The sequence below is a fragment of the Monodelphis domestica genome, chromosome 3 (assembly GCF_027887165.1).
Source record: "Monodelphis domestica isolate mMonDom1 chromosome 3, mMonDom1.pri, whole genome shotgun sequence".
NCBI lineage: Eukaryota > Metazoa > Chordata > Mammalia > Didelphimorphia > Didelphidae > Monodelphis > Monodelphis domestica.
The window spans coordinates 436,232,134-436,304,222 of record NC_077229.1 but is presented as its reverse complement, the minus strand read 5'-3'; the positions used below and the strand labels follow the sequence as shown (position 1 = coordinate 436,304,222).

Here is a 72,089-nt window from a genome sequence, read left to right as displayed (position 1 = left end):
TCTTTTCAGATGACACAAAATTGGGAGGGATAGCTAAAATACTGGTTGACAGAATCAGGAACTCAACAGGTTATGAGTGGGCTAAATCTAAGAAAATGAAATTTTAGAGGAATAAATGTAAAGTTAGGTTAAAAAAGTTAACTCCATAAGTAGAATTCAGAAATATTTGAAAAGATGGGATGGCTTAAGTAGACTACAAGTTCTATATGATTTACCATTCTTATATGGAAGCCAAAAACATGAATGTGAACTGAGGCTAAACTGAGAGGCATGACTCCAAGAATAAGGAGATGATATTTCTTTTGTAGTTGTGGCACAGTGGAGAGTGCACTGAACTTGGATTTAGGAAGATTCATCTTCCTGAGTTCAAAACTATCCTCAGACACTTACTAGCTGTGTGACCCTGGGAAAGTCACCTCACCCCGTTTGTCTCAGTTTCCTCATCAATACAATGATCTGGAGAAAGAAATGGCAAATTACTAGTAGTTTTGTTGAGAAAATCCTAAATAAGGTCATTAAGAGTCAGGCATATCTGAAAAATGGCTCAACCACAACAAAAAGAAAAGGATGGATATTTGTAAGGTTATGAGCTGGACATCATAGAATCTGAAGTTCTTTCCAACTCTGATTCTGTGATTTGTCTAAGGGCTATGGCCATCTTAGAGCACTTGGAGGCACTGTTTCATTTGGGAATACCTGAGACCTAGCTGGAAGTAAAAAGTATAATGGTAAACTTGTAGATAATTGAATCCAACCACATTTTTCTATTGCTTGAATATTTTTAGGGTTTTAAAAAATTCATTTATAATACTTTTCCATGATTACATGATTCATGATTCTCCCTCACTTTTCCTCCCCGCTCCTGAAGCTGACAAGCAGTTCCACTGGGTTATATATGTTCAAAATTTGTTCAATTTTCAATTTTCATTGTTCAAAACCCATTTACATATTATTCATATATGCAATAGAGGGACCTTTTAAAACCAAAACCCTAATCATATCCATATTGAACCATGTGACTGATCATCTGTTTTTCTGCTGTGTTTTTCTTTCCACAGTTCTTCCTCTGGATGTGGAGAGCATTCTTTCTCATGAGTCCCTCAGAATTGTCCTGGATCATTGCATTGCTGCTAGTAGAGAAGTCCATTACATTCAATTGTACCACAGTGTATCAGTCTCTGTGTACAATGTTTTCCTGGTTCTGCTCCTTTCGCTCTGCATCACTTCCTGGAGGTTGTTCCAGTCTCCATGGAATTCCTCCACTTTATTATTCCTTTGAGCACAATAGTATTCCATCACCAACATATACCACAACTTGTTCAGCCATTCCCCAATTGAAGGGCATCCCCTCATTTTCCAATTTTTTGCTACCACAAACAGCACAGCTATGAATATTCTTGTACAAGTCTTTTCCCTTATTATCTCTTTGGGGTACAGACCCAGCAGTGGTATGACTGAGTCAAAAGGCAGAGAGTCTTTTAAAGTAGGGGCTTGTTTTTGCTTATTTGAGTAGGTATTGCCATGCTGGGCAGGAGGGGGATGTGGAGACAGTGATGTCACTGGTCCTCTTTGAAAATGAAGGATGAACAATACTAGCGCTTCAGTTGGCAGGTAGCAGAGCTCAAAAGGAAGACAAAAACTCAAATGGCAATATTCGTTTTTATTTGGTGCTTTTCCTTCAAACATTTCAAAGGGTGAATTACTACACTCGGGAAGGGAGAAAGAGCAATTGGTATGTAAGGGTAGGAAGGCAGCAAAGTTTCTGCCAATAGCCTGAACAAGGAAGGGCACTAGGCTTTCCTTCCTTCAATGAAACTGTCTGCAGACAATAAGTAAAATAGTGAGTCAGAGCTTCTGGACTTCTGTTGATTATAATCTGGCCCTTCATACTGTAAGTGCAGAAGTGACTGCCTTGAAAAGAAAGAGAAGAGGATTTTTTTGTGAAAGTAGGGTATCTCTGAGGAATATAGTATGTTATTCTGGGTGTCTTTCATAATATGTCTATATTTGTGGTCTCCCTGGTGAGTTTTCCTGGGAAAGTCTTGGACATAGAGAACACCAAAGTGTTCAGCAATGATAACCCCATGTCACAAAATAACAACAGCTGCATCCTTGATAATACCTCCTGTGCTCTCCCTATTCTCTCAGGTTTGCTTTTGTAAGAAGCTGGGGGACCCTGGTTGACACAAGTTTGAAGTAATCTGATAATGGGTTTGCTAGAATTCTGTTTTCCTCCACATTGTACCACCCAATGAATTCAAATGACAAGGAATGGACTTCATTGCTGTGGGTCTCCTCAAACCAAAAATTTCTGGAATTATAGACCCCTCAGGAATCATTTGCAGAAAGAGAAGCTGTTTCCTGAGGGATCCTTTTAGGCCAAGACATGTAGGCCTTCCAGACAATGGAACATAAGCCAGTGGCCCAATTCTCCACTTGTAAGGAAGGATCTGGGAATCACTCCAAAGGAGTATTTTTATTCCATCGATGAATATCTTTTCCACTCTGTATTGACCTTATTGACAGATTTTCTTTACTCAACATTTCAAAGATGAATATTTAGCCCGTTATATCATGTTGCAAAATTTTAAGGGGAAGTTTCCTCATTCCTCATTAACTTTTTTTTTGAGTTATGAGTTGTAAACCCAATTTATCAACAATTTGTAATTACTAAATAATGAAAAAAATGTAATTAATTCAGGATGGAGCTAGGGTGGACATCAAAATAGCATTTATTTTTTGGCTTTAAACTGCCTTCTACAATTCTCACCACTGAGGAAATAAATGTTAGGATATATATAGAGTGATTGGGGTCAGGACAGATGGTACTGTACTGTACTTAAAACTGAAAACTAGTGTCTTTGATTTATTAAATTGAAAGGCTTGGAAAAGAAGTTAATGAAGTGGCAGGAAGAAATAATCCTTGTTCCATGGGGACCCTGGTTAGTTTAGAAACTCTCAGTGGTTTTTGCTGTCGGGTCATCAACTTCCATGGTGGCCAAACTTCCATCTGCTGCCTTCTTTAGAAGACTGAGTGTTTCCTTTAGAAGAACTGCCTGGTGGTTCTTGGGTCAAGATGGAAGTGGGGGCCTATGGACAAGGTAAAGGGGTACAAAAAGGCAGGTGGGAAACTGGGAAGTGAAACTCTGCTTACTTCAAATATTGCCAACAATCTGTCCTCTTGAAAATCTGGGTGTAATTTAAATGTTACCTAAACAACTCCAGATATAGTGGCAAGCCTATAATCCCTGCTACCTAGGAGGCTAAAGCTGGTGGGTCACTTGAGTTCAGGAATTCTGGTCTGAAGTAGACTAGGCTGATCAGGTCTTTACACTGTCTGCAACTAAAATGTTGAATCTTTGGGAAGGGAAGAGAGTTGAGGAAGGCTGCAGAGTGTTCTATGGAGGGGCCGACCTACTTAATTCTGAAACAGGACAAAGGTTCCATGATAAGCAAGAATTGGATCTGGCTATGAATGCCCACCATACTTCCTATCCAGGAGAAATAGGGAATCCCAGTATTCCCACCCTACCTTAAAAGAAAAAGATACTTATGTGAAGATTGGATTTAGCTATTTCCTGATTTGAACAATGAAGATACTTAGTCTAACAAAATCGGGGGGGATTGTGAACTTTAGGGGAAGATAAAGTTGTAATCTCCTGATTGAACAATGAAGATACTTAACTCTTACCTTATAGCAATCTAGAACTTTAAGTTAAGTCTATTTTAAGATCTTAATACAAAAAGGTGTTAAGTAACTATAGAGGTTAAATTAAACACAAAAAGGTCAAGTATCTTAATACAAAATGATGTTAAGTAACTATAAAGGTTAAACTAATCACAAAAAGGTCAAGTAACTAACAAAGGGTGAACTTAACAAAGAAGTGTTAAGTAACTCTAAAGATATAATCTAATCAAAAGAGATGAGAACTAAAAAATGGTCATTTAGAGGAGGGGACACAAGGGTGAAAGGTCTATATATTGGCTCATTTCCTTTCTCCTGTACCTTTTGAGGCAGAGAGTTGGCTGATAGCAGTGTGCTATCTTTTAGCATCTTAACATGGCTACAAGCTATTGTCCAGTTCGGTGGTGAGTTTCTGGTTGAGTTTCCCTCCTTTACTTTTCCAACTTTATCCTCTTAGAAGCCTCTGATCTTCTTCAGAGACCTAGAGGCGGGAATTTTAAACTCCCCCTGGCACAGGCCAGGCAGGAGAAATCCTATATCCTCTTCCCTCCTTCTCCTTAAATTCCTTCCCTCTATAGTAATTAAATTACCATAAATTTCCAGACTGACTTGAGTTTTTTATTTGGGATTTCCCCTGGCTTGGGATTTCCTCTGGTGGCCAACTAAATCTAGATTTTAAGTCACAACCCTAAAATTATCTTCACACTTAAACATAGGGAAGAAATGCTTCATTAGATCAATGATCCAGGCTTACCCTCTGGACAAAGAATGTATCTTAGTGGATTCTCTGTAACTCAGTGGGATACACAAGAAGAAAAATTCAGATTCACCTGAATCTGTAATGAAAGACCAGTTTGAAACTGTCTGAAATGATTCTTCCCTTCTAAAGTGCTATCCCTAACAAAGTGACTGTACAAGACTCTGTACCATAGCCACAGGTGTGTTTGGAAGCACCAAGTATTTTTTTAATTTAAATTAATTTATTTAGTCAATTTAGGATATTATTCCTTGGTTACAAGAGTCATATTATTTTCCTCCCTACCCTTCCCATAGTTGATGTGCAATTCCACTGGGTATCACATGTGTCCTTGATCAGAACCTATTTCCATGTTGTTGGTGTTTTCATTAGGATGTTCATTTAGAGTCTACATACCCAGCCATATGTAGTCAAGCAGTTGTTTTTCTTCAGTGTTTCTACTCCCACAGTTTTTCCTCTGAATGTGGATAGTGTTCTTTCTTATAGATCCCTCCAAGTTGTTCAGGATCACTGCACAGTCACTAATGGAGAAGTCCATTACATTCCATTGTGCCATAGTGTATCAGTCTCTGTGTACAATATTCTCCTGGTTCTATTCTTCTCACTCTGCATCAATTCCTGGAGGTTGTTCCAGTTCCCATGAAATTCCTCCAGTTTGTTATGGAAGCACCAAGTATATAATGACTATTACAAAGAGAAACCTTGCTTATGTCTCTGTCATTATTTTCTTTCTGATTTCATATGTTCTATTCACTTCTGAAATAATTTTCCTTTAGCACTATTATCATCGGATTATTTCCTTGCTCAAGAACTAGTGACTGCCTGTTATCTCAGACTCCGTTCTTAGCCTTCAAGACTTGCTACCATCATTATTTTACCACTGTCATTTCCTGTTACTATATGCTGCAATAGGTTTACTGTATGCCAACCCCAAAAGCAAGTTCTTTGTCCCTTGTCCCACAAAATATTTACCTCCCCATTTCTTCAATAAGGCATAGTTTTTCATTCTATAATTATAGATAGATATAATTAGAGATAATCAATGTGAATGCTTCTGGGAAAGAGAATGCAGCTACTTACATTCAAACTAAAATGTGGGTGACATATCTTTCTGAAGAATAGATAAAGGTATTTGAATAGGCATGGTCTCTGGTGTAGTTTGGGAGGGGATTAATTCCAAGAGAACTCATGGAAGATTCTTAGCACATAGAATAGGCCTACTGTAGCCAACTTATAGGAAGACCTGAATGAGAGTTGGGGAGGTTGGGGAGGAATCTCAGAAGACAACCTATTAGGAAAAAGCATTGATTATTGCCCATCTTGCCCTTTCTCCTCTTTTAAGCTAATTAACAGAATCTTAGAATTGAGTGGAACTTTAACAATTACTTGTACATGGACAAGAATCCCTTTTAGAACAACTCTGAATAGTGCTTATTCCATTTCTAATGTGGAATTTCACTATCTCCTAAGGATGTCAATTCTACCTTTGGAGGGCTCTAATTGTTAGGAAGCTTTTCCTTACAACCAGACAAAATCTTCCTTCCTTAAGCTTTCATGTATTGCTCAGTCTCTATCTATTGGCCTTTTCTGTTTCCTGTAAATATGTCCAGATCTCCTTTATCCTTAAAAATTGCTCATTTGATACTCAAACTATCATGTTTTTCCTATTCAAAGCCAAACTTGAAGAAGAAAAAACTATCTATATTTTTTACTTCCTCTTCTTTTTCTCTCACTCACTTCTCAACCCTTTGCGTCCAGATTCTGATCTTAAACTCAAGGAAAATTGCTCTCTTTAGTTCCCAATGATATCTTCCTTGCTAAATCTAATAACTTTTTCTCAGTCCTCGACAGTGGCATTTGGCAGTGTTGACCACTTTCTCCTCCTGTGTTCATTTTCATTTTCTTTTTCTTTTTTTTTTGCATCTAAGATCAAATACAAATTCCTCTCTGGCATTTATAACCCTTTGGTGTATAAAAGTAGGCTCCAACCTCTCTTTCCAGACTTATTACACTTTATATCTTTGTGCACTCCATGTATTGGTCTTCTTGATGTTCCTCACACAGGATATTTCATCTCTTACTTTCATGTTTTTGCACAGGATCCAATTTACAGTTGTATTCAAATCTCACTTCTTCAAGGAAATCTTTTCTGGTTGATCTTTCCCTACTCAATTCCTTTTATACTCTCTAAGGACCAGAGCTTGGTTTCTTTCCCCATCATTCCACCTCTGCTCAAGTCATATGAATAGTGCTTGGCACATGGTAGGTGTCAGTAAATAGGGCTGTGCCTTTCACTGATGAGAAACTTGCCAGGTGTTGTGATGCCAGAGTTTTATTGAATCTCTCAAAAAAAAAAGTCCACCTGTTCTCACTTCTCCTAGCCACTTTCCACTTCTTTCTCCTTTTGTTTGCTTAGATATGGATGCCTAAAAAGCCAAGAATTCCTTAAGACTTCCCGAGCCTCAGTTTTCTCATCTGTAAAGTGCATGGGTACTTAATAAATGTTTTATTGAACTGATTGAAAATGACCTGTAAGCTGCCTTCCAACTGTAAATCCGAAGTTGGTGATAAAACCCTCAAAAGACTTCTGTGAAATCTCATCCCTTTATCTCTTTGCTTTATTACTTGCCTATCAGTCAGTTTTGTTTTCTGTTTTAACTTGGCTTCAAAATTACAGCTGCAAGAATGGGTGAGTAAAAAACTCTTTTGATTCTCCTTAAATTTAAGCTGTTTTAGATCTTAGCAACAGGGCCCTAAAGTCCTGGCTAGGAGAACTTTTTCTAAATCCTTTCCTTTAGGGAACAACTGCCTAAATTAAGATTAAGACAAACCTGGGGAAAGTTCTGGCCTTGTCCTTCTCCCCACGTGTTTACTTTAGAAATATGTGGTTACAGCCAGTTCACAACATACTTAACAACTGGCTATTCAGCTCCATGACCAGCCTTGTAAAATTTGCATTCTTTTTCTCTCTAAAATTTCTCATACCATGGGATTTATGGCAAAATATAATCAACACAGTACTCCCCCTTGGGATTTTTATTGTTATAGCTGTAATATTATATTTCCTTACAAAACCCACTTCTCAGTCAAACCAACTGAGTGTTCCTTCTACTACTCAACAATATGCAGAACTAAATACTCGGCTTGAGCTTATAGAGGAAGGTCAGGGAGAGATTGTAGCTTTTATGAGAAGCATTAAAAGAGAATTAAGAACATTATCAGAAACTGATGACACAGCTCCTCCTGCCAACTCAACCTTAGAACCCCCTGCTTCTAATGAACCCACACCTCCCCCTGCCCCCTTGGCCTCAGAAAACCCACCCACTCCTCCCACTGCTCATTCTTCCGACCCAGCACAATCAACTCTAAGTTCACACCCTACCCATACTTCTGATACTGATTCCTCCAATCCAAACACCTCTGTATCCTTTCACACTTCTTCCTTGGCTCCTCCTTTTCATCCTACACAATCCACTTTAAGTTCACATTCCAACCTAAATTCACACCCTACCTCTGAATTTTCTGGCACCATGGGACAGCAACAAACGGTTCCTTTTAATGTGTCCAACTCTTCTATTTCTCAGACTTACCCAATTGAAAATGGAGCAAGAAGCCTAGAAACAGGAGTACCAAATAATTCGGATAGCTTATTTCCTTTAAGGGAAGTACCCACTTTTAATAAAAATGGAAACTTGGTATCTGTAAGACATCATACACCTTTTAGCCCTGAGGATTTAAAAAAAATGAAGGAAGATATGCCATCATTTGAGGACGAACCAATATTAATTATAAAAAAATTAGAGAACGTATTCAGAACTTTTGACCCTACTTGGTTGGATGTTGAGAATATATTAGAAGTATTATTAACAAAGAGAGAGAAAAATAATATCGTCTCTCTGGCTAATCAAAAACGAGGTAAAAAAGGAAGTTATTGGCCAACTGAAGATCCACATTGGAACCCCAATGTTGATCTAGATTACACAAAACTAAACCAGGCCAGAGAAGCATTATTGATAGCCATGAGAGCTTTCTCTGATAGACCTGAAAAATGGTCAAAATTTGAAAAAACCCGACAACATATTGATGAAACACCCTCCCAGTTTATGGACAGACTTATTGATGTAGGGAATACATATATGGACCTTGATTTATCCAGAGAAAGAGACATTAGACAAATATGTAGGCAATTTGTGAAGAATTGTTGTTCAGTGGTAAAAGACTACTTTAGAACTAGCTGTCCTAATTGGGACTCTATGGACCTCGATGAACTAAGGAGAGTAGCAACCTATGTTTATAAAGGTCATGTAAAAAGACTTGAGGAAGACGATACATCAGTGGAAGATTTAAAGAAAGAAATTGAAATGTTAAGGAGACAATTGAAAAATAAGGGAGAGACTATAGCCCCTTTGTGGGAATTCACAAATAAATCAGTAACTTGCCACTTCTGTGAGAAGAAGGGCCACAAAATGATGGAATGTAGAACCTTTCTTAAGATGATTGGAAGGAATACGCAGTTTAATAATAGCTTTGGAAATAATAACTATAGAAATGATGATAATGGTAATAGAAACCAGAACAACTATAATGATGATAATGGTCATAGAAACCAGAATTCTAGAAATTTTAGAAATTATAATAATGACTATGGAAATAACTATAATGAATATAGAAATAAGAACTTTAGAAACCAGAATTATAGAAATAGGAATTGGGAAAATAATGACAATGCTCCAAATGAAGAAAATGATAATACCCAACAACAAAATATAAGAAATGGAGCTCGTCCAAAAATAGTCGAGGTGCCCTTCAGGGGAGTGCCCAAGGAATATCCCAAACACAATGATGGTGTCTGGGGGGGCGGGGCTGGGGCACAGAAATCAGAGGATACAACCTTTGATTTTCAGGACCCTGATGTCCTACTACCCGTTGTCCCTATCCACTGCCCTCGCCATACTAATGAACCCCATGTTACCTTAAAGGTGGGTAACACTTATTATGATTCTCTATTAGACACTGGAGTTACCAGGTCTGTATTGAAGAATGTATCAGATTTAAATTGTTATTCCGTTGATTCACAAAGTGTAGTGGGGGTATCAGGAATACCCCAAAGAGTCGAAAAACTTGCCCCTAGGATGGTGTCTGTAGGACCCCTAGAGGTACAACATTCCTTTCTTTTGATGCCTGATTCCCCTTTAAATTTACTGGGGAGAGACCTTCTATGCAAACTCAGAGCCACAATAACTTGTTCACCAGATGGTTCTTTATCATTGGAAGTACCAGAGGAATCTTTAAATTTACTCCCTGTACTTCTCTCGGAAAATTAGGAGGCAAAAGAGCCTTCCACTTTTGAAATACCTAAGGATATACCAGAGTCTCTTTGGGCCACATCTTCTTCCGATGTAGGCTTACTTAAATCTGCTGTTCCTGTGCAGATAAAAACTAAATATAGCCCACCTCCTTCCATCCCTCAGTATCCCCTCTCAAAGGAGGCAATTGAGGGTATTACACCAGTTATTAACTCATTAATAGAACAGGGAATAATAATCCCTTGCAAATCTGAATACAACACGCCCATCCTGCCAGTTAAAAAACCAAAAAGAGTGCCCGATGGCAAGCACCTCTATAGATTCGTACAGGATCTGAGGGCAGTGAATAATCACATTATAAAGAGACACTCCGTAGTTTCTAACATAAATACTATTATTTCCTCTATTCCTAGCACAGCTACATACTTTACAGTAGTAGACTTGTGTTCAGCTTTCTTTTCCATACCTATACATGAGAACTTCAGGTATATTTTTGCTTTTACCTGGAAGGGCTCACAATATTCATGGAGTTGGCTGCCACAGGGTTATGTGGAAAGTCCAAGTTTATTTGAGCAAATTTTGAGCCAAGACACAGACAATATAACATTTAAAAATAGCAAATTAATCAAATATGTAGATGATCTACTCTTGGCTTCAACAGACGCAAAAACATGTCAAGAATATAGCAAACACCTTCTTTTGGAATTGTACAAAAGAGGACATAAAATCTCGAAGGATAAAGTTCAGTGGTGTCTCCCTAAAGTAGAATATTTAGGATTCATCCTGACTGTGGGTGCTTGTTATATTTCTCCAAAACAGATTGAGAATATTCAAAATTTAAGTGCTCCTACTACTAAGAAACAGTTGAGAGCAATTTTAGGAGCAACAGGGTTTTGTAGACAATGGATTCCTTGCTATGGGGAAATTACTAAACCCCTTATAGCACTAACAAAGGATTCGGTTCCTGAACCCCTCAAATTAGAGCCTGAACACTTGTCAGCTCTATCAGATCTAAAAAAGGCTATCATGTCTGCCCCTGCTCTAGGCATCCCAGATTACAACAAGCCATTTACTTTGTATGTGCATGAGCGAAGAGGAGTAGCTTCTAGTGTGTTAACTCAGACTTTGGGACCTTCTCAACGCCCAATTACTTATTATTCTGCTCAACTGGACCCAGTAGCAGCAAGAGCACCACCATGTCTTAGAGGAGTAGCTGCTACAGCCTTACTAGTGACAAAAACTGTTGATTTAGTATTGGGATGTCCATTAACAATAATGTGCCCACATGAGGTAGAAGCATTGTTGATAAAACATAGAACACAGGCATTCTCAGATCAGAAAATTACAAGGTATGAAATAACCTTATTAAATAGTGAAAACATTACCTTAAAACGTTGTACTACTCTTAACCCTGCCACCTTGCTTCCAGATTTACCAACTTCAGGAGAAACATTACACAATTGTGAAACATTAGTGTCCATGGCAGAAAAGCCTCGAGATAATCTCTTGGACACTCCCTTAGACAATGCAGATCTGATTTTATTTACCAATGGTTCCTCTTTTATGAGGGATGGCATACGTTACACTGGAGCTGCCGTAGTCTCAGAATTTGCCACTGAATGGTCAGCTTCGTTACCTTCTAACATTAGCGCTCAAGGAGCAGAACTCATAGCTCTGAAGCACGCTTGTATAATTGCCAAGGATAAAAAGGCAACAATTTATATGGATTCTAGATATGCTTTTGGTATTTGTCCCTCAGTCAGAATGTTATGGCTCCAGAGAGGATTTTTAACCTCAGCTGGAAAATCTATAGCTAATGCAGAAATTATTAATGAAGTTCTTTCTGCTCTCCAGCTTCCTGAAGCCCTAGCTGTAGTTCATTGTTCTGCCCATACAGGTGGCACTGACTCTGTCTCTAGAGGAAATGATCGAGCAGATGCCGCTGCAAAGCTAGCAGCCATAGAAGGGCCTGAATTACTTCTAACATTAACAACTACTGATGACTTAAATTTACCACTTTCCTATAATGAAAAGGAAGTGGAAAAATGGAAACAAAAATTTAAAGCAAAACAGATTAATGGAGTATGGGTGTCATCTGAAGGAAAACTCCTGCTCCATAGAAGTTTCTATAACCAAATATGCCAATCTATTAATAAAAATGGTCATTTTGGCACCCAGGGCATCGTGGACTCTGTCAAGAGAGTATGGATAGCCCCTGGTATAACTACAACAGCCTCTAAAGTATGTTCAGCCTGCTCTACCTGCCAGGCATATAACCAACATGCATTTCGTGGAAAAGCTTTTGGTGGACGTCGTCTGGCTTACACACCTTTTGAACATCTACAGATAGATTTCATAACAATGCCAAAGGCTGGACGTTATAAATTTTGTCTAGTAATAGTAGATCAACTGACCAGATGGCTGGAAGCATTTCCTACAGCCCGAGCCACAGCAGCTTTTGTTGCTAAGGTGCTTTTAAAAGAAATTATTCCTCGCTTTGGCCTGCCAGCATGTATTGATTCTGATAGGGGAAGTCATTTTACTGATTCTGTTCTAAATCAGATATATTCTTGCTTGGGAATAACTCCCAAATTTCATGTTCCATATCATCCCCAGAGCTCAGTCCAAGTAGAGAGGATGAACAAAGAACTTAAAAGTATGATTGGAAAATTATGCACTGAGACCCATTTAAAATGTCCTGAAATTCTCCCTCTGGCCCTATTTTATCTTAGAAGCAGGCCTAGAGGAGACTTACATATTTCACCATTTGAGATGCTTTTTGGACATCCGCCTATACAGGCTAAGCCTTTCTCCCTGGCATATACCTCACTATTAGGGGGAGATACTACTATTGCTTCCTATATACAGGAGTTACAGCACAAACTACGTGAACTTCATGAATCCGGAGCTGCAGTACAGGCCGGACCACTAGACTTTTCTCTGCATGACCTGAACCCAGTAGATAAAGTATATATTAAGAATTTCAAGCAAACTGGAGCAACTCAACCTTCATGGGAAGGACCATTCCAAATATTGTTAACTACTCCAACATCTATAAAGATTGGAGAAAAGGACTCTTGGATTCACTGCTCACATGTGAAGAAAGCATCTTCTGCTGAGACTGATTGATTGTATCCTATCATATGAATTGGAGATAATAATCCATAGACAAATGGATGCTGTTTTTTGAGAACACATTGAATTACTGATTTTTTCCTTATTTTTTATTATTTCTTTTCTTTATTTTGATTAGAATATTTGATTTTTTCTCATTTCTTGTACTAAAGGTACACATAAATAATATTATTTTTCTGCAGTAATACAAGTTAATATATATATTCTTGCTATAATGTCAATGCAAAAGCTTTAAACTATGGGAACCTGCCATTTATTGATAAAATATTATAGGACTGTGATTAATGTTTGTATCTGATTCCAGAAAATGGGATGAAAATAAGGAGCACAGACAACCTGAATAGTGCCAAAAAGAGCACACAAGAACTACTAATGTGAGACTCGAGGTTGCGATGCTTGACATATGTTAAGTCGAAGGACTTCCTTGTATCTACACTCTTTGTGAAGTACACAAAATTTGACTATCATGCTGGCTCCCTCTATCCCTGAGAATGACAAAAAAATCAGACAAGGGAATGAAATTTCCCCATCAAAATAGAATTCTAATTCTTCTCTTCTTATATTATGGTAACTTCCTGTAGTCTTGGCTACGAATGGCTAAGTGAAATATTACTGCATTCTGTCCTACAGACTTGTGGGATAGAAACTACTTTATATTGGACCTATACAAGGGTCTATTTTGAATTTTTTTCCTTATGTTTTTGATTGTTTTTTCTTTTCTTTTGATAATTGACTCATATACCCTCATAACTGAACATTGCATTCTGAGCTGAACTTGATGTTTTTTAACACCTACTTCAGGGGGGGATTGTATTTTAATTTAAAATCTAAGAACTTTTGAATTTTTTTGTTTGAGATTGTATTTTTATAAAAATCCAAGAATTTTGATTTTTTGTTTAAGATTGTACTTTTATAAAAATCAAGATTTTGAATTTTGTTCGAGAAAAGATCTTCAAGAAAGAGGCTTGCTAACTCCTAAATTGAGAGAGTGAACTGTTGCAGAAAGATGCCAGAAAACCTACACTTCATCAAGAAGATCAAGAATGAACTTTGGATATGATTGATTGAACTGAACTTTGATTGAACATTTATTGTAAATGTACACATTTATGCCAAAAGGGACTGCCCCTAATTTGGCTTTCTGTCAATGCGCCTAGCAAAACATTGGTTTTGCTTTCTTTTCTTTTCTATTTCCTCCCTCACTATTCTAATTCCTCTTAGAAATTTGAATATCATATATATCTATAGTTAGAAGTGCATTTAGGATTACAAATTATGTTAAATGATTAATGGGGAGACTAGTCTCCCAATGATCATCAGGGGGGATTGTAAATCTTGAAATTTCTCAGACTTGTGAATGTTAAAAAAATTTCCACATTGAGGAATCCTCCATTGGAACAAATTCACTACTGGAAACATTCCCCATTTTGATGTGAGAACTCGCCAGGATCAGAAATGGGAGGACCTCTACTCCACCCATACTTAAGACTGCTTTAGGGGAGAAAACTCCTTGCTAAACAATGAAAGTACTTGGACCCATGCTTATAATAAGGCAAGGAGTTCTTTGAGCCATGCCTGTTTTTTAGAATTGATACAATGGGATGCTAGGTACCTAAAAGGGTCGGGCAAGTTTTCTCTTAATAAAATTAGTCGACTCAGCTGTGTTTTCTCTGGTTCAGACTTACTGAGGGGATTAGTTGACACAGCAGCATTTTCTCTGGTTCAGACTTACTGAGGAGGTTAGTTGACTTAGCAGGAATTCAGATGGGCTGTCTTTTAGAAAACATCTATGGTGATTGGTAGATGGAAAAACTTAGGGGAGGTGACATAGGAAAAAACCTCCTATATAAGAAAAGGAATCTCTTGAGCAAGGGATCCTTGGAGGCTTGGAGAGGCTTGGAGATCCTTGAGTCCTTGGGGATAGATCCTTGGAGATAGATCCTTTTGGAGGAGGCCCTTTGAAGATCTCTTGAGAAGAAGTCCCTTGGGAGGCTGACTCTGGCTGGAACGCCCTCTGGGGAGATTCTGTTCCCCAGACATCCTTACTTAAGACAAATCTTATGGTGAGTGATTACTGACTGGTTTCTCTCTTAAGGCTTAGGCCTGCCCTTGCCAACCTTTTTTTTCTCATTAATTTCTTTTCTCTCTCCTGCTCCTTTTCTTTAATTCCTCATTGTAATATTAATTAAATTCTCTATAAAACCCAGTTGACTTGGGCATATTCATAATTATTTTCCTTTCCCTGGTTTCACTAATTTTAAATCTTACACCACTCTTAACAGTATATGATCATAGAATTTCCTTTCAAACTGTTTTCAGAGCTAATCATGTAGTTTGACTGAGGGCTCCATCTCCTGGCCTCATGGAGAATTTCATTCTGCCTGATAACAGCTTATCTTACCTGCCCTGGGATTTTTGAGACCTCCTGTAATAACCTTTACCTGGGTTGTTGGGTACAGGTTTAAGGCATGAAAGTTTACAGCCACACAGAGGCTTTTGGGACACCCTACATCCAACAGCCTTGTGAAGTAGGTGATACAAATATTAATGCCACCATTTCATGGAATGCCAGAGAGGTTAAGCAATTTGTTCAAGGAAGCATCAGGCTAGAAAGCAGCGGAGGCAGGGTTGCATTTCAAATTTTCTTTTTTCTTTCAATTTTCTTTTTTTATGTAAAAATCTATCCCCCTCATTCATTTTCCCCATCTCCATTAAAAAGAAAAAGAAAACCCTGGCTACAAAATATGTAAAAATCAAAACAAATTCTTTCATAAGCGGTGTCATATATGTATGCATATTTATTGATATGAACATATAAAAATGTGTGTGTATGTGACTCTGTCCAGGGGGTTAGAGTGATTCATTATCGCCTCACCGTGATTCTAGTGCCCTTTATGTCCTCAGTGTGTTGCCTCTCTAGGAACACAAAATAACTGTTGCTTAGATACTCAAGATGGAAGAGCAACCAACTCTTTTTTGAAATTGTGGTGTTTATATCTACAGGGTTCTTTTTCTCCCTTTCTTCTCTTATATTTTAAAAATGTAGGATACTGTCAGGTTGACTTTCATTCTGGACCATTTGGTCTTTATACAACCTGCCCCTGCCCCCAAACACACAAACATATTTTTTCCTCAGATGAAAGGTTTTATGTTTGGGTCTTCTAGAATTTTTCTTTTTCTTTTCTTTGTTTGTTTGTTACATCAAAATAACTAGGTGACTTTTTCCCTCCCTTCTACCTATTATAGAAGGCATCATTCTAAAGAATATATAGAATATATGGGAAGAAGGAAAGTCTAAAATTCAACAGAGGAAGTCAGTCTAGGAGAATTGGGAAGCTCTGGAAAATGACATCTGAAAGACACAAACACTAAGGATTCTAATGAGAAGGAAAAGAAGTCAAAGTAAACACACAGGGCTTTTTGTAAGAGTCTACTGTCCAACTTATATTTTACAAAATGTATGCACAGAAGAAGGAATCTGGGGCAGGTAAAAAATATGGAATGGTCTTGTAGTACAGTGTATAGAACATTGGATCTGAAGGCAAGAAGGCCTAAATTCAAATTCTGACTCAAAAGAGAGTTGTGTGACTCTGGGAAAATCACTGAACCTTTATTTTCCTGAGTTTCCTCAATTATAAAATGAAGATAATAATAGCAGCTACCCACTAAGATTGCTGTAAAGATAAAACAAGATATTTGCTAAGTGCTTTGCAAGTCATAAAACATTATATAAGTGCTAGCTATTATTATTTAAAAAAAACCTTATCTTCTGTCTTAGAATCAATACTGTGTATTGGCTCCAAGGAATAAAAAATGGTTATGGCTAGTGTATTAGAGGGTTGGTTTGGGTATAATGGAGGAAAAGTAGATGATAAATGTCCAGAAGGTAGAAGGAGGGTGAGATGGATTCCCCCTTCAGTCTTCTTCAGATATGTCTCTCTACTCACCCTGCCTTTACTCCCCTCTAATAACTGATTAATGGATGAACCTTTTCCTTTGGGTAAGAGAGGGAAATAAGCCCTCTCCCCCTTCTATATGACAAGGAAGTCAATTTAAGATAACTGACAACTTCATTCTAAAAATTGTGATTAGGGGTAAGATGAGCAAGATGTCTGCAGGTTGGAGTTTATAGGAAAGAGGGTGAAGGGAGTCCCTGTCTGTCTAAAATATCTTTTTCCCTCCCTCCAAAGTTGAGAGACGTAGGCTTGCCAGCCTGGTCTCTGAGAGGTTCAGGGTTTGGGACCCCTGGTCTATCACAGCAGCGCCAATGTCCAGACCCAGGGTGTCACAGGAGCTGTATGAGGTCTTATGCTGTTCTTCTTCTCAGGTTCTGCCACAATTCTTGGTATTTTGGGGGGAAATGGTGATTAGGTTCAATGATGGATTTTGTATGCCTTAGGAGAGAATCTCTGATCAGACTGTCACCTTGGCTGTCTCAAGATAGAGAGAGAGAGATCAACTATCTTCCATCTGGAATCTCTCTTCCCTCAAGATTCCAAGCCTTCTCCTCCAACCCCCACTGTGGATGGAAACAACCTTTGCATGTCTTTCAGCCTCTGTCCTTAAAAGTCTCTGGATCATTCTAGGCAACTTGCCCAAGTGACTTGCCCAAGGTCACACAGCTAGGAAGAGTTTGAGGGCAGATTTGTACCCAGGACCTCCCAACTCTAAGCCCAGAATGCTATTTACTTAGCCACCTAGCTGTCTCACTAGCTATTATTATGGTCTTGTCATAAGTGCCAGGATTGATAAAGTTCAGAATAAGTGGAGGCTACTAAGAATACTAAGGACAAGAAAAGAGATTTAAAAAAATTTATATTGAAAAAAGAGAGAATCAATGAAAGAATGGAGGAACTCCTGTTCAATAGATGGGAAGATGATGATAGAAATAATGAAAGGAAAGCAGAACTACTATTATTTTCTTCTGTTTTCTCTATCAAGAAGACCAAAAAGGTCAAAGATGGCTAAAGGGAATTGAAAGCCAATATAAGCAAAGAGATAAAAATTTACCTACCTATCGTTGATGAATTAAATTCACCAGAACCAAACTCTAAGCACTGGCAGATGAGATTGCTGAAACATCATAAATTATCCTTGAAAGACTGGAGAAAAGGGGAGAGAGGTACTATAGAGCTGGAGAAGAACAAATGTCTCCATTTTCAAAAAAGGGAAGAGAGTGGCGACTATAAACTGCAGACCACTGAGCTAATTTCCAGAAAATTCTAGAACATGTTATTAAACATATGGTTGTGAACATCTAGGAAAAGAAATGGCAATCACAAGAAAGCAGAATAGTCTCATCAAAAACAGGTCATGCCAACATAAAGTTCCCAAAGACCACAAAGTATTCACAGCGGTACTTTTTTATAGTAACAACAACAACAAAAAACTAGTTAGCAAATTGTGCTATTTTAATGTAATTCAAATGTTATTGTACCATGACAACTAATAATATGAGGAATTAAAGGAAATTTGGGGAAATTCACTTAAAGTGATGAAGGTCAAAGTAAGCAGAATGAAGAGAACAAGGTATGAAATTACCCCATAGAGGAAGGAAATAAGCATTTATTAAGTATTTACTATGTGTCAGGCAATCTATAAATAATGGCTTGTCCAGATTTATAAGTGTTTAATGTCCACTTTGAACTCAGGTCTATCTGACTCCAAGTCCAGCATGCTGTTCACTCAGCCACCTTGGAGCCTCCGGAGGAATAGAGAAAACCAACACTAAAATATACCAGAATTCAGATCATTGCAATGCCCAGTTGTGACTCCAGAGCACTAATGATGAAAACACCCTTCCTTCCTTTAAGGAGAGAAATGGTAGGCTCTAGGGGTAGGATGATGCATACATTGTCAGACATGATCAGTGAGATGGTTTGTTTTGTTTAACTATTTCTTTGTTACAAGGGAAGGTTCTTTGGAAGGGGTAGAGTTCACTGGAAAGTGAAAGCAATGTAAAAACAAAAAGCATCAATAAAAGTTTTTAAAATTATGTTCTATGAATCAAATTTCCTTATTTAAAACACAGTATTATTTAATGAGTAGATTAGACATTTCCTATAATGTCCCTAGATTTTAACAATATCTGATGATGTTGCCCATGCCATAATGGTATTTCATTACTTTCATGTATTATAACTTGTTCAACCATTTCCCAGTTGATGCATACATACTCTTAGATTATAGTTCTCCACCATTGCAAAAAGAACTGCTACAAACATTTGTTCCCACATTAGGCCTTTTCTTTGCTCTTTGGTATCTTTTGGGATGTGGTACCTCAGAGGCATCAGGGATAGTAGCTATCTAAGGATTTAAAGAACTGTTCTGTTGAAGAGGAAATAAACTTAGGGAATAAACTAGGAATAATATGTAAAAGATGCAAATAGAAAATTTAGACTAATGAAAAGGAGAAACTTCCTAACAATTAGAGCTAGTCTAAAGTGGAATGGACTATACTATAAACCACATCGTTGGATAGAATGTAGAGAACATATGAGAGGTGTCCAGTTGTGTGATGCAGTTGAAAGTGTGTTGGATTTGCTCACCCTTGAAAGACTGGAGAAAAGTGGAGAAGTACCATGGAGCTGGAGAAGAACAAACATCTCAGTTTTCAAAAAAGAGAAGAGTGGAGGCTATGTCAAATGCGTTGCTAAAATCTAGTGAAGTCAGAACACCTCGGTAAAAATTCTGGTTCTGCTACTTTCTAGCTGTAGGTGACCTTTCTGGGTCTCATCTAAAAAATGAAGAGGGTGGACTTGTCTACCTCTAAATTTATGATCCTCTGACTAGAATTTCCTCTGAGGTTTTTTTCCAATTCTGAGATTATATCATTCTGATATTCTAGAAGCAATAATTCTCAAAGCACTCGGGGAATCCATTGTTAAGATATCAAAAGAGAAGATTCCAAAAGATGGACAGCATAAGTAGTACATTGGGATGGATGGTTGAGAATAATTTGCTTCAACAGCTATGAAGGTAGCTGAACCAGGTACTGTGGAGTACTTAGAGCTTGATCAGACATTGAAGATGCTGAGGCCATCCACAGCAGCCATTGTCAGACGTCTTACCTTGCCTTGCTGCAGAACTTCAATGACTCTAAAAGAGAGAGTGAGGCTGAGCACTTACATTTTTTTTTTATTTTTCCATGGCTACATGATTCATGTTGTCTCCCTCCTCTCCCCCTCCCACTGCCCAGTGCTGAAAAGCAATTGCTCTGGGTTATACATGTGTTATCACGTTGAACCTATTTCCATTTTATTCATTTTTAGAATAGAGTAATCTTTTAAAACCCAAACCCTAAATGCTATACCCATATAAACAAGTGATAAATCATATGCTATCTTCTGTGTTTCTACTCCCACAGTTCTTTCAATGTGGACAGCATTCTTTCTCAGAAGTCCCTCAGAATTGTCCTGGATCATTGCATTGTTAACTAGTAGCAAAATCCATTACATTTGATCATTCCACAGTGTATCAGTCTCTGTGTACAATGTTCTCCTGGTTCTGCTCATTTCACTCTGCATCCATTCCTGGAGGTCGTTCCAGTTCACATGGAGTTCCTCCAGTTTATTATTTCTTTGAGCACAATAGTATTCTATCACCATCAGATACTACAATTTGTTCAACCATTCCCCAATTGAGGGGCATCCCCTCATTTTCCAATTTTTTGTCACCACAAAGAGTGCAGCTATGAATATTCTTGTACAAGTCTTTTTCCTTATTATCTCTTTGGGGTACAAGTCCAGATGTGGTATGGCTGGATCAAAGGTCATGCATTCTTTTAAAGCTCTTTGGGCACAATTCCAAATTATGAGGCTGAGCACTTTGAGCAACTCTGCCTCATTTAAAATCCAATTTGAGTATAAGTCATCAGCCAATGATGTCATTGGTCATCTTTGAAAAGCAAAAGACAAACAACATTGACAACAATATTAAAAATCCATGACTATAAAAGAACCAGAAGGTCACCTCCAATGCACTTGAGAAGGTCCTTTGTGGAAGCCTTATGGGAAAACATGCATAAAAATTGAATAGGATTAGAAAGCATATGGGATTTGTGATGAGAATTGGTTGTGTTAGTGTAACCCTCCCTATGAATAACTTTCAGAGACTATAGCAGTGATGGAGAACCTTTTAGAGACTGAGTGCCCAAACTGCACCCTCTTGTTGTATGTAAGTTGCCCCTTTCACATTCTGTGAATATGAAATCCCTTACACCCTTTTATGATTTAATCACTAATAGCATAGTTCTTAAACTTTTCTAAAAATAATCATTTTAAAAGTAAATCACACAGCTGGTATGAAGTTCTCTGACTTTTCTTCATCCTGTGCTGTATTATGTGAAATTGTTCCAACACACCCATTTGGTATCTGATTTGTACTTTACTTACTCCTTTTTGGTTGACTTTTGCTGCCTGTACTTGATGTTTAGGAATAATATGATGATTGGGTGCTTGATGCTTGAGAGCAACTTGAAAAAGTGTATTTTTAGCAACAAGTTCTTGATCTATATAAGGAGGCTGCTCACAAGGCTTGGGTTCTTCATTTGCTAACCAGCGTCGTGCTTTATTGTGAGACTGGCACTCGCTCAATAAACCTATTTCTTTTTGGCTTGGAGACTTTGATTTATTTTGTGGTGTCTTGGCTAATACATTTTTGCCATATACCCTAGACAGGGGTGGGAGGAAGCACTCCCATTGGACTGCTGGGCAGAGAGGCAGGCTATACGAAAAAATGTCCTCAGGCAGAGTGGAGAGGGACAAATGTGCTATAGGTTTGCCAACGAAGGACTATAGAGATTGTTCTCTTTAAGTCTCTTTAAGAACCAAACAAGAGCTCAGCTTTAATCAAAGTAACTTTTAGTAGAATTTTGGATAATGGTCACTAGCACTGGCAGCTGGGAGAGACAACTGGCCAATGGTTTGATGTGAAGCCATTTGAAGCACCTCCCCCAAGGAGTCAGAGAAGTGTCATTTCTCTGTGACCTGTGAAGATTTGTGTAGTATTTGTACTATGAGTGCTTCCCCTTTGGGGTCACAGAGAGACTGTTCTGTTTTTGTTCTTTACTGTTCATCTATGAAGTTCTACTTGATAAACTGTGAAGAGAGACAGACTACTGAAAGTGTTATTCTAAGAGAAACTGGCAAGATAAAGAGATCTTTACCGAGTTAGATGTTTTCAACATCATCTTATGAAAAAGAAGATTTAATGAAAGAATCAACAATTTTTCTTAAGTAGTTCGCATATTCGCACTGCTATAAGCATTAGAGAGAGAGATATGTGCTGCTATAGTGAGCACTAAGCACTGGAGATACAAAGAAAAACAAAGCTTCCTTCCCTCTGAAAAGATTTACTTCATATCTTGAGAGAGACTGAAAAACACTGAATTTTCCAGAGGTAGCACATGCATAAGGTGGCCACCAACACTCTAGTGTCTGCCTCCCCCTTCACATACAGGGTTTGTGGCACCTGCTTACTCTCTGGGCTACTCTAACTGACTAGTTTCACCATGTGGTTCCACTCACACGTTTATGTGTCTTGATTGTTCTCATATGTTAGGAAAATGTATATTTAGTTATTTTAATATTCATTTAACTATAGATACATAAGAAAAATTACTCCTGGAAAGCAAAGGCATTGGTTGGGGGCGGTATCAAGAGCAACATTAATAGGTGTAGACATTAATAGAATTCCACTAGAAGCTTCAGAGTAGTAATAACCACCACTTAGGGGAAACAACCTGCTAAAATGGATGCAAATGAAAGGAATGAGTCCCTAGAGATAGGGAAGCCCACTAAGATTGGGCATCAGGGTGGAGGAACAGAGTTGGGGCCAGGATGAGGATGATTATAGGGACTCCCAATTTACACATAAATTAAGGAAATGATATCTTATAGCTGGAAGAAATATCTACACTGATGACAATAAGAATTTATTAATTTGCCTTATCATAGAGAATCTAAAAGCAAATACCGCAGGGTTTCAAAAACAGTTCTCTTTCTTTCTTCTTAAACCCTTGCCTTCTGTCTTGGAATCAATATGTATTGGTTCCAGGGCAGGAGAGAGGTAAGGGTTAGGTAGTGGGGGTTCATTGACTTCCCTGGGGTCACCCAGCTAGGAAGTGTCTGGGGTCAGATTTGAACCAAAAACAGTTATATTTCTGTCCTTCCAGGAAGCTAGAATTTTAGATGAAGCATTCTTTTTTTTAAATTTATTTTTCTTTTTAAAAATTTTCCATGTTTACATGATTCATGGATTCTCCCTCCCCTCATCCCTCTCCCCTCCTGGAGCTGACAAGCAATTCCACTGGGTTCTACACACACACACACACACACACACACACACACACACACACACACACACATATAAAATCACTTGAACCCATTTCCATATTATTCGTTTTTGTAAAAGAGCAATCCTTTAAAACCAAAACGACAAATCATATACCCATATAAACAATATATATAATAAACAATTATAATAATAAATAATTATAAACAATAAATCATGAGTTTTCTTCTGGATTCCTACTCTCTAGATCAGAGGTGGCAACCTTTTAGAGATGGAGTGCCAAGCCTCACCCCCTCAGACAAAGTGCTGTGCCCATGCCACCTCCCCAGAGACCACATTCTGTGCCACTTCCCCCACTGAGTGCCAGGCTCACCCTACTTCCTCTCTACTTACCCACCTAGGGGAGAGAGGAAGCATGACCTGGACTGCTGGGAAGGTGGGGTGGATGATGTAGTTAGGTTTGGGGAGAGAGAGAGAGGCAAGGTCTCAAGCACTCTACTCTGTTCCCCTCTATGAGCTATGATCCCTCAAATCTAGATCCTTTCCAAAGTGGAAATTGGGGGGACCTTGAAAATTTCAAAGTATACCCTCTTTAACCAGAAGCCATTTCAAATGCAACACTTTTTTGAGAAAGAAATAGAGAAAAAGGTGGCCAGAAAATAAAAGCTCCAGTTTACAGGAAAAACCCTTATTTATCCTGACACATTCATCCCATCATGGTCCAGCTTTCCTGAAGTGGGTATCCTCCAAATGAACCATTTTTAGCAAATGATCAAGGGTTGAAGTCAGGTTTTAATCTGGATGCAGGGCTCATTGGGAGATCATTACCTTCCATAGCTCTAACCCACCTTTCTCTCATGGGCAGGGACCCCTTTGATTGTAAATTAAACAGGCTGGGTCAGGGGATTAAGAATGCAAATTAAAGCAGCCCAAATTTGCTTGTGAAGGAAACTGGGGAATAGCTGAAGAGGCTATTAGCCTAGACTTGGGTTCATAAAATTTATTCCTAAATCACTAGACTACAGTTTTGAACATTTTTAAAGCACAAGCACAAAGGACACATACCCAAATCACAAAAATACTTTGTTATCTTAAGACACTTGTTGCTACTGATAGTAAAGACATAAATTGTTTCTGTCTCACTCAGTTCAAAGGTACTGAAGAGGCCACTGTATTCTGAATGGGTGGGGGCAATCTGGACCAGTCAAGGTCACAGTCACAGTCTAGAAGAGACCTGTTTACTAACTCCTACTGGGGAGAAGGAGAGGGGAGTAGCCCAGCTGTGCCTCATTCAGGCTTTCTAGTTAGCAAATCTGGTGAACTCTGCTGCAGGGATGGAAACACCGGTTCCTTAGGGTACTGGGTCCTTGGCATGTGTGCCCACAGAGAGATCTTTGTGTGCCATCTCTTGTAAATGTGCTATACATACATCATCATGGTTCTAGATGTGGATAGAATTCTTTCTTATAAGTCACTCCATGTTGTCCTAGATCATTGCATTGCTTTTAGTAGCAAAGTTTATCACATTTGATCATCCCATAATGCTACCGTCTCCAGGAATAATGTTCTCCTTGTTCTTTTTATTTCACTACAGAAGTATTCTTTTAGTATTCCTTCAACCCAGATGTGACCTGAGGGACAAAAAGTCTTCCTTTTTTCCTCCCATAAAAATGTAGTCACTACTAGTCTGCTTTAGCACCTGAAATTCTGCCACTAGAAATCTATTCCTTTGGGTTAATGTCAACCGTTAGGGTCCTCAATGGTGTGTAAGAAGGATGATATGTATGCTGTGGGGTCAGGAGGGTCAGGCTTGTGGATTTTCAAGTGTCAATAAGGATTTTTGGATGACTCAGTTTACCCTTACCTTTGAGAAACCCCAGTACTAAGCACACTTCTTTTGTTTTTAAAGTTAGTACCTTTTTGTTTGAAGGCTTCTCTATTAGATGAAAGTTTTCCTCTCTTAAAGCCCAGATTGTTAGTTTGACTTTTGCCTTTAATTTGTTACAGCTGACCATTCCCTAATGCCATAGCTATTGAATGTTAGGTTTACACACCTGTTTGTGGTTAGTCTTTGTAGGCTTCCCAAAAGGTATAAAGAAACTCTCTGGTCCAGTGTCTCTTTGGAGAAAGCATCTAGCATGGTGTCTTCTCCCAGGGAAGAGTTGATGCTTAGCTCTGGGCCTTTGGGTTTGTATGGTATTTGATGTTTGACTATGCATGGTGACCAAATACTTGAACATTTTCTTTCCTCCTGATTAAAAGAGTGGATTTTCTAATTACTTGGTAGTTCTGTATTTGTTTCCAAGCTAACACAAGCAAGGCACTTTATTGAAAGTTACATCCTCATTTATATGGGGGGAAATACAGGCTGGAATTTCTACCCAAACTTACCATACACATGATAACAGGTAATGTTTACATGGTAACAGGCAATGGTTTACAGAGAGACCTTAAGTGGCACAATGCAATGCCATACACCGGTGATTTTCTAGGGTATATCTCATGCAAGAATTGAAGGACCAGAGGGGGGTTATACATAGGGTAAATGATACAATAAAAGGATTTGCCTAGGTTGCATGACACACACACGTGAGTTTGCTTGGGTTTCTAGGGGTAATGAACGCAAACATACTCTAGATGCAGAAGAGGAGAAAGGAAGGAGAAAGTGGCTGGGGATTTTCTACTCTGTGGGCCTAAGCCTTGCTAAGGGTCTTTGGATCTGAGGGTCTCAGGCTGCCACAGGTTAAAATTAATATAATAGAATCATGGTTTCTTGTTGGAAGACTCTAGTTGGAATCTTTTAATTCAATTACTTTATTGTAGAAATGAGGAAATCAGGACCTAGAAGGGCAAAGTGACTTTCCTAAGCCTACACAGTGGCAGAACTGAGATTTAGACCATATTCTTACCAATACACTATACCATAATGCCCAGAAGTACCTCTTTAAATTGGAAATATTCTTGGAATTCCTCCACTTTTTTATTCCTTTTAGCACAATAGTATTCCATCACCAACATATACCACAATTTGTTCAGCCATTCCTCAATTGATGGGCATCCCCTCGTTTTCCAGTTTTGGGCCACCACAAAGAGCGCAGCTATGAATATTCTTGTACAGGTCTTTTTCCTTATTATCTCTTTGGGGTACAGACCCAGCAGTGCTATGGCTATATCAAAGGGTAGACATTCTTTTATCGCCCTTTGGGCATAGTTCCAAATTGCCCTCCAGAATGGTTGGATAAGTTCACAACTCCACCAGCAATGAATTAATGTCCCTACTTTGCCACATCCCCTCCAGCATTCATTACTTTCCTTTGCTGTTATGTTAGCCAATCTGCTAGGTGTGAGGTGACACCTCAGAGTTGTTTTGATTTGCATCTCTCTGATTATAAGAGATTTCGAACACTTCTTCATGTGCTTATTAATAGTTTTGATTTCTTTATCTGAAAACTGCCTATCCATATCCCTTGCCCATTTATCAATTGGAGAATGGCTTGATTTTTTGTACAATTGATGTAGCTCTTTATAAATTTGAGTAATTAGACCTTTGTCGGAGGTTTCTATGAAGATTTTTTCCCAATTTGTTGTTTCCCTTCTGATTTTAGTTACATTGGTTTTGTTTGTACAAAAGCCTTTTAATTTGATGTAGTCAAAGCTATTTATTTTACATTTTGCAATTCTTTCTATGTCTTAATTGGTTTTAAAGTCTTTCCCCTCCCAAAGGTCTGACATGTATACTATTCTATGTTTACCCAATTTACTTATGGTTTCCTTCTTTATGTTTAAGTCATTCACCCATTTTGAATTTATCTTGGTGTAGGGTGTGAGGTGTTGATCTATTCCTAGTCTCTCCCACACTGTCTTCCAATTTTCCCAGCAGTTTTTATTGAATAGTGGATTTTTGTCCCAAAACCTGGGATCTTTGGGTTTATTGTATACTGTCTTGCTGAGGTCGCTTTCCCCCAGTCTATTCCACTGATCTTCCTTTCTGTCTCTTAGCCAGTACCAAATTGTTTTGATGACTGCTGCTTTGTAATATAGTTTAAGGTATGGGACTGTAAGGCCCCCATCATTTGTGTTTTTTTTTCATGATTTCTCTGGATATCCTTGATCTTTTGTTATTCCAAATGAACTTTGTTATGTTTTTTTCTAAATCAGTAAAGAAATTTTTTGGGAGTTCCATGGGTATGGCACTAAATAGATACATAAGTTTGGGTAGGATGGTCATTTTTATTATATTGGCTCGTCCTACCCATGAGCAGTTAATGTTTTTCCAATTGCTCAAGTCTAGTTTTAGTTGTGTGGCGAGTGTTTTGTAGTTATGTTCTTATAGTTCCTGTGTTTGTCTCGGGAGGTAGATTCCTAAGTATTTTATTTTGTCTAAGGTGATTTTGAATGGGATTTCTCTTTCTAATTTTGCTGCTGAGCTGTGTTGGAGATATATAGAAATGCTGATGACTTATGTGGATTTATTTTGTATCCTGCAACTTTGCTAAAGTTGTTGATTATTTCAATTAGCTTTTTGGTGACAAATGACTTTTCTAATACTTGTCTGCTTTTTAATATGTATATAGAAGGTTCCATTGCATTGTTCCTCATTCCTGGATGTCATTCCATTCTACCAGTTCCCAATTAGCTCCCAAATAGAAGAGGAGTTTTAGGGATATTGATAAGTCCAGATGGAAGACAGTACAATTTTAAAATTCTCCATTTCCTTTTCCTATCTGTTTATTTCAGTGTAATTTATTTTGGGAGTCATTAAGCCATTGCAGTGATGGTAAATTATCATGAAAGACAAAGAGTAAAAACAGAGTAGAACAAAAAAAAAAAGAGTGGCTTTATCTATATAGTAATGATTTTAGGACAAGGTAGATAACTAATTCGTGTCCTTGAAATCCTACAATAAAAAAACATCAAAAAAGAATATATCTGAGGTTAGAATTGGACCAAGAGTAATCCTACTTAATAATGATTGCTGCAGCAATTATGAAATTGTTGTACTGATTACTGAGAGAACCAGGCAGGGCCTTGTGAGGTCAGCATACCAGTGAATTGAAATGAAGAAAATAATAGAATTATGAAATTACAGAGAAAAAGAACTTCAGAGTTAGAAGAGACCTCAGAAATCATCTAGTTCAAATTGTGCCTGAGCCAAAATTTCTACAGCATCCTAAGGTTGTTGAACTTCTGCCTGAAGCCCTCCAGTAAAAAGGAGCTTGCCACCTTACTAGGCAAGCCCATTATTCTTTTGGATGACTCAAATAGTTATAAAATTGTTTTTCTCTTATGGAGTCAAATTTTATTTCTCTGCATCTTCCAGTTATTCCCAGTTCTACCTATTGGAGTCTCATGGAATGAGTCAAATGCCTTTATAATATGATAACTTTAAAATACTTGGGGACAAGATTTCCACTGAAGATGATAAGATGAAAGTTATTGGTTTAGTCTACCTCCTCTGACAAATAAGCCACCAGAAATTTCAAAGAGCACAAGATTAAGCAAAACCCCAAAAGAAACACTAGTAAGCTCCTCCAACCAATATGAACTTGCACAAGAAGCTGGCCAGAAGCCTGCAGACCCCCAGAGTGTGGATTTGGGGAATGGAGTTAGGAACAGAGAGGCCAGGTGCTCCATGGGCCATGGCTACCATCCATCTATGAAGCCCTACTGTTACTGCTACCCAAGTGAGGCAGAGCCCATTAAGAGCTAATATTGATCTTGGAGAGTTGTGCTGGTCCTGGGCAGGAATCTAAAACTGGGACAGGTTAAGGCAGGGTAGATTCCGATAAGAGGAGACAAACAAAATTGACAGATTTGTGGCCCACAAATCATGGCAGGGTGATAGCAAAAAACAAGCAACCAAAAAAACCTCAGTGTTACCTAGATTGAAGAGGGAGAAGAACCAGGCAGGATTACCAGTATGAACTTAGGCACCATGTCTCAGTCTAGAAACTGAAGCTGGAGATCTAAGGAGAAGAAAACTCTAAATATAATGAATAGACACTGTGGAATGAGAGAAGGTCAAGAAGGAAACACAGAAGGGAGTAATTACAAAATAAAGATAAGTGGAGACTCCAAGAGTAGATGGAAGAAACAGAACAAGAAATTTAAAAAGTGAAATGAGCTCTTGGAAAAAAAAAAGTTGAAGGAGAAAAAATAGGTTAAACTGGAAACTGAAGGAGAAAAATTTAGACTCAGTGTAAAGAAAACCATTTTAAATGGTTTGATTTTCAAAGTGAACCTGGCTGCCTTGGGAAGTAGCAAGTTACCTATTGCTGAACGTTTTCAGGAAAGGCTATATGACTACTTGTCAAATCTATGGATGCTCGCTCAGGTATGAGCTCGCCTAGATGGTCTAAGAAGTCTCTTCTGACAAAGATTCTTTGATTCTGTGGTTATTGTTTCCCTTTCTAAATGTACCTTCCCTCTAAGGTTACCTTCCATCTAGCCTCTATCTTCTATGTGCCTATTTAGTTACTGTTGTGTCTCTTGTCAGAATGTGAGCTACTTGAGCCCAGGGACTGTTTTTAAGTTTCTTTGCATCCCTACTACTTCATACAGTGCCTGGCAGACACTATTTAATAAATGCTTGTTGATTGAATAAATGCTTACAAAGCATCTTTTATTTATTTTATTTTTAAACCCTTACCTTCTGTCTTAGAATCAATACTGTGTACTGGTTCCAAGGCAGAAGAGTGGTAAGGGCTGGGCAATGGGGGTCAAGTGCCCAGGGTCCCACAACTGGGAAGTGTCTGAGGCCAGATTTGAACCTAGGACCTCCCATCTCTAGGCCTGGCTCTCAATCCAATGAGCCACCCTAAGCATCTTTTAAATAATACATTCTAGAATTCAGCTGGAAATTGAGATGATCTTTATTGGGCAATAGTCTGAAAAATCTATTCCTTCTCCTTCTTGAAAATTTACCAGCCTCCATTCCTACAATTCCTTTCCTCTTTCCTTCAATTGTTCAATGACCATTCAGCAACAATAATTTGGCATTCACATTTCTCTGTTCATATGATATGGTAGGATACAGTTCTTTAGTGCTAATCATAAATTCATTGAGTACAAGTAGGTATTGTCTTACCATGGCCTCATTTTTCTTAGATTTCAACCCATTTTTGACTTTTTTTTTGTATTTCCCATTTCAAATACTATTTCTCCTTGTAGAGAACTGGAGTTAGGCTCTCCAACCTATATTTCTAAGAATCATCTCCTTCCCTTTTTTAAAAATTTGGAATATTTATCTTCTCAACTAATCTCATGACTCCTCTTCCATTCAAAATTATCAAGAGCTGGAAGGTACTATAGAGGGTACCTAGACATCATTTTACAGATGAAAGTAAGTGACTCATCCAAGGCCATATGTATAGGAAGGCAGCTAGGTGGAACAATGTGCAGTCTGGAATCAGGAAGACTTGATCAAATCTGGCCTCAGATACTTAATAGTTCTGTGACCCCCTGGGGAAGTCACTTAACCCTATTTGCTTCTATTTCCTCATCTGTAAAATGAACTGGAGAAGGAAATGGCAAACCACTTCAGTAATTTTGCCAAGAAAACCCCAGTTGGGGTCAAGGAGAATCAAACATAACTTAAAACTTAAAACAACTGAACAACAACAATAACAAATATATACGTACAATTATATATATAGTGGCAGAGTTGGGATAGAATATAAACTCCTTGAGATTAGGATTACTAATGCCTAGCACAATGTCCAGCACAGAATGGGGTTTAATAGATGCTCTTTGGGAGCAGCTGGGTGGCACAATGGAATCAGGAAGACCTGAGTTCAAATCTAGCCTCAGACCCTTACTATGTGACCTGGGGCAAGTCACTAACTGATTTGCCTCAGTTTCCTTATCTGTCAAATGAACTGGAGAAGGAAATGGCAAACATTTCCAGTATCTTTGCCAAGAAAACTCCAAGGGAGACATAAAGCGTCAGACACAATTGAAATGACTGAACAATAACAATAAAAGATATTTTGTTAATTGAGTGATATGAGCCTGGGTCATCTAACTCAAAGCCAGCATTCTTTCAACTGTAAACAATGGAAGAGCAAGTTAGTCCACTGGCTCATGATCGACTAGAAAGATGGCTTTTACATAATTGATCTGGTTTTAGTCAAAACTGGATGAGAAAAGGTCCCTATTAAACTATAAAATGAAATCTGCGCATTTGATAGGTAGGAAAAAAATCTCTGAGCTTTTCTTATTCCCTGAATAGTTTAAAACAAACAAGTAGCCCTTCATCATATATATTGATTCAAAGGAGTCCAGAGAGAGTGTTTGAAGCTCCTGAACACTCAGTTTATCCTCTATGCACAACAATTGTGGTAGTCTATGATCTGTCCCGTACCCTTTACAAATGAGGACCCAGATACGTGGAAACATTGAGAATTTCATGGGACAGTTCTTAGGCTCTTTTGTGGATCGAATTCCATAGGGAATGTCCCTGTAACAGGGAGGATTACAATCCACTGGATCTTAAAGGATACTGATGGTCCTACAGATGTAGTCAGGCAGAGGAGGAAGGTCACTTTGTTTCATGTATAACTGGAAGCTTTGGACTGGTGATATGGTATCTGTTTCTCTCCAGAACATCAAACCACCCTGTGCTGATGGTTCTCCCATACTGTGGCCAGTACCTTCCAACAACTACTCTCATAACACTTGTCTCCATTTTGGAAAGGTAGACAGAGAGAGATCTTGGTCTTGAACTTTACTTGAATAAGAACCAGAATCAGAACTACTAATACCTATGCTTGCTTCATATACAACCCCTGAATCCTTATAATCTCCTTGTTTGGGTCAGCTCAGCCAGCCATTTGTGCCACCCAGATGCTTGGGCTCAGGATAGCTTCCTGAATTACCTAGCACACCTATTCATACTACGGTACCCTGGATCTTGGTCTACTTTGGCATCTCCAGGTACTCTCTTCTATCATGCAGAGATTCCTGGTGGCTCAGAGTTGTGCCATTCAGATATCTCAGATCTGCCAGGATCTGTCGCCTAGGCAAATTAGATGGCACACTGTGTTCAAAGCCAACCTCAGGCAGTCACTAGTTGTGTGACCTTGGGCAAGTCACTGATCTCTATCTGCTTCAGGTTCCTCATCTGTAAAATGGGAATAATAATAGAGCCTACCTGCTGGGGTTGTTATAAGAATAAAATGAGATCATATTTGTAAATCTGTTTGAAAAACTTAAAGAACTTATATAAGTACTAGTCATTATCATTATTACTATCCCCAGATACTAAATTCACTCAGCAGACTTTCTGGATGAAGGATACCTAGTTTAAGCATAGTATCTATTCTCTATATGTTCCCCAAACTTCCACAGACCTACAACTGATGCATTAAAATATACCTTCAAATAGTAATGGCATTTACATCTTCTTCTCTTCCACCCCATTCATTCATATGCTCTCATTTTCCCAACAGGGACTCCATTCTTTAATAACTAGATTCCACACAGTTATTACCAACGTTAGGAAAGCGTCTGGATGCTCTTTTGTAGTCTGGGGAATACTCATCAATTAAGGACAGCAGTGAACCTCTCTATTCAGCAATCTGCCTTTCAAGGTAGATGTCTAACATCCTTTATGTTGTCCTTATCGTACAATGCTAACCTCAGCTCAATCTGAACTTTAGTGGGACTGATCATTTTCTCATTGGATAATGCCACTCTTTTGTTATCTTCTCCCAGTACCTAACCTTCTTCACAATCTAAGCTGGCTGATAAATTCTGTATGCCTATTAAATTGTTATTGAGTTGTTTTCCATCATGTTCAAATCTTCATGACCCCATTTTGTTTTTGTTTTTGTTTTGCAAAGATACTGAAGTTTCCTTCTCCAGCTCATTTGACCAATGAGGAAACTGAGACAGAGTTAAATGACTTGACCAAGGTCACACAGGCAGTAAGTTCCTGAGATCAGATTTGAATGCACGAAGAAGAGTCTTTCAATACAAATTCATTTTTTTTAAAGGTCCCTCCCCAAAATGTTTCCCTATATATCATTATCATTTAATATTGGCTCTCTAGAATTTCATTCTTGAAATCTTTTTGGTTGACTTGAAAGGACTCAGGCTTATAACTCTGTCTCTAAATCCAAAGTCCTTTCCATTTTACTGTTCTAAGATCTAAAATACTTTAGTAGGAAAATATTGGTCTTCAAGTAAAAAGACAAGGAATAAAAGGCACTCATCATCTGGATGACTGAGCAAGTTTCTTAACTTAGAGCTTCTCTCCTCATCTACAAAATGTAGATAATAATGTAGCAGCGTCCTAGCAGATGCAATATGCATCTGCAATAATAAGAGCCAACATCTTGTGGTTTTGATTTATTAATATTGTATAAACTTCCTAAAGAATAGCAAAGTTGGAATCTCTCTTAGGCCAGGATAAATTCATGTTATTCATCTGTTAAATGAATCCTTTTAGCTGAAGGAAAATAGGGAACATAGATAAAATATGCTGACTAGAGAAATGCTTTCAAAAATTCATCATTTTCAGAAAAGATCCTGTGGGGATGCTTTTATATTTAATAGCATCATCGAAGATGCTGAAGATTTGTAGCTTACAAAATCCTTGAGCTGCATTAAGCAAATGAAAGCCTTTTTCTTCCTCAGGTTTATCTGCCAGTAGTTGGAAGATGTCAAAAATGCCACATTTCCCCACATTGTAGTGATGTGTTTTGCCTATTATAAAAGGATCAAAGATTTCAAGTTATAAAGGACCTTCAAGATTATTCAGCCTAAACTCCCTTAGTTTACAGATGAGAAAACCAAGCCCCCCAGATATCAAGTGATTTATCCAAGGTGACAAATAAATATCATGACTTAAATCTGAGATGATTCCAAATCCAGCATTTTTTAAAAACATAAAACATAACAAAAATCATCATCTACTTGGAAATTGGATAGGACAACAGTATCTGAGTTGATTTTTAAATAATTTAAAAGTTTAAAACATGTCAGTGTGATTTTTTTTACTTCATTAAGAGTAAAATATAATTTTTAAAAGTCTAAAAACTGCCACTATAGAGTATTCTTACTTTTAAAATTTTTAAAAGGTTTTTATTTCATTATGCATTTTTCCTTCATTAAGAGCAAAATATAATTTAAAAAAAACCCTTACCTTCTATCTTGGAATCAATACTGTGTATTGGTTCCAAGACAGAAGAGTGGTAAGGGCTAGGCAATGGGGGTTAAGTGACTTGCCCAGGGTCACACAGCTAGGAAGTGGCTGAGGCCGGATTTGAACCTAGGACCTCCCTTCTTTAGGCCTGGCTCTCAATCCACTGAGCCACTCAGCTGCCCCCTAAAATATAATTTTTTAAAAGTCTGAATGGTCTAAAAATGATCACTACTGAGTACTTTTCATATTGAAATAACACATCAGAAATAAAGCAATTAATCCTGACAATGCTTTCGAGAGAGATGTGAGAAAGCAGAGTAGATTATATTTTATCAAAGAGTTACTTGAAAGGGGAATCTGAATTCTGTCCCTGATTTAAAGAGGATTATTTTAAGGAATCTAAGCAATGGTTCTAACTAAAAAAAGAGGACAGGGGAGTCAAGGATTATAAATCAGAGACCCTCAAAATTGGAAAGGACCTCAAATGGTCACCAAATTCTATCCCTACCTGACTAGGATTCTCATTTACACAATTCCTGAAAAATGGCCATCCAGCATCTACATGATGATTTCCAAAGATGACAAAAGCTAGATCTGGGTTTTAATTCCAGCTCACCTATAGATTATCTTTGTTACCCTGGGCAAAGCATGGACCTCTCTCAACCAAAAATTTGTAATTTGGAAAATGGGAATAACAGTAGGATCTATCTCAAGGAGTTACTTGTGAGGATCTAACTATATAAAATTATTATGAAAGAAAAATACTGCATTTGTGTTTTAGGTACAAGTCTATCAGGAACAATTTAATAATTAGATTATTCCAAATTAAACATCTCTGCTTTTAGAAGGAATTCAAACAGGCAGAAATCCAACCTGCTTTCAAAAATTTCTCATTCCCTGAAACACTCACTTAGAGAATTTCTACAATAAGACAAAACTTCTTATTATATGTTATATTGTATTATTTTATTTTATTACACTGCTTATGTAAACATTCAGTTAATAGTATTCCTACCTCCAAAGAGAAATAGTTAATTAAAATGTGAGTGAATTCTGGAGAATCATTCTTCTAAACTATACAATTCCCTCTTGCATCACCTGCTGTACAGTTTCTTCCTTCAGCCTGGTCAAATGTTCTACCAAGGTATTTTTATGAAGCAGGAAGCCAAAAAGAGCTCCTGCAAAATTCTTCAGTTTAATTTACTTGTACCAGAACCATCTAGATTTCTTGGTGATGTTCTAGACCCAAATAAGTTTTACTTTGTTTAAAAATATACTTGCCAAGGTTGAAAGATTTGCTACATCTGTAAAAATTGTGACAAATATCCATCAGTTCATAGGGTTTTTTTTGTCATACAGCAACTTATATGAAATATGATAGTGGGTTTTTTGCTATTGTCATTAAATGGGCTGTTATAATTTTGGGGGTTTTGATACTTTTTGAATGTGCATTACATGTACTATTGTTCTTTATAAAAAACTGTTACTTTGTGAAAATCATTTGCTTGTACTCACAGTGTATCATGGTCAGGTTTGAAGAGTAAATGGATCTCATTTTTGGTGAGAAACCTTTGTATTCTACATTCCCTTAGCTGACAGAGTGTCAATTATTGTAATATATATATTTTTGGTTTTTAAAACTCTTTTGTTATTGTTTTTGCTTGCATATGCAATATGCTATTTCTGTTTTATTTTTTCTCTCTCCATTTTGTATTTGAAGCACATGTCACCAGCATTGAGCACCAGCATTGAGAAGATTTTCTTTAACTTTTTTGATTTTGCAATAATATAAGTTTAAAATATATTTGCTATAATGTCAATGCATGCCCCAAAAGCTTGAGACTATAAAAATAATACCACTGATTGTTTAAAAAAGAATTATGGGACTTTGATTAATGAGTCTATCTGATTCCAGGACAAGAGAATACAAAAAGAGCCATTGAACAGTGCCAAAGAAGCAAAAACCTAAACTGCATAGTGTCTATCAAGTATAAGGTCAAAGAGACCAACCAATCCCAATGGGATTCATGAAAATTTTGAGCCAAGACAAGAGGACTTGAACTTGTTTGGGGTTCGAGGTTGGGACTGTTTAACATTTATTAAAGGCAGGTCATCCTTGCTCCATATTTTACCAAGTATCTCAAATTTGGCTCTTACCTGGCTCCTATAATCTAGTCCCTTTTCTGTCTTTCATTGTGTGGCAAACTTTCTATAGTCCTGGCTACTGATTGGGTAAATGCATAATTGTTTAAATCATTTTAATTGGACCCTGATTCAAGGACTTGTTATGGATTTATTTTTCCTTTACTTAGAATTTTTACACATAAGACTTTGATAGTCTATATTTCATACAGAACTAAAATTTTATTTTGATTTTTAAAAATATTTTTAATTTCTCTTGCCAATTGATTCATATACCTCATAACTCAGTCATACATCCCTAAGTGATCCCTGTGTTTTTCAACACCCTCTTCGAGGGGGGAATATAGTATTATTATTTTAAATTGCAAGTTTTAAATTCTTTTTGAGAGTAATTTTAGGTTAAGAAATATGATACCTCTCCAAATCCAGAAAATCAACTCTTCTTAAAAGGCACCATGAAGATGCCTCCACAGACCACAAGTACATCAAGAAGATCCAGAATGAACTTTGGGTGTAGTTGATTGAACTGAAGGTTGATTGAACATTTAATTTGAATGTATACTCTTATGCCAAAAGGGGACTGCCCCCTAACTGGCTTTTTGTCAGTGAGCACCTAGCAATTATTGGTTTTGTTCTCTTTTCCTCTTATCCTCAAATTTATTGCAATTTCAAAATTGGTATGTTTACAAGACCTACTGGAGAGATTAGTCTTCTGCAGGTCTCAGGGGGGAATATATGATTTAAAATCTGTTACCCTAAAAAAGAACTACATATCCCAAGAGCCCACTGACTTCCTGTCATTACGTACTTCCTGTAAACAGAAGATAAAGGGGCTTTGGAGGCTCCCTCTCTCTGATGTTGAATCAGCACTGATGGTGGTGAGTGGGGTTGATTGACTAAAAAATGGCTAGCCAGCCATGGGCACGTGGTCTTTATTTTGTATCTTCTTTATTCCTTGATTTCTAATGATCATTAATAAATCTCTTAAAATATAATATAATTATTATTGAGATTTAATTTTAACTTTTACATCCCCATCGAACCATGTGATCAAGCAGTTGTTTTTCTTCTGTGTTTCTACTCCCACAGTTCTTCCTCTGGATGTGAATAGTGTTCTTTCTCATAAGTCCCTCAGAATTGTCCTGGATCATTGCATTGATGCGAATAGAGAAGTTTATTGCATTCGATTGTGCCACAGTGTATCAGTCGCTGTGTACAATAGTCTCTTGGTTCTTCTCCCTTCACTCTGTATCACTTCCTGAAGGTCGTTTCAGTTCACATGGAATTCCTCCAGTTCATTCCCCAATTGAAGGGCATCCCCTCATTGTCCAATTTTTTGCCATGCTCCCACTTTTGAACCCAACCACATTAAAGTTAATCCCAATAGTGCATGTTAACCCAGCAAATTTGTTGTTGTCCAGTCATTCCAGTCATGTGTGACTCTTCATGACCCCATTTGAGGTTTTCTTGGCAAAGATAATTGAGTGGTTTATAATTTTCTTCTCTAGCTCCTTTTACAGATGAGGAAACTGAGACAGTTTTCAAGGTCATAGAGCTATTTAGTATCTAAGGCGAAATTTGAACTCAAGCTTTCTTGATTCCAGGTCTGGCTCTCTTTCCACTCTCTACCACCAAACTTCTCAGTCCTTCAAATACTTGAAAACAATTCTCACAACCTTGTCCAAGCTAAGCATCTCCAAATGCTTTAGCCTATTTCCATTCAGTACAATTTCCATTCTCCACACCATTCTCTTCATTCTTTTCTCCAAATGTGGTACTTAGGTCTGAACACAATGACCCATGTATGGGCTGATCAGGTCAGAATGTAGCAGGCTTTTCACTTCTCTTATGAACTCTAGCTCTTTATTAAGACCGTCTAAAAAATCATAATCACTTTATAGGTTGCTCTACCCTCCTGTTGACACCTATTTTCCTTGCAGTCCATTAAAACCTCTACATCTGCCTTCATAAGAAAATTTTAGTTATTCCTGTCCCATTGGATAGTTGTATCATTAATCTTTGGGAACCAACCACAGGACTTTACATTCATCTCTATTAAGTTTTATCTTGTGAATTCAGGGCATCTTTTTGTTTTTTTATCCAAATGAGATCTCCTTGGATCCTAAGTGTCATCCAATATGTAAGTAATCTCTCCTAGCTTTGGAGTATCTGAAAATATGATGTCTTTTTCAAACCAAGCCATTGATAAAAGTGTTAATTGAACCACACAGAGTTAAGGACAGTTCCTTGTGACACTAAACTGGAGCCTCCCTTCATGTTTCCATTGATGCTTTAATCACTTTACTCTGTGGATCTAGTCATTCAATCAGTTCTGAAGCCACTTAACTGTCATCTTACCCACATCTCTCAACTCATCTACAAGGAAAATTGAGAGAATGTCAGGAATACTATCTGCCAATCTGTTATTCCTGTCCAAAAAAGGGGGTAGGGAAGGGCCAAACTTATTGTAGCACTCACGACCTATTTGTTTATTACTTCATTAAACAATATTTATTAAGGACTTACTATGTGCAGAATACGGTGCTGCTAGGTGCCGGGAGTGTTCACAAGTTTAGAAAAGGCATGGTCTCCACAGTAATGGATCTTATTGAGACAACTAGGCCATGTAGTGCATTGAGCACTATACTTGGAGGTAAGTGAACAGGGCAATGGATCTGGATTCAGGAAGGCTTGAGTTCAAATCTTGAAGATATTTATTGTGTGATTGGGTATTTAACATTTATAAACCTCACCTTCCTTATCTGTAAAGTAAAGACAATAACAGCACCTATATCATAGAGCTATTATGAGGACAAAGTGAAATAGTTTATGTAAAGTTTTTTTGTAAATCTTAACGTGGTATATAAATGCCAGCTATTGTTATTATTATTATTTAAACCCTTACCCTCCATCTTAGAATCAATACTGTATAGTGGTTCTAAAGCAAAAGAAGAGTAAAGGCTAGGCAATGGGGATTAAATGACTTGTCCAGGATCACACAGCTAGGAAGTGTCTGAGGTCAAATTTGAACCCAGGACCTCCCATCTCTGGGCCTGGCTCTCAATCCAATGAGCCACCCAACTGCCCCCTAGCTATTGTTATTATTGTAAATGCTTTAGGAGAAAAACTAAGCAAAATATTGTGGTTTAATATTGAGTTTAAAAGGAATTTACAGGTCATCTAATCTAATATTATTTTGCTGACGAGACAGTTGTGGTGAAAGGACTTGCCTAAAGTCACACAAAGCATAAGGAGGAGAATCAGGATTTGGAAACAGGACTTTGGCATCAATACTAAGTCTTAAGCACCTGGGAAGGGAGCCTTCTTAGAGAAGGTAGCATTTTCATTCATCTTTAAAGGATGGGTAGGAATTAAATAGGCAAAGAACAGGAGGGAGGGAAAATATTCTTGATATCTGGGATAGAATGAACATGGTCACAGAGGTAGGAGAGAACAGGGCATATTCAGGAGCCAGTGAGGAGTTTAGTTTGGCTCAAGGGTAGAGTCTTGCATGAAGGAAGCTTGCTGCCCTTAGAGTCAGGAAGGTTTGGGTTCAAATTCCTTCACTGTCACTTACTACATCTGGAATGTGGGTATCACAATTACTCTCAGCCCCAGTTTCCACATCAATAAAATAAGAGTGATACTTTCTATTGTCTTCTATTATTGCTGTTTAGCCTTCATTTTCAAAGAAATCACTGGGTGATGTGTTAACTTGAGTGTGAACTGGATTTAAGTGAGGCAGAGTTGTGTAAAGCCATCAGTCTCATTCTTTATTTCAGGATCACCGAAATCCAGTTGCAGGACCTGCTTTGGCCACCTTCATGGCTCTTGGAACAAATTGTTCTCATTCCCCCATTCCACTGGGGTATGTCTTCACATGCTTGGGGTCGACACTTCCCTAACTCACCAACAGGTTTGTAACCCATCAATTGGTTATCTTCAACCTGGTTTCATCCATCGACCAAGATGGCTTACTGAGATGTAGCCACTAATAATGCCACAGCTTTTTGGAGCCACAGGTAAGAACTGAGCAGACACTAAAGGTGAATCAGCTCAGCAAGCCCTCACATCCGAGATGCCCACACACCACTTGATCTACTAAACAAAGCTAGAAGGAAAATGTTTTATAAACGTTAAAGGTTATGGTGTTTTCAGAGGTAGAATCAATCCTAACATCTACAGTACATACTCTCCTGGGTGGCGGGGAGGCTCACACAAAAATATAAATTCAAAATTTCCCTATGGAAGGGCTGTCAGGATTCTAATGTGCATCCTGTTTCTGACCTAGAGGGTGGGAGCTTGAAGCTCAGGAAGTTGCCATATCTATGCAGGCCAGAAGGTGGCCACCTAAGCCAGAGCCACACCAACTCACTCAACTGATCATGTCCAAATGGAAACAGCCATTCCCTGGTGCTGAGTTTGCCGGTGCTACATAATAACTCCCAAATAAAGCATTTCTAATCTCAGTGGCTCATAATGTCCCCACTCACTTGGATTCCAATTTTACCTCCCTTCCCAAAATAGTACCAAAGAACTCATTAACTGCTCTACAGGCTAAATTCAATTATTGTAATAAAATTTTTTATAATAAATTTTAACTCATTTGATCCTAATTTGAAGTGAAATTGAAATAAGAAAGTGTTCAACTCTTCCTAGTAAGAGCTGAATTTTCAATTCTCTCCCTCTTTCTTCTGTTCCTACAAAAGGATAGAGGCATCTCATAGCTGTCTCATAGCATTGCTGCCCCAGAGGGTATTCTGAGGGCCCAGAGAAATTCTAGGGCTTCAAACCTACAAAATTCTTCACAGTTTGTTGGACTGCAGTGCTCCCACTCCCGAACATGGTTTCTGGGGTAATGTAAACTGATGGTTAAGATATGTGTGGACTTAAAAGGCATTTTTAACATCAGTCAGAGAGAATCTCAGGAGAAGGACATTGCTCTGCTAGCAGGAAGAAGTAACTTCAGAAGTCATGCTACATAGTAGATCAGAGGGCAAGACCTGGAGTTAGGAGAATGTGGGTTTAAATCTGACTTCAGACATGTCCTAGCTGTGTGACCCTGGGCAAGTCACTTAACTCCAGTTACCTATCCCTTACCACTCTTCTGTGTATAAATGGAGATTTTGAACCTTTGGGCTTCATCCCCCTGAAGTCTCTTATTATTTCCCAAAATTCCTTTTTCCTCCATCCCCTCATTTTGCATGATTGTATTTAAGTGACTATAACTCCCCCTCATCCTCTCTCTTGGACCTGCAATGTGGCTAAAGTCAGGCAGTTCTTTTGCTTTAGTTATTATTAATAAAACTTTCTAAAATATAACATTTAGTTATTAATGATTAATTTAAAAACCCACATTTGTCTTTGAATTGATACCAAGACAGAAGGTAAGAGTTTAAAAAAAAAAGACATGCTGAATGCCAAAATTTAAATAGTGATTTGATGGACTGTGTTTCAAAAGAACTTTGCTCCCTGGGCTGAGGCAAAGACACAGAAAGAGACAGAATCAAGAGACAGAAAGTCAGAGACTGTAGCTGAGGTCCTGTTGTAGATCAGAAGGGGGATCCCTGGGGGAAGGGTCCAGGTGAGGACAAAGGCAGAAGAGGGGAAGAACAGATATCCCCAAAGGATACCAGTGGCTCTGTAGGATTAGAGGCATCATCATAAACATGGATGTAGCATTTTATATTTATCTTACTATAAACTCATCATCCTGGAAGGTAGGCACTATTATCAACCATAAGCAAGGAATGTGAGGCAGACAGAGGTTAAGTTACTTGGTCAAAGTCACACAGCAAGTGTCTGAGGCAGGATTCAAACTCAGTTTCCCTTTCATTTGTGGGCTAGCCACATATGTTCCCTAATTGTTTGCAATTTTAGGTATGATTTGATCCCAAATATTCTCTGTGACACAAGCCCTTTCCCTATAATTCCTATACATATCTAGTGTTCTCACCAATAGTGTATATTTATGGAAGACTAGGTACTAAGTTAATATAAGAGGTTGGGTTCTCACTAGTCTTCTTACTACATCATTGCATTAAATTCCTTTGAGTTATGTCCATCTGGCCAACTAAAGTCAACCCATTGGTGAGGGTTCTTTGAACATGGGATAGTTTTTCTGGGGTTCTGGGATGTATGAATGTCGTATTTTTGTACCAAATTCTTCCTTAATGGTCAGTCAGGTTCAGTTTAGCAGGTCCCTTAATCATATCCACCTTTTGAAGAATTACATGATTGTCATTTACATACACCTGACCCTCTATGCTAATTTTGGTATTATGAATAGCCATGTGCCATTCATTCATCCATAGCACCTCTACCCTCGGTCTGTAGCACACCATGATTATAAGGAATTTGGGGGTGAGAGAGAAAATACAAAAAAAGAAAAAAATTGATATAACTTCTTCCAAACTCCTTTATCTAGAGCCATGATGATGAACCTAAGGCACAAAATGGGCACTCAGAGCCCTTTCTGTGAGCATACCTGTAGTTGCCTACCAGAGTTCATTACTAGAAAGCCAGAGGTGCTCAGAGGAGCTGTTCCCCTCCCCCTCTTTATGAGCCTGAAGATATTCCTCACTTTCCCCACCCCTCTGTCCAGCACCACCAAGAGGGCTTCCTCCCTCCCCTGTCTGGAGTAAGGCACTGGGGAGGGGGAGAGAACTCACATGCTTCATATGACACACAAAGCAGTCTGCTGAGTCTGTGGTGAAGGTGATACTTGTGTTGGGGTTGGAGAGGAGCTAGGTATGAGAAGAGCATAGCTCACAGCATGGCACATAGCTGGAGGGGAGTGGAGCCTCTGTCTAGCAGCCCAATGGGAGTGCTTCCTCCCTCCCCTGTCTGGGGTAAGGGGGGTAAGAGGAAGTGTGAAGGAGAGAACCAGTGGGGTGGTGCCCGGCATTCTGTCTTTAAAAGGTTTGCTGTCCACTAGTCTAGAGCATCGGAATCAAAGCTATCCTTCTCATTAGCTGTGATAATGTGGTTAGTTTGATGGAGATATGACTGGCAGGGTCAACGACATGTATTGATTGGTTACTTTGCCAGGAATTTTCAGGAAGAGGAATCCTGTGGTTTGAGTTTCTTAAATGACAGAAAGGAGAAATGTCTTGTAAGAAGTCTTTCAGTTAGAGGTCAGCAACCACCTCATTTCTTTCCTTGGAAATCAACAGGCTAGGTTTGCAAGGCACTTTATCTACAGAAACCATTACAAGCTGGTGTTTCCAAGGATGCCATCTGCCAAATCCCAGGAATGGACAGTTTACCTCAGAAGCCAAAGGATCAGTGCATCGAACACCAGAAAGGACCTTGAGATATGTAGTTCGAACCCTTTATTTTATGGACAAGGAGACAATTGGAGATATTAAACAATTTGCCCAAGGTCACAAAAGAGTCAGATTAAGGGTCTGGAGCAATTGTCACCTCTAAACAGATCTTTCCTTCTGTCTCCTCCCGACCCCTCATGCTCCACTCCACCAGTAGTACTTATTCCATACTTTCAAAAAAATTACCTTGTATTCACTTTGCAGATTTAAGGACTGTTATATTCCCTTCCACACATTTATTTTGTTTTTATTTATATGACTAAATGTTGCTTCCCTCAAAAGAATGTAAGTTCTCTGAAGGTAGGAACTATTTATTTTTTGTATCCCAGAGCCTAAAAACATGCTTGTTTACTGATTGACTCAACTCTAAGTTGGGTATCAAATCTACAGGCAACAATTTATTTTTCTTTTGTAAACCCTTACCTTCCTTCTTAATGGTGCTAAGGCAGAAGAGAGGCAATGGGAGTTAAGTGATTTGCCCAGGAAGTGTTTGAGGCCACATTGGAACTCAGGACCTCCCATCTCTGGGTCTAGCTCTCTATCCACTTAGCCGCCTATCTGCCCTCTAAGAGCAGTTTCTTAAAAAAAAAAAAAAGTTCTAGGGCTGGATTGGGTGAGGGTAAAGAAGATTGGGGGTGGGGGTGGGAAGAGTCTATTTCTGGGTTTTTGTTTAGAGCTAATCTGAGAAGGCGACACACCAAAAGAAAGGAATTCGGAGGTGAAGGGACACACAAATCCCCAAGTTTCCAGGACATTTTGTAAGCCTGATGACTTCTTTCATCCAAGGGCATTAGTCAACAGAAGGAAGTGCTTTCAGAATAAATGGCTTTGTTGGTTTCCTTAAAGAGTTATTCTACAAAGTGCTCCCGGTTCCTGATTAAGGCCATAAGTGGTTAAAAAAGAGAAGAGTGTACTTCCTACATATCACTGGTGATTACACTACATGTGTCTGGGCTGGGTTAAAGTGTTTTCTGATGATCAACTACCCCCAGAGGAAGCTCCAAGGTGGGCTTTGTGGGACTAGAAAATTGTAATGGGCCGCCTGAAGTGTCTGTCTAGTGTGTGCTGCGGCACCTCTGATCATAACCACAGGCTGAATTACCCACAGTGGCCAGTCCTGTCCCACGCAATACAAGCCTGTGCTCAGAGTACATATTTGAAAAGCTCTTATTGCTTCCCTATAGTGTTTTTTTCTTTATTACCCTGTTTGACTGAGAGGATTTCTAACCTGCCTCACCCTTTCTTTTTAATACACCCTTCTTTTCTCACTGCGTGTCCTCCTGTGGCCCACAGCTAGCGTGAATCTGCCCCACAGGCTTGGCTTCTTGCCGAATTGGGGGCTGGATTATTATGCAATCCCAAATTGCTCTCTGGAGTCAACATGAGGTAATGCAAGGCTACCTAGGTCCCAGAACAAAGCAAATGTAATTATGGTTCTACCTGCAAGGGAGGTTCTGGTGTGGGCTCTTTGGGGAGGGGAATTGAGAACTTCTTTTCCAGAGGAAGAGACCAGCCTGGCACCTGATTTAACTCCAGAACCTTTGGGCACTACAAGGTTTGCATAAACAGCTCATATTTTGGGGTGCAGCTATTAAAAATGCTGGAGAAGGAAACGGCAAACCACTCTAGTTGGTAACTGTCAAGAAAACCTCACGAGACTGAAACAACTAAACAAATAATTTTAAATGAGTGATAGCCTCTAGAATATAAGATGGGGGGACAACTTTAGATGTGGTCAGAGGAGACAGTGCGATATAGATGAAGCCTGTCATTTGGAGGTACTTTTAAAAGATTTGTTTGGGAGGACTGTCAGAGAGGTTTCGGCTTTTGCTGCTACTAAGCCGCCATCTTGACTCCACCCCTGTGATAGTGGATGATATGGTTTTTCAGGACCACTAATACCTCTCTGACTTGTTATGTGCCTGAAATTCTGCCGTTATAGATCCGTGTCTTTGGCTTCTGCTTCTTCAAATTCCCATGGTAAATGCATATACCCTAGAAAGGCCAGCAATGTAAGTTCTTAGCTAGTGCCTTAGTGGAAGTGAGCTGCTGTTTAGTCATGTTCAACTCTTCATGACCCTATGGACCCTATGGGCACATCAGGCCTTTCCTTACTCCACTGTCTCCTAGAGGCTGTCCAAGCACGTGTTCCTTGCTTCCATGGCTCTATCTCTCCATTTCATCTTCTGCTATCTCCTCTTCCTTTTGCCTTCAGCCATTCCCCAAATCAGGGTCTTTTCTGATGAATCCTGCCTTCTCCTTAGGTAGCCAAAGTGTTTAAGCTTCAGCTTCAGTATTTGACTTTCCAGGAACAATCTGAATTAATTTCTTTGAGTATTGACTGATTTGAGCTCCTTTCTGTACAAGGGAATGAGTTGACAGCTAGATAAATGTAAAATCCTGCAGGAATGAGACACAGAAAAGTGCCAGCTCGTAGCACAGTGCCTGGAATATTATAAGTACTTAATAAATGCTTGTTGATAGACAAGAAAGGGGAAGGAACCTCAAAGGAGAGGAGGCGGGAGGGTATCGAGGCCAGCTTGGAGCCAAATGCCAGTAACCCAGGGCTACTGGCAATCAGAGAAATTATTATCAATAAGTTGAGGTCATGACAAACAATGCAATAGTTAAAGCAAGTGGGGCAACTAAAGGGTTCAGTGGATTGAGAGCCAAGCTTAGAAACAGAAGGTCCTGGATTCAAATTTGGTCTCAGGTACTTCCTAGCTGTGTGATCCTAGGCAAGATACTTAACCTTCATTGCCTAACCCTTTCTACTCTTTTACCTTGGAACAATATTGATTCTGAGACGGAAGATAAAAGTTTAAAAAATAGTTAAGCATGAAGAAATGATGTTATGACTGAAGAGGACTGAAGAGATCTCAGATCTAACAATGAAGCTAAAAGATCTGAGCTCCCACCTGAGTGTAGGCTGGTTAACATACAATAAATGATCAAGGGTCAAAATCAACCAAATGCAAAAGTACCCTACCCAAAATTTCAGCTGAGTATGAGACCCTTTTCCCCTACAACAAAGAGGGGACAATTCTGTCCATGTATGTTATTCAGTTGTATTGTTTGTTGGTGTAGGTGACACTTGGTTGGCCCCTCCTCTACCTCTGATGAGGACTTCCCAGAAAGCAGCTACTCCATACATAGTGAGTTTGTGTAGCATAGAATCACAAAGTTCCCCAGTTGCATGGGACTTTGCAGTCTTCTAGTCCAACCTTTACCGGAAAGGGAATGCCTATCAAGCATGCTCAACAAATGGCCATTTCTTTCCATTTTTCCACTCATTAGGAAAATTTTCCTGACATGAAGACAAAGTTCATCCCTTTTCAAGTTATATCCACTACTTAAGATTGTATTGTATAAAATGAAAGTTTAAATTGGTTTTTACATGTAATTGGGAAAAATTTAAAAATATTATTGTGGGGAAAAAGAGATTTTGTTGTCCTGGGACAAACAGAACAAATATAATCCTACCTCCATATAATAGCCCTTCAGTTACTCAAAGACAGTTATCATTTACAGCTAGGTGGTGAAGTGGATAGAGTGCAGGGGCTGAAGTCAAGAAGACTCATCTTCCTGAGTTCAAATCTGGCCTCAGATACTTTTGACTTGGGAAGTCACTTAATCTTGTTTGCCTCCATCTTCTCATCTATAAAATGAGAAAGAAATGGCAAACCACTTTAGTATCTTTGCCAAGAAAACTCCAAATAACTGGGGTCACCAAGAGTTGGACAAGACTGAAACAAATGAACCACAACAAAATCATAAATAGCTTAGGACGCAAATTGCAAGTAAATATTTGGCAACTAAAAGTCTTTCCTACGTCAAATCCTAATAATTGTCTTAAGGAGAAAAGGAAATGAGTCTGAGTAGCAACTACCAGACAGACTGTTTGGGTTCTTTTAATTGCTCGGGGAGCAGCCTTTCTCCAGGCTGAATAAGTCCAAAATATTGAGGTTCTATATGAAATTGACCAAATTGATAACCAGTCATCAACAGCTTGACAAATGTAACTCTGTTGCATGGACTTTCTCCATTTCTGAATTAAAGCAATACCATTAACGTGGCTTTTCCAAAGAGTTTCCATTTTTATTGTGAATGCTGACATAACAGGACTCGAAAAACTAAAGAACAAATAGACTGACTAAATGGGTTGGGATGATGTGAAGATTGGAAGACCCTTCCTCAACAAGTATTTACAGCAAATCAGTTCAAACAAAGTGCTGCTCGAAAAACATGGATTTAGTCAAGATGGAATGATACAAGAATAGTGACATGTTTCACACAAAAGAAATCTTGTTTACACAAAGGAAACATCACTGTCGTATGATACAGTCAATGCTTGTAGACCACAGTCTCTTAAGGATATTGTTTCTTTGCAAGGGGGCCATCTCCAGTTCAGCTCAGGATGCTTTCCTTCATGTTGAGAACCTGAAGTAAGGATTCCACCATCTTGAAGTGGGGAGGAAGTAGGGAAAGAAGGAAAGAAAAGGAAGACAGGAAGAAAGCAGGATTAAATGAATGTTGTCCATCATGAAGTTAAATTCTGGGAGTCCACTGGCAAGAAAGCACTGTGCTTCCCAGGCCCTTTGTTCTAAATAGCATCTCCATGGTTGACAGAGAGTGTTAAGAAGCCTAAGACATATGGGGCCTAAACCAGGGCATCTCCATAGCTACAAATGAGAACTTCTAAATACTCATAAACAGAACCAAGTAATCATCAGTGTCTTCCGTCAGGCATCTGTCACCTCATCCAAAGGACAAAATGCCATGTTTTTTTAACCTATATATTTCTCTCTTAGTACTAACTCTAAGACAAAAGGGTAAGGGCTAGACAATTGGGATTAACTGACTTGTCCAAGAATACACAAGGCCAGATTTGAACCCAGGTTTTCCTGATACCAAGCCTGGTGTTCTATCCACTGTGGTACCAAGCTGCCCCAAAATGTCTTTTTTCTTCACAAGATAGTAGGTAAAAGTCACTGTGATAATTTGGAAAGAACTCTGAACTTGGAGTTAGAGGTCCTAGATTCAAATCCTGGTTCTGCTACTTTCTACCTTTGTGACCTTGCATAAGTCATTAATCTCCTAGGGATTCCAATTCTTCTTGTGTAAAATGAAGGGGTTTGATTAGATGGCCATGAATCCAAGAAACCCAAGAGATCATCTAGCTCAAGTTCCCCTTCCCTATGTAATATGTGAGGAATCCTAGTCCTAGAGAAGATAAATCACCACACAAAGCACTCTAGGTAGAGTGTGTGAGTTATTAGCAAACAGAAGAATAGAATTTGAACCCCAGTCTCCTGACTCCAGATTTAGCATCATTTTTGCCATAGTTGGCCAAAAGGATAGGGCTTGTACTAGAAGGGAAACTGCATAGTAGAAGCTACCATCACCACCTGGTTTAATTTCAATAAGGAACAAAGTTGTATAGTGTCATAGACAAATCACTGGCTCTGAAATCAAAGGATGCAAGGTCTAATTGAATGCTGCTTCTGTGCTCGTAGGAAAAGTCATGACCTTTGTGGGTCCCAGTTTCCTTATCTGTAGAATGAGGGGGTTAGAATAAATCATTTGTGAATTCTTTTGAATAAAATTCACAAAAAATTGTGAATCCTTTGAATAAAACACTATAATCCTTGGAGATCATCCATTAGTGATGGTGACAACAATACTTTTGTGTTTTCATGTTGTTTTTCCGTTATGTCTTACTCTTTGTGACCCCATTTGATGTTTTCTTGGCAAAAATTCTGGAGTTGTTTACCATTTCCCTCTCCAGCTCATTTCGCAGAAGAGGTAACTGAAGCAAAGATAGTTGATTGACTGGTGCAGGGCCATATAGCTGCTAAGTGTCTGAGACCAGATTTGAACTCAGGAAGGTGCATCTTCTTGACTCTATGCCTACTGAGCAACCTAGCTACCCCCATTTATGATGAAAACAACAATAAATAGCTATTATTTATATATCACTTTAAGGTTTATAATTTTAGTTGTAATCTCATTTGAAACACCCAACAAACCTGTTAGTGCTATTACCATCCTCAATTTACAGATGGAAAAAATGAGGTCGAGAGATGTCAAGTGACTTGTCCATAATCACAGAATGAGTGGCGGAGAAAAGATTTGAACCTGGATCTTTCTGACTGCAAGTCCAGTGCTCTGAGACCTTGTGTATCATCTACCTGCATCATCCAGTCCAACTCCTTTCTTTTACATATGAGAAAACTGAGGACAAAAAAGATGAAATAACTGATTCACAGTCACAGATTCATGATTAAAACCTGGGACTCCTTATCTGGGGTCACAAGTCTTTCCACTGTACAATATTTCCAATTGTGAGAGGACAATAAGTTTTCTTTAACATATTACTGCAGACTATGGAGCCTAAGACAATTGGGAACAGGTGTTCACTTGGGTTTTCACGTTTTGCTTGAAGCTGGCAAAGATGAACTATATTAAAGAAAGGATGGGTAGTTATGATGGAAAAATACTACTTTGTTCCTAAAGAACAATTCAACCATTTAGATGAAAAAGCACCTGCCAGCCATGGTCTCATTAATCTTTCTGAGATACTCGGGCAATCCAGGTTTCCTGACTACCAATTAATATCTTACTAGCAAATAAAGAAATGACTGATACCCCAGATGATGCTATTACACACTCCATGGCTTGGCGGCTTTGCCCAGGGTGACAAAGTCCTGAGTGCAATTCCCATATTGACCAATTAACTTCCCCTCTGTTCTATCTCTACAACTTGGACTACTTATCCCCGCCAGCCATGTTGCAAATGTCAGTATCATCCATCCTACAAATATGTGCCATTGGTCACAAAGTGGGACAATTTGAGGGGCAACAGATGGACCCAGGGAAATCCATCACTGTCTCAAAATGAATGTCCTAAGTGGATTAAAGTAAAGTTGAATCAAAGTAAATTAATGTCTGGCCTAAATGGATTAAAGTAAAGAAGAAAAAGAGAGAGGCATGTCATTCACAAACCCCATATACAGAAAGGGAAGTCAAAGGCAAAGACCTCAAAGTCAGTCCTCTTTTGTCAAAGCATCACATTTAATAAGAACATTGTTGAGTGTAGGGCTGTGAATTAAAAAAAAAGACGTCAGGGGACCTGAATTCAAATCTCAATTCTGCCACCTCCTCTCCATGTGACTTTGGGTCTCTCAGCTCCTTCCTCTGAACTCTCTCACATACAAAATGAAGAGGCACAAGGACATAATCTCTAAGGTCTCTTCTGGCACTAGTTCTCAGCCCCTCAGTTTTAGGAATCCACAGGTTCTCCTTGATGTATGTACTTGACTATTAAAAGTGAAAATGGGGGCAGCTGGGTGGCTCAGTGGATTGAGAGCCAGACAGGAAGTCTTGGGTTCAAATTTGACCTTAGACACTTTGCAGCTGTGTGACCCTGGGCAAGTCACTTAACCTCCATTACCTAGCCTTTACTGCTCTTCTTCTTTGGAACCAATACACAGTATTGATTCTAAGATGGAAGGTAAGAGTTAAAAAAAAAAAGTGAGAATGCTCTCAATTAGGAGAATTCCTTCCTTTTTCTAACTCCTTTTTTTACAGGGATGATGAGGCCATTCTACATGCTCTTGGGATTAAGGTCATTAGCAAGGACTTTTCCGGTTTCCAACACCTCAAACTTAAAGAGACTGAAGCCCTTCAATGAGTCAAACTATGGGGTCGTGCATGCAGCTCTGTTTTCTTCCTCTCCATCCTCTTCTGCTCTTGGCCACCAGAGACAAAAACTCCACATAAGTAGGGGTCCCTTGGATCTCCATTCCTGTGAGGTCCCGATCCTAACTTTAAACACTCACTTGGACACAGGCGGAATCTCAGATCACCTTGATACAAATGGAGCCCTAGAATAAAGTTTGACTCAGCTAAACATTCCTGAGACTGCTGGAAAATAGCTTCAAAAATCCTAGACAGAGGGCAGATTTTGAAGCCAGACCACCTGGGTTCAAATCCCACCTCCTCTACTTAATATCTGTGTATCCTAGGGCAAATTATTTAATCTTTCTGGTTTCTTCCTTTGGGATACAAAAGGGTTGGGGCAGACAGACTCTGCCACTGTTTCTGGCTTTAAAGTGATCAACTGTGACAAATGGAGAGCTGGAAGGAAGGTAAAGATTACTGAAATCTTGGCTTGGCAGAAGCCAGTTAAAGCTCTGAGCCTTGTTCGCCATGACACGTTGTTTTATAGTCTGGGGGCACGATGTGGATGGCTCTTCCTCTTGGAACTGAGGAAATATGTGTGTAATCAAAACCAAAGAAAGAGGCTTGAAATTATGCACGCAGCTCAGGGACAGCCAGCACCAGGGCAGTTCCTTTATGACCGCAATGGAGGAGAAAACATTTTCCTTCTATGCAAAATGAGGACAGTTTTTAATTTGAAGTTCTTTATTTCTTGACTATGTCTATGCGAAAAATACACCTAATTTTAGAAATGCTCAGTGACTTAGTAGCCTCTTTATACTATCACCTGGGATCACCCAGAAACATTTTTTAAAAAATAAACCCTTACCTTCCGTCTTGGAATCAATACTGTGCATTGGCTCCAAGGCAGAAGAGTGGTAAGGGCTAGGCAATGGGGGTCAAGTGACTTGCCCAGGGTCACCCAGCTGGGAAGTGTCTGCAGCCAGATTTGAATCCAGGACCTCCCACCTCTATGCTTGGCTCTCAATCCACTGAGCCACCCAGCTTGCCCCCCAGAGACATTTTTTGGGGGTGATCAGACCTATAATTCCATTGTTATAAAGAGTGAAATTTTCTCAACCATTGAGATGAGCAATGGTCTATAATGGCTTAAAAAAAAATACTTCCTTTCCAACTTAGAATTAATACTGTGTATTAGTTCCAAGGCTAGTTAAAGGCTAGGCAATGGGAGTTAAGTGACTTGGCCAGAGTCACACAGCTAGGAAGTGTCTGAGGTCAGATTTAAACCCATTTCTAGGCTCTCAATCCACTGAGCTACCTAGCTACTCCCTGTAAGGATCCTTTGTATAGAGAACTGCCCAGAGAAATGACTTGCCCAAGGTCACATAACTAACAGGGACAGGACTTGAACCCAAGTCTCCTTGACAGCTGCCTCTATCCACCATGCCATTGTTGAATCTCACTGGGAGGCCTGTGGGCTACTTTGAGTACTATCTTCAGAGTATGTGAATAGGAAAACTTTATATGTAGCCAGCTTTTGGACTATTGTTGTAATAGAAGGGAAATGATCAACACAGAGGAAGCCTTCAATTATCTTGGCTAAAAGTTAAAATGTAGTGGAAATTTCCTTTAGGAAAAAATTAAAAAGATTTGGTACTTATATAACCGAAACAAGTATTTGGCATATGAAAGATTAAAAGGGAATGAGCTTCCCAAGCTATTTTTTAATGCTTTCTTCTTCTTACTCTAGTAGGAAATAGAAATTAGGAGGTTTATATATATATATATATATATGTATATAGTTCCACTGAATGATTCTCGGGATAGACAGGTGGTACAGTGGTTAGAGTGCTAGGGTTGGAGTCAAAAAAACTCCTCTTAATGAGTTCAAATCTGGCATCACCCATTTACTAGTTGTGTGACTCTAGGCAAGTCCCTTTACCCTATTTGCCTCAGTTTCCTCATCTGAAAAATGATCTGAAGAGAGAAATGGCAAACCACTCCAGTATCTTTGCCAACAAAATCCCAAATGGGGTCATAAAGAGTCAGGCACAACTGAGCAACAGCAACAACCTAGTTCTTGATTGTGCTTTATGAAAATCCATTATCCAAATGAGTGCAATTTCTTTCCAAGTCATCACCTGCAGAGGCCACGTGAATAATCCAATAATGCTGCCATTGCTGAAAACCCTTCCAAGACTTCTCTTTTACAGCTGTCTTTAGAACCAGCAGCATCTCCTTTGGAAGAGTTTTGATACCTACAAATGTTTGTCCTTTGAGGGAAGTTTTGACTTCAAGGAGCAGCCAGAAAACTATTTAGAAATAAGTCTGGGGAAAAAAGTCTGTGCTCAAGCTGGGCAACGTTGGTTTGTCTAACAACAAAACAATAGGCAATGACAAAGTCGATTGTTTTCTTCCTTCCAGTGTGCTCCTGGAGGCCAGTGGATAACTGTTACATATTCTAATAGGCATCATCTTGTCTAGATTCCAACTGCAGGAGTTCCAACAATATTTAGAGCAACAACAGCAACCTTGGAATGATGATCAGAGGAACAGAAGCTGCTCAAGGGCAGGGGCTGGTTCATATTTGTCTACCTAGTTCCTATAGCATAAAAGACCCTCATTGCATTTGAAAACTTGAGTCGAATAATAGTCGAATAACCTCCCAAGGGTGACATTTGAAGGAGGCAATAATCACTTGGAAATAGATAGACCGACAAGCTTATGAGTATTATTACTTTATACAGATACCTTGTATTTAGTTCTAAATCCTTTAGAAGTTGCTCTTTTACTTTAATGGCTAAAGTGACAGGAAGGGTTCTGTCCATTATTAGTTCACGCCCATCCCCAATCAGAAAGATAAAAGATAATGCCTGGATTGAGGTTTCTGGTATGAGCTTAATGTAGCTTGTCCTCGTTTTTATAGTTGTTGTTCTGTCGTTTCAGTGTGTGGACTCTTTGAGACCCCATTTGAGGTTTTCTTGGCAAAGATCTTGGAGTGGTTTGTCCTCATTAGAGAGCGTGATTACATCAAAACATTATGGATTATTCCAGATGACAGTAAAAAATCTCATTTGTGCTGATTCATTTATTCTTAAATTGGTGTGCATTTTAAAAAACGTATTTCTCTTTTTCAGTTTCATGTAAAAACAATTTTTGACGATTGTTTTCTGGCATTTTAGGATTCGGATTTTTTTCCTCCCACCACCAAAGCAGTAAATAGTCCGAACTTTCATGCAATACATGATGTATTATTTTTGCTGTTCTGAATCCCTCAGATCACAAAATTAAAATGGTCGTCTGGGCTCCCCCACTCATTTTACAGATGAGGAAGCTAAGGTCCAAGCCACCATGACATCTAATGCAAGGAGATCCAACAGTTTGAGCCCCAGAACTTGGGCCCCAGAGCTATCTTTTTCAACTTTCTGTTTGTTCTTTCCTGACCTTAGGGAATGAGTATCTATCCCAAGGTGAACTTATCTAGACTTGGAGGATTTGTGAGTTTGATGGGTCCAGAAGTTATGGATCCCATCAGGTAAGAGATGAAAGCTTAATCCAGTGCTTGTGGAAAAGATGGCCTCTAGAGGATTTGTCCAAGCCTAGAAGATATGTACCAGCAATTACTTGGCCAGGGCAGGGGCAAGGTAAAATATCAAATGTCTTTTTAGCAGTCCTATCAACTGCTTTATGTATTTGATGAGATTTAAGCATTAGTTTCCTGGAATATTATGAGTGATACTACTGTTTTAAATCATTCTGTTCATGCATTCAGTGAGTCTTTTATGTTTAGCATTTATTTTGTGTGTAGGAATAACTACTGTATGGGAGTAACTATTCCTTAATTGATTTTTTTTAAAATCCTTATCTTTCATCTTAGAATTGATACTAAGTACTGGTTCCAAGACAGAAGAGTGGTAAAGACTAGGCAACTGGGGTTAAGTGACATGTCCAGGATCACATAGCTAGAAGTGTCTGAGGTCAGATTTGAACCCAAGACCTCCTATCTGTGGGCCTGGCTGTCCATCTACTGAGCTACCTCGCTGCCCCTCTGTATCTGATTAATGTTGTATATTGAGTACTTTTTTTTCTCCCCCTTTTTAGAGAAACATGAGTCTTAACCCAAGCTGTAATAAATTTATCCCCATGGTGCTAGGGCTGAGGGAGGGATCTAATGGGCTGAAGAGTGTGACCCCTCTAAGACATCAGGCTCCCCAAGATTGAATGGTACAGTACAGTATAGGAAGTGAGCACAGCCCTCCAAATTCTGTGGTTCCTCAATCTTAAGATTACTGTGTAGCACCAAGTGCAAAAACCGTCAGCCTCTCTATTTTCTTCCTGCCCAGTCTCCCTTCCCTACCCACACACAAACCTGCTCCATGTATTGACCTTTCCATTGTCTACTTACATCTTTAGTGCCGTCGTCATCTTCCAAGTCCCCAGCAGGCTGAGGATAGCCCAGGAGCCCATGCCGAAGGAGCCGACTGCTTCTGCTACCCTTCTCTTCTAACAATGGCAGAAAATTCTTCTCCATTTCTTCCCACTGCAGGTATTCACTAAGCTGCTTGGAACTGTCAGGTATCACTGGTGAAAGAGCTATCTTGTCTCTCCCTTCATAGGCAAAAGGGAAATCTCCGGCACTCTTTTTTCCCATTAAATGTCCTAAAAGGGGGGTGGAAAATTAGAAAGCCACCTACTTAGCAAAAGGAGGATGGGGAAATGAGAAAGAAAAGAAATTGTATTATTTGGCGCTATTCTAAGTTAACTAGAAAAAGAAAACCAATGTTTAAATATGCTGGGGTGCTTCTTTATTGACTAATTTCTTCCGTGGAGGCATTACAGGAAAAATAGACTGAGAATTAGGACACCTGGGTTCTGATTATGGTCTTCAAGCCCTAGAGCTGAAAGGGATCTCCAAGTTCATCAAATATAACTCTCTCATCTTACAGATGAGAAAACAGAAGCCCAGAAAGTTATATGACTTGCTCATGATCACACAGAACCAGATCTTCGGAAACCAAACCCACTTTTCCCCCTTAAATCACACTGCCTCCAAGGTCCTGCCTATTTATAGCTGTGGTACCTTGGGAAAGTCCCTCTTCCTCTCTTGCCTTGATTCCCTTCTTGTTAAAAATGAGTTGGAATTACATGATCTCTCAGATCTTTCTGACTAAAGCATTCTCTGATCAATTCTCTGCGTAACAAGTTCTATTCCCAACTGAGAATGTCATTGTCTGAATGTTTTTTCCTTGCTGTTTTTTAATTACTGCTGATAAGTCTCAAGGCTTTTGAGATAAAAAAAAAAAGAAAAGCTATGTTTCTACTTTTCTGTAATCCAAATTGCCACAGGAATTGTTCATTTTTTATTTAAACTTTCCTGACACTTCAGCTGAATTTGGAAAATTTCAACTAGAAATAGCAAAAGTAGTAACGAGAGGGGGAAAATCCCCAAATTCTGGCCAAAGCCACCCTCCCACACAGCAGCAGTTATTACTCCTGACACCAATATATTAAAAGCCTTGTTTCAACCCAAGGGTATACATGTGAGTTAAAGACAGGTTTCTGTGAAGTGGGCAAATCCACTGAATGAATGGAAATCTACCAGACATGAGGAGTGAGATTTATTGTAGATCACACAGGATCAGACTGCGTTATTGAATTCAAGGTTCAGATTGTTCAGTTTTTAACATTCTTATTGGCATCTTTTGTTCTTGTAACACTTTTATTTCTAGATAAATTCATGCCTCCTCCCTTACCCAAGAAGCCATCCCCTTGTAACAGAAAAATAAAAAAAGAGTCAGGTAGGTGGCATAGTTAGATAGAGAACTGGACCTGAATTCAGAAAGACCCTTGGGCAAGTCACTTAATGCCTGTCTGCCTCAGTTTCTTCAACTGTAAAATGGTGATAAATGACAAATAGGATAAAATGGCACCTACTCCCCAGGAGTAAGGGTCAAATGAAATATTTATAAAGAGTTTAGAACAGTGCTTAATAAATGCTTGGAAAAAAATTTTTTAAGTAATTCATGAAACTATCTATCATAAAAACCAGCACAGAACTGAGCCTGCCAGTATATGCTGGGTTCCATCCCTCCAAGTCCCTCCTGATCCTTACGTTTGCCAAAAAGGAAGAGAGGTGCATCCTGTCACCTCTTCTTCAAAACCAAGTGTGGTCAATATAATTACATCAAGTTTAGTCTCATTTTCTAAGTTCAGATGGTTGATAGACTGAGCTGCTATGTATGTTTGTATTAAGTCATTTCCTTTCTTAAATGGGCTTGCTGAAGCTCGAGATCTACAGAAATAGGCCCCAGAGCGCAGCCAGACTGCTAATTCTTAGAAACGGAACATGCTTTTTGACTTGAGACTCATAAGTGGGAGAGCTCTTTGTGATTTCGTTTTGAATTGCTTCAAGGTCAGCTTCACTTATGGGGGCAACACTACCAGGAGTGAGTATCTGTTAAGCCTTTCTCCACTGAAAGGAGACAAAGGCTTCTATCCTACTGATTCATCCACTGTTAGCTGAAGAACAGGGACTCCTCTGACAAGGAAATTTCCACCACTTGCAAATGATCATCAAATATAATCCAGTAAATTGGTTAAAAAAAAGAAATGATAGAAATTACAGTATCTGGGAAAGGGTAATGTCCATTGCCAATGTTCTGCAATACTATGGGGAAGATGACATCTGTGCTTTGCATCTATATGCTAGATAAAATTTGTCACACTATGACTGAGTCTCTGAAATACCAAGGACCATTAAAGCAAGATTTAGTCCTTCACTAAATAGTTTCTGGCATATAGATTTCTAATAGAACTCAACTGGTTCTAAATGAGCTATAGTTAAGTCTAGTGCCTAGAAATGAACTCATAAGATAAAACTTTAGATCTGAAAGGGGGATTAGACGTTATATGGTCCAACTCCTTAATTTATGGATGAGAACATTTGGATCCAGGAAAAATTGACTTAGTAATTGGTAGAAGCAGGACTTACAGTTGGACCCACCAATTCTAAATTCCAAGCTCTTTCCACAGTTTGTTGTAGCAACCATGTTCCAGGGGAAAGAACACCGGCCTGAATCAAAATTCCAGACCTATCTAATGTCATAAGGAGCTAGGTGAACTTGAGTTCTCCCTTATGAAGCCTCAGGTTCCTTATCCATAAAATGAAAAGTTTGGACTAAGAAAGCTCTGAGAATCCCTTCTTTTCTTTTCTTTCATTTTTAAAACCCTTATCTTTCATCCTAGAATTAATACTGTGCATTGGTTCCAAGGCAGAAGAGTGGTAATGGCTAGGCAATGCAGGTTAAGGAACTTGCCCAGTGTCTGAAGTAAGACTTGAACTCAGGACCTTCTGCTGTAGGCCTGGTTCTCAATTTGCTGAGCCACCTAGCTGCCCTCACATTCCTTCCTTTTGAGATTAAGACATCCATGATAGTGATTAATACACATATTTTTTTCAGAAGGCAGAGTACAATTTAACTATGCAGAGAGCTAAGGAAATGGAGCCACCAAGAATTCAAAGCTAAAGCAGGGGTTCCATATCTGAGGGAGAGAGGACCAAGGATTCTCTTGATTAGTCTTGCTCTCTATCAGAATATCATATTCCAAGTCCTTTTGTCCTTTAATGTTAGAAGCTTCTAGGTCCTGTATAAGCCTGACTATGGTCTAGTCTTGCTTTATAGAGTCAAATGCCATCCAGGGAAGATGCAGGTATTAGGCTAAAATACAAGAATCTTTACCTACCTGGCATCAGAGGGAAGGAAGGTAACAAATTGGTAAATATAAATACAATGGTTGCAAAAAATATCTCATAATAGTTAGAGCTAAAGAAACCTGAAATGCATTACAGAGGGAACTCCAAGGAGCAGCTTATCTTCTCTAAAGGCCTTTAAAGATATGAGTTTTCTTTAGACTTCCCTTAAGAGTTTTTTCCATTCTCTCCAGAAGTAAAACAGATTAGATGAGTTTAATAATAATACCAGTTGTTATCAGCAACAAATATAGGAAACGGGAGATAAAGAATTGGCTGGAAAGGTCTGGATTCATGACTTGGTTCTATCACTCTAGTTCTCTGATCCTGGGCAAGTTACTTTTATTCTTCTCAATTCCCCAAGTAGCTCTCTAAGACAAATTGCAGAGAAGGTATGAATCTACATTTCTAAAGGTAGATTCTCACTGAAAGTTCTCTATATCAATGACATCATAGATCCAGTCTAAAAATAAACAACAACACTCATAATTATATTGTACCTTAAGATTTATGAAGCATTCTACATAAAAATTCTTATCATCTTAGTTCCTGGTGGGTGTACAAAAATATTTTTATGCCTTATAGATTTTCCTGAGCTTTTTTGCATTATATGGCATATAATAAATTCTTCTTGACCACAATCCACTGTCGTCTCTTATTTCTGTGCCTTGGGTTTCATTACCATAAAAATCAATTCTTTCCATAGTATCAATAACATGTGTTTCATTTCTCCAAACAAAATGCATTTGTTAGATGATTCCACTTTATATTTATGAAGAATTCAGCAGTAAAGAAATAGTGTGCCCAATAAAACTTTGAGGTGCCATCTTTACTTTGTATTACTGAAAGATGTCATACAAACCAGTTGGTGACACCAAGAACATCAGGAATAGTAGTGCTGGTTCTGTTGGATCAGTGGCCATAGCCATTATCCAAAGAAGCAACCCCAGTGGAGAAGGGACCCATTATACTTACCAACTACCTACAAGACTGACAAACTAGTTTAGTTGGAAGAAGCAGCAACTCACTCTTTAGAAGAGACAAGAGGTGGCACATGCAAGGATAATCCAACTACAGTGACCATTGCTTCCTATCCAACCAAAGTGGAGACAGCTTAGAATAGCAGTGGCTTCTTTCTCACAAGACCACCACCCTGTGCCTTAGCCATTGTCCATGGAAGTGATGTGACCTGGTAACTACCCTTGCAGTTGCTGTAGATCTTGCCACTTCTGTAGCTGAAATTATTTTAGGTGGGGAGGAATCATCTACTGAAACATTTGGCATCATTAGATGGTTCAACATCAGAAATGAATGGAGTTTTGTCAGTGGAAATAGCATTAAGGTGATATGTTATAATCTGCTTTGCCAAGGTAGCCTAAGGATCACAAAATATTTCCACTGGACTTGTAGCTGGAACTTTCTAGGGGTACTGTCTCTCTCTATTAGAAGGTGAGCTCCTTAAAAGCAGGGGCTATCTCTACTTTTCTCTTTATAGTCTTAGTTCTTTGAGTATAGTAGGCACTCAATAGATAATTGTTCATTCATTCATTCATTCATCTATCTGAGTAGAATGGAGGAACCTGTAGAGGATAAATATTCCAAGTTGACTTGATAATGACTATCATCCAGTCCCAGGACCAGGGACAAGCCCTGCCCTGAAGAATGTATATCATAAGCTAATATTACTGATAACAACAGTACAAAAACAAGATCCTCTGGGTTCTTTGGAAGCAAGTCTTTTTGAACCAGGTCCAAGGCTTCTTTTTCCCATGTTAGTCTATTGACAAGGAACATCAGAAGGAATCTCTGGTGTATTTCTCCAATTTCAGGCTCAGAAGAACATTTTCAATTCAGAAGCATAACATTTCTATAAATATCAAGCCAAATGAGGCCATATTAAATTTTCAATCTGGAAACTTGTTCTCCATTAACAGTTTAGATTGCTCTATCATGCTTCTTTCAGATTGAAGGAGTAATTCACTTACCAATCTGCAAATATGTGCTGACAGCTTCCTCCTGGACACCAATATATAGCTGCAGTTTGATATAATTAAGACAAAATTGCACGTTTTTGGTGATGAAGGAGGATGTGGCATTCACTTATGGTGTTTGGGAGCCTAAATTTAAAATCCTACCACCATTATCCTTCTTCATCAGTGTCCTCAGATAATTCAGCATATGCCTGGTCTACACAAACCATGCTTTTTCCAACCCCATTAGTGGGTTAAAAAAAGGTTCTCTTCCCCTTGCTTTGCTCTCAACATCTTTTGTATATATATCCTGAAAGAAAAAATAGATAAGCCTGTGGCATCAAATATCATGATAGCCTTCAGTGATGCCATCGAGACTGACATCTTAAGAGTTCCTCCATGAGAAAGTCCAAGAAAGACTTTGTGGTCTTATTAAGGACCTTAGGAATGGATTTTCAGGAATCCAAATCTTTAGAGATCCCAGGAATGAAGCTTCACAAGCTCAAATAAGCCAGAGAGTATAGTTCTGAGGCAGAAGTGAATGAATTAGAATATTGGCATTCCCTGTAGTTGTGAACTAACTCTACTCTCAGCAACTGGCCAGAGAATCATCGAATCAGGTGAAATCTTGGAAGGTCATCATCATTGGGGAATCAAGCTGACTTCTACTTAACACTGCTAATGACAGAGAACCACAGAAGTCCTTTGGTTTGGCAGCTTTAAATTATAAGAAGTTTTTCCTTCCATCAAGCCAAATCTGACTCATGTATTTTTAATTAATTAGTCTTACTTTGGCCATCTAGGGCCATACAGAACAAATCACCTAATCAGAGCCTCTTATTTTACAGATAAGGAAACTGAGGCCTAAGGAGGGTAAGTGTCAGCCACACAGCTGAGAAGTAGCACAAGCACCTTGATTTCAGATCTTCTAAATCCAAGTCTAATGCACTTTTCAATAACAATAACAATAGTATTATATGATGTTATCACATATAATATATAATAACTTTGTTAATATATAATAATTATTACATAGTAAAAGCTAGCACATATACCTATAGCACTTTAAGGCTAGAAAACTCCTTAAATTCCCTATTGCCTCCAGGATCAAATATATAATTCACAGTTTGGCTTTTAAAGCCCTCTATACCCAGGACATTTCTATCTTTACAATCTTCTTATATTTTGCTTCCCTCTGAGTATTCTGGGATAATGTATGTAAAATACTTTGTAAACCTTAAAATACTATATAAATATCAACTACTATTCCAATATGTCTCTATTCTAAGGGAAAAGAGGCACTCTAAGGATCAGTCTCCTTTGGGATGGTGTTTCCTACATTCTCTGAGATCCAGAGACACTGGCCTTTTGGCTCTTCTTCCAACACAGCACTTCTATCTCTTGATTGAATGTATTCACTGGCTGTTCTTCACAGGCAACTAACTTATCTGGTAGATACCTTGTTTGTACAAAGTTGTTTGCCTGTTGTTTCCTGTATTAGATCAGTTCTTGAACTCCTTTGAAGTGGTGACTACCTTTTTTTCTATCCCCAGCACTTGGCACAGTGCTTGACACATAGTAGGTGCTTAACAAAAGATATGTGACAAAATTACATGTCACTTTATGGAGTCCTCACAACAACTCCATGAAATGGTTACTATTATCATTTGTATTTTACATATGAGGAAACAGAGGCTGAGAGGTAACGTGGATTTCCCAGAGTTATCTGGATATTATTATTTTTATTGAAAAATGTATTGCACTTAGAACTAGAAGACCTGGGGTAAGGTCACTTGTGCTTTTGACTATAATTGTGTAACCTTGGTTATGTCATTTTACATTTTTGGACTTTAGTTTCCTCACCTGTAAAATAAGAGGTTTCAAGTCACACAGTGTCTGGGGGGTAGGATTTGAATTCAAATCTTCCTGACTCTGTCCAGGTCTAGCACTCTCTATCACACCTCCCAGGTGCCTCCTTCCACTCTGTCATGCTGACTCTCACACCTTCCCCAACCTGAAGACTCAAAAATTATTTGAAGAAATCCCATCACTTCAATTCCTTCTTTCTCCCCCTCCCCTTTTAAAAACCCTTACTTTCCGTCTTTGAATCAATACTGTGTATTGGTTCTAAGATAGAAGACTGGTAAGGGCTAGGTAATGGGTATTAAGTGACTTGCCTATGGTCACATAGCTAGGAAATGTCTGAGGTCACATTTGAACCCAGGACTTCCGGTCTCTGGGTCTGGCTCTCAATCCATTGAGCCACCCAGCTGCCCCCAATTCCTTCTTTCTAGATCCATATTTCCTTCTACAGCCCAAATCAATATTTCCCAGTTTCAAATGGAGAGGAATGGATGAAAACATCCTAAAGAAGAATGATGCTCATACTGCCTCTTTTCCATGGAATAAAGACATGTAGAGTAGCAGCAATTGATATTTACATGTTATTTTAAAAGTTATAAAACACTTTTCATACACTATCCTCATCTGAGCTTCATAACAGTCCATTGAAGTAGCAGTTGCAGGAATTGGTGTAGTAGAATGTCCACTGGATTTGGAAGTCAGAACCTGAATTCATATCCTACTTCACAGGGCAGTTGTGAGGAAACTTTTGTAAAACTGTAAACATGCTGATAGAGTGTGATGTAGAAGGTCAGTCTTCAAATCCAGAAGACTTGAGTTCAATTCCTGTCTCTGACACACATATCTGCTGTGGAATTTAACCAGCAAGTGTTCCCAAGCAATTCTAAAACTTTTTTTTAAAGAAGTCCTTACCTTCCATCTTTCAATCAATACTGTTTTTTGGTTCCAAGGCAGAAGAGTAGTAAGGACTAGGTAATATAGGTTAAATGACTTGCCTAGGGTCACACAGCTAGGAAGTATCTGAAGCCAAATTTGAACCCAGGGCCTCCCATCTCTAGGCCTCCTCCCAGTCCACTGAGGCACCTAGCGATCCCCAACTCTCAAAACTTTTAAAGTTTCCCCCAGGAGTTCTCTGTACTAATAAAATCACCAGTTTAACAAAAGCCTATGCATATGTTACTATTTTTGCTGTTGAGTCCCAAAATTGCTACAGTCTTGTTGTGGAGATATGGCTAGAGGATAGAAATTTATAGCAAAAGGTCAAAGTTGTCCAGACAAATTCAAACAAATGTATTCTCCAAACAACACTGCTTTTCCCAGAATTCTATTCCTTCCCTATTACCTCAATTTCCCCCTCCTATAGATCCTTGTCTTCTCTGATACTGCCACCCCCCCCTCCCAGTGAGGGTCTCATCCCCTCAAGCCTGGTCTCTTATGCTACCTTACTGGTTGTTCTCCCTACTCCAGTCCATCTTCCACTCAGCTCCCAAAGGGATCTTGCTAAAATACAGGTCTGCTGCTGGGGTCTTGGCACTAAGTTAGCTCCTTTTAACTTCAAGGATGAAATGTAAAATCTCCTAGAGTTCAAAGCCCTTCATAACCTGCCTCCCCACCCCTTTCCAGGCTTCTTACACCTTTTACCACCATATATCCCCCTTATTCTTCTTGCTGTTTCTCCAACAAGGCACTCTGTCTCACTGCTGGACGTTTACACTGACTCTCCCCCATGCATGAAATTCTCTCCCTTCTCTGTCTTTCTTCACCATCTCAGCTAAAATCCTGCCTTCTTCAGGAAGCCTTTTTGATTCGCCTTAATTCTAGGGCCTCCCCTCCCCGGATTATTTCCCTTTTATCTTGTATATAGCTTGTTCGTACATAGATATTTTATGTTGTCGCTGGGCCAAGGATTTTGACCTTTCTTTGGGGTTTCTTTGACTCCGCAGGGCTTGGCAGAGTGCCAGGCACATAGCAGACACAGTGTTTGAGTGACCATATCCCTGAACCTATCACCTCTAAGATCCCTTTCAGATCGAAATTTAAGATTTTATGATCCAAATACTCGCTAGAGATGGTTATTCTGGGGGCAGGAGATGACCCACCTTCAGCTGGGGAATTTGGTAGCTTTCATTGAGCTGGAATTCATCAAGACCCATCCAATAAATAAAACAACGGCATTTCCTATCTTCTCGGGAATTATTTCGCAGACGAGGGAAACAGGTGCCCTGAGCTCTATCGAACAAAACCGATGTGTGTGTCCCCCTTTTTTCCGCCTGCCTGCTAAGTTTGGGGTAATCAGGTCTAGAGGCAGGGGACAGAGACTTTATGGCTGACAGAGAAGATACTATCTTTGAAGAAACTGCTTCCTTCCCGGGGACCAAAGAGAGAAAGTGAGAGCAACTGGGGCGGGGACGGGGGGGGGGGGTAGGGGTGGGGAGGGCGAGGCGGGAAGGACGTTGCTTGGAGGACTGGGGCGAAAAGTGAGAGAACTTGGACAAAGCGCTGCCCTTCTCTCACGGTTTACTCAAGCTCCCTCTCCTCCCAGTCCCCTAAGGAGAGAGACAAGAATCCCAGCTCCCCGGACCTGTCTACAGGGTGGGGGTAGTATAGGAGGAAGGGGAAGGGAGCCTCAGAAGAAAAGAGGGAGGGGGAAAGGTAGGAAGGGAAGAAGAAAGCGCCGGCTAAGTAAGGAGTCCTCTGAAAGCAGCAGAAGAAGCAGCGCCCCCCTCCCTATTCCCAGATCCCTTTGGACGCGTTCTTATAGGCAATGAAAAGAAGCTGGAAGCACATCTTCCCGAGAAAAGAACTCACTGTAAACTCGAGGGAGAAGGAGGGGAGATGGGGAATGCTGCGAAACAGCAACTAGTAAAGAACCCAACTCAGAAACCGATCCACAGATGGCAAAGTCCTCTGCCCTGGTTTCAAAGAGACCTCTTCCCCATTCTTGCCCCCCCCCCCCCAACTGATGGTTTGGGGCACGGCTAAAGAGCTGTCTCTAGTCAGGAGCGAAGCCTGAACCGTGGCCCACTGTGGGATTGGGGGCTGGCACTCCGAACCACCGACAGAGTGAGCTCCGCTCTTAAAGTTGTACGGGGGTGGGGCGAGGGAGCAGGGCTGCTGAGAAACAGGTAGCTAAGAGCCCAAGAGTGGATCAATAAAGGGGGGAGCCATTGCGGGAGATGATTCCGAGGGGTCTTTACTTGGTATACCCGCTACAATGGCGTAAGGGCGGATGGAGGCGCAAAGGTAGGTCAGCTGGACTGACTGGCAGGTACTTGAGCAGCGCCGGGGACTGGTCTCTGAGAACCGTACTTTTGAGTAGTCAGACACTTGGCTGCTGGCTTAGGAACCGACAGGTATCCCAGAGGGGCTTGAGGAACCAGGCAGATGAGGATGCTACTGAGACTTGCGACGAATGAGGGCAAGTGTCTAAACGAAAGGGTGAGCACTTGGATGGCTGGAGACGTGCAGGGATGGAGTCCCAATCTCAGCCCTGGTCCAACAGGGAACAGAGGGGTAAAGGGGAGAAGACTCAATGGGCAGGTTAAGTAAAGCAGCCCCTGGCGGCGAAAGAAAGCCTTGCGGAGAATGAGAGAGAGGATGCAGCAGCCCTGGGACACTTACCTACAGCCCAGTGGTTCCCTCTTGGGTATATCTTGGCCATCGGGTCCCCCAGATCAATTGACTGCACTGGAGCCGCGGCCCCGCGGGGCGCTTCGCTGAGGACCAGAACTAAAAGGACCAGGGAGACCTCGCAGCCCCGCATCGTAGTGCCGCTGCCTGGTCCCTGGGATAGAGATCTGGAATCTCCTGTTCGCTGCAGTGAGTTCAGGAGGCAAGTTCAAATCCTGTCCCCGGCTACCTCCAGAATCAGGAGTAGAGGAAGAGGGGAAGAGGAGGGTAACTAGAAGATAAACTGCTAATACCGCCTCTGCTGCCCTAATTTATAAGGAAATCCTGGCGGGGAGGGTGGGGCGGGGGGGGTGCTGTTAAACTACCAACTTCAGCCTTCTGACGTCTGCCTATTAGAGTAGGCGGGGGCTACGGTTATAATCCCTGAAATTCATCCATCTTCCGGGATCTTTCGATGATGAGGCAGTTGCACGCGTTTCATTACTCCCTCTGTCCCCGTCCCCCGAACCCCACCCCACCCACCCCATCCTTCGGTTCCCGCCTCCCCCCCCCCCCTTCTCTTTGTCTCCTCCCCCTATTCTTGTTTGGGTTTTGATTGGGTACTCTTAACCCACCACCTTCATTTCTCTGCCCCGCACCCTTCTTTTGGCCCCTCTTAATTAAACAAACTCCTCGCTCCCCACTTGCTTCCGGAGCAGCACCCAAGAGAACTCTTGTGTCAACCCCACGGCTCCAAGATTCCCTGGGATAATATCTTCTGGGTGGCAAAATCTAGAGGCTTCGTTCGTGGGGTTGGCAACTGGAGCTGTCCAGCTCTGAGCAATTGTTTCTAACTCTCCAAAATCATCCCCCTACATGTACTGCCCCACTTTTCTCCCCAGTTCCCATGAGACTGGGCTCTGGCCCCTTCAGCCAAAGAAGGATGTGACCAGGCAGCGAATACAGCCAGTCTTTCCCATGGGTCATTCACAGATAGGTAAAGAGTACCTTCATTTTTTTCGGTTTATCCTTTGTTCCTATAGGGCACAGGCATATAATAGGCATTTAATAAGTGCTCATTGAATTGAACACAGTTTGTTTGCTTCCTAGTTCCGAACAGACGGCTTTTTAGTGTTATTCTGCTGCTTTATTCTTAGATCCTAGGAATTAAACACACACATACACACACCTTTCTGGTTCTCAGGTGTGGGGTGGCCTTGTGTATATCTGTATGGATAAATAATGGATTGCTGAATAGGTAAGGAGCATTCTGCTCTGATAATACAGCTGCTAATAATAGTTTCATTGTACACAGTCCTTTTCATACACATATATCCTTTAGACAATAATGGACTGTTTTTATGAAAAGGCATTTAGTTACTGGGGTATGAGTTTGCATCTCTTTATTATCCTAAACATTGTCTAATGTGACATGATCAAATAGAAGACACATGGACAAAGAAACTGGGAGCATAAGGGCAGGGTCCTATCCCTGCTACTCCTATGTTATCTAGGTTGCCACTTAACCTCATTCTCATACTTTAAAAAATCTATAAACCAAGGACAATCAGACTGGTCACCTGCCTAAGTCCTGAGGTTCTAAGTGCCATAGGTACTATGGTGATGGGCACCATAGAAATACATCAATAAATAGAAGTGAGTAGGCTGCTATTGCCTACGGGTTGGCTGAAAGAACCAGTATTGTTTGCATATTTAGATGGGCATGTTCTTCATTGTGGATCTGGTTTTTTTTTTTTCTGAAAGTTGTTGGGGTTTTTTGGTCTATATTGTATCTCTTGGTAGACTACAGAGATGTGTTGACATTTTTTAGCTATCTAGAGGTATCTTGTTGCACTTATCTGGCATCTAGGGACTGGATATTCCATTCTTAGTATGGTCTGGACAGGTAAGTCTTCTGAATGTCCAAGTGTGCTTGGGTTGAGAAGAAGGCAAAGGAACAAGCATTAATTAAGTGCCTACCATGTGTCAGGCATTTTATAAATATCTCATTTTGATTTCCACAACAGCAGTGGAAAGTGAGTCTAATTATTATCCTCATTTTACATCGAAGAAACTGAGGCATATAGTCATAAAGTGACTTGCCTAGGGTCACAGAGTAAGTGTCTGAGGCAGAACTCAGGTACTTCACTGCTCTATTCACTATGTCACCTATGAGAGCATATTTCAGGGTATGAGACTTGGTACAAGATGGAAAAATGATCAGTAATCATTATCATCATCATCAACATTTGGATACAGTGGGGAAAGTCCTGGTTTTGTAGGAAGGGGACTAGATTCAAATTCCTGCACTTCTCTACCACTTACTAGATTGTGACCTTGGACAAATCAGTTTATCTCTATGGGCCTAGTTTTCCTCATCTATAAAATAGGGAATTGGACTAGAGCTGTGTTGGTGAAGGCATGGCATGGGTGCTGGGGCAGCACAGAAGGGGCTGCTCTGTTCCCCCTCTCCAAAGCACCAGGGGACATATTTTGCATGCCTAGCCCTTCTGTCTAGCCACCCATTTTGAGTACTTCCTCCCTCCACTGGCTGGGATAAGGTGAGTGTCATACAGACAGCTTGAAGTTGCAGTTTGAATACTCAATCTTGAAAATGTTCACCAATGCTAGACTAGAATGTCCAGGTTTCCTTCTAGAGAATCTTTGATTCTCTAATTATCGTCATTCCCTTGAGAAACTGGTCTAGAAAAGAAACAAATAATGTTATACGTTCATAAATGCCTTAGGTTTCACTTAACCCAGTTATCTTATTTTGTAGATGAGGAAACTGAGACCCAGAGAAATGAAATGACTTGCCCAAAGTTACACAACTTGTAAATGGCAGAGCTATTGTTTGAACTTGGGTCTTTCCAATGTTTTTCACATATACCTCATTCCTTTTCAATCCTCAAGGAACTTTGACTCATTTTTTTTTGTGTCCTAACTTTTGTTGTTGTTTTAAATTTGTCAATGTTTTGATTACATTTTAGGGCAAGTCTAACACCTTCCTACCCACAGTCCCTTGACCCAGGCCCAAGAAACATGTGTTCCCCTACCTAACTTTGCAGAACTATAGGATATTTCTTTCTTCTAAGTTTACCTGAAAGGAGAGTTGGAGGGTTTTTCTTCTTTTCTTTTCTTTTCTTTTCTTTTCTTTTTTTTTGTGTTTGTTTTTTAAAGGTACCTTTATTAAGGAGCTATGGTTTAAAAAAAATACAAACAGAGCTCAGGATCCTGAGTTGATTCTAAATGACAGTTTAGATAGACTTGTGTGGCTTAGGGAGCACTTGGCCCCCCTCTTCCTTCCCTTCTTTTGATTCTTTTTGGTAGAGAGGAAGACCCTGTGTTATATGAGGGATGAGGTAGAATTGTTGAGAGACAGAGAGCTTTAATTCTCCATGTTCCCCTCCTCTGAGTTGCTCAAGTTTCAATTTTTTTCTTTGAATGTTGTCAGTTTTTAACTTCAAGAGAAAAGATAGAAAAGGAAAATGACTTTTCATGTTGAAAGAAAAGCCCCTGGGAAGACACGGAAAAGTGGGTATCCTCCCTCATATATCTCTATTCCCACTGGAGACTTTGGGCAGTTTCTCCATGGGTGAGATCCAGGACACTCCCTCTTTGCTGAGTTGAAGCTTATTCCCAGTTGGAGAGCTCCTTCACTCTGTTTTGCCAGGCACATATTGTTGTATTTACCTTTTCTGATTTCTGTTTTGCTATGACTTGAATAAACAGACTTCTTTGCTATTCTCTGTGTATTCATTGTGGAAGTGGTATTAGGTGAGGAAGTGGTCAAGTCTTGGTTAAAAAACTGGAGGTCCCTATCCCCCCCAAATTGGAACCCAATCATATCTCTTAGATGAATGATATTTAAGGGAAAGGAGAGGTATACTTGTAGACTAATGACCCTTCTCTCTGAAGAGAGCAAAGTGGTAGACTCAAGCTCCAGCCTCCTGATTCCCCTTCTGACAGGAATGAAAGTCTCCTTTGAAGAAGGGTGGGAGGAAGAAGAGACTATATATAGTCTCCCTTCAAGCCACACAAGGACAGCTCCTCACCCCATCTGGTCTGGTCTCCTTTCCTACATATGGGGTAGACCCTTCCTTTTTTGACCTACTCTTTTTTTTTTATTTTCAAAGTCCTTCATAACTTGGCCTCTTCCTACTTTTCCAGTTTATTTATAACTCACTCACATGAATAAACTATATCAAATTTCTTACTTTTTCAAAGAAGAGGAGGGGAAGAAGGGGGAGAATTTGGAACCAAAATTTAAAATTAAAGTTAAAATATTTTTGCTTACATGTAATTGAGAAATAATAAAAATAAGTAATACATGTACAAAGATACAAATATTTGTTCCATCTTTTTATTGGAGGTTTTGTCTCATTCCTCTAGCTACTTCTCCCATCTATTATCTATTATCTCCATCTATTATCTCCAATCTATTTTCTTTATATATATGTGTGTATATGTTTGTGTGTATCTTATATATACTTAGTTATGAACATATTACTTCCTTAGAATAGATCTTTGAAGACAGGGACCTTGATTTTTTTCCCCTTTCTTTTTATTTCTCATACTTAGTACAGTGTCTGAAACACAGTAAGTACCTAATAAATGCTTGTTGATAGGGGCAGCTAGGTAGCACAGTGGATAAAGCATCAAGCCCAGAATTGTGAAGGCCTGGGTTCAGATGTGACCTTAGACACTTCCTAACTGAGAGACCCTGGGCAAGTTACTTAACCTCATTTGTCTAGCCTTTGCTAGAGTTATTACTAGGATATAAAGTAAAGGTTAAAACAAATAAATGAATGAATGCTTGTTTATTTGACTTTTATGCATCAGAACTTCTTTCTTAAGAGCTTCTTGCCCCACTAGAATTTTAGACCATGGAATCCTGCTTGTCCTTTCACTGAAATTTTATGAAATCTGCTCGTCTCAAATCTGGGCTATGTGCCAGGCCCATACTTAGCTTTTCCTGTTTTCACTAATACGAACTCTCTGATGGCATGGTCACTTCCTCTCCATCATTTCCACTTCAGCAACCTAGTTCTCTTTATGGGTCAGAATCATAGTCTGAATGGCAGATTTCCTCATTATCATCTCAACCTTTCAAAGAAAAAATAAACTTACAGATTTCTGAAGAGATTCCTCTTCTTTTATCTCATTGTATTCTGATCCTTATCCTATAAAGTCAGGTAGTAGTATCAGAGGCAACATGGTATAGTACAGTCCCAGGACTTGTGTTCAAACCCTACTTTCTACTTCTGTGATTTTGAAAAAGTCACTAAATCTCCCTGTAAAATGAAAGGATTGGACTGGATGTCCAGTGAGGTAAATCCAAACTCAAGACCTGTGATCCTTTGATTTCCATTCAACAGATAAGAAAGACATCCAGACCTTCAACTTCCTTTCCTCAGACTCT

The 72,089-nt window shown here is 39.3% G+C and overlaps 1 protein-coding gene across 1 annotated transcript; it reads right to left on the bottom strand.

Moving 5' to 3' along the window:
* Positions 1 to 47,865: 47,865 nt before the first annotated feature.
* On the bottom strand, positions 47,866 to 67,143 carry GRP (gastrin releasing peptide). The gene is made up of 3 exons (XM_007487511.3): positions 66,680 to 67,143; positions 55,881 to 56,134; positions 47,866 to 48,253 (listed from the first exon to the last, which is right to left on the bottom strand). The coding sequence occupies exons 1-3, from the start codon at positions 66,819 to 66,821 to the stop codon at positions 48,200 to 48,202; spliced, it is 450 nt and encodes a 149-aa protein (XP_007487573.1). The 5' UTR covers positions 66,822 to 67,143; the 3' UTR covers positions 47,866 to 48,199.
* Positions 67,144 to 72,089: the final 4,946 nt, after the last annotated feature.

Bases quoted from the DNA above. Each gene is read 5' to 3' on its own strand.
- GRP (XM_007487511.3), bottom strand. From the start codon at position 66,821: ATGCGGGGCTGCGAGGTCTCCCTGGTCCTTTTAGTTCTGGTCCTCAGC. The intron at 56,135-66,679 runs GTAAGTGTCCCA...CCCCCCTTTTAG, and splicing joins AGGGAACCACTGGGCTGTAG to GACATTTAATGGGAAAAAAG. The intron at 48,254-55,880 runs GTAAGTAGACAA...CCCCACTTCAAG, and splicing joins ATGACGACGGCACTAAAGAT to ATGGTGGAATCCTTACTTCA.